We start from the raw sequence: 72,089 nt of genomic DNA on the forward strand, positions 1-72,089 counted from the left end.
TGTCTCTGAGTAAGGAATGGACCTAACCATTGTTTCCCCCAGACCACAGTCATAAAATATGCTACACCTTTCAGGGACATTGTGCTTCTCACATTGTGCTGTGATGAATTTTTTCACCAACATGCAAACCACTTGCTGTATATGGCTCTGGTTTATGATCTTTTTATAAAGGTGCTTTTTGCATTTGTACCTTTAATTTATTGGTTCTATTCTCTGCCTGGGATGACTTGAAAGCACAATTGTGATCTGTCAGCAGGTAGAGGTGAAGAGATATTTTGGGGATCCCAAACTTTCAGTGCTTCTGAAGGGACATCATGATGGCAGAAAATCACTCTTTGGCCATTATTTGCTTATTTTGCATTTCTGCCAAAAGCCTTGAAAGCAAGACTGCAGGACTTTATGGTTCTAATTTGCAGCCTGGTACCTCTATTATTGGTGAAGTCAAAGGTCACCCTGAAGAGGAGGTCTTTGTTGTGCTTCTGTGAAGCACTTTGTTCACAGTGTGTATGACATAAGTCTCAGCAAATGATCCATATGTCATGATGTACTAAATTTCATAGGCTGGTGTCATTTGTGGTAAGAATCTGGGGGTTGCGTGCAACCACAATTAGGGCAGAAGCACTGTTTCAATCGTGAGTGGGACAGACTGCAGTAAATTAGTTGAAAAATGCTTCTTCTGAATGTTTTCCACAAATGTTTCAGGGCCTGTGGCTTGCGTGATGTTTGTGTACAGATGTTCTCAGGATCCTCCATACCTGTTTACTATGACTGAAGTCATTGCCAGAGAAAATAATCTTATAATTTTGCTATTCTGCTGGCCCCCCTAGGGTGTTCACCTCAAGGTTGATGCTCAACATACAAGAATTCAAAGGTAGAGGAAGAATAATCCTATAATCAACCCCAGGATGTTTCTTGAAACCAGTCAACATTCCTATGGATTCTGATGATAATAGTCTAAATTGCTTACCAATATTTGCTGGGACTATGGCAAGGCTGTTCCTTCCAGGATATGAGAAATGACATGCAACAAACTGCACATTTTTAATATGTACTATTTGGTGAGGTTTGATGTACATATAAAGCTGTACATGAAATAAACTTAGCTGTCACCAATGTACACAGTGGAGCAAAAAGAGGTTTATAATAGTGAGCACCCAAAACATAGTTTATTGTTTTTAAAAAAGTATTTTAAACATGACTTTTATTGATTCTTTTAGGGAAAATGAGAAGGAAGGGGGGAGAGAGAAACATCTATATGAGAGACATATGTTAATCTGATGCCTCTTGCATACCCCCTACTGGGGTTTGAGGAAGGCATGTTCTAGTGCCCTGACCTGTTGTAGTGACCTTTAAGTGTAGGGGATGATGCCTAACTGAGTGAGTAACACTAACCAGGGCAGAGTAAATACTTGTATTATTATTTGTTAATTATTGTATACTTCCCATACCAACAACTCTAACCCTACTTTTGGCATACCCTATATTTACCTTCTGTCCTTTTGCAAACTCTCTCTCTACCTTCCCCAGTCCTACAAGTAGGCATAGATTTTCCTTCCATTACAACACAGTAGTGCATATTTTTCATAATTTTATAGGCACTAGAAGGTGTGTGCTCTTTAACAAATATTGGTTTCCTTCACCCTACATAGTTATTTTGAGATTCAACACAAATTGTGTACTGTGAATTACTACTTTAATTATGTGTCTATGACTTTGGTTATTTCCAGGTTTGGGGTATTACAGAGAAATCCGCTGGGCATATTGTATTCAGTTCATTATCTAGATGTATGTTTTACATTGTAAGATATGTGGAACTATGATCTTAAATGCTTATTTCCTTTGCATTCCCACCCACCCAGAGTAATGAAAGTTTTTCTGCAACTCTGCCAGCACATATGATGGTAATTTTTTCAAAATACTAGCCCAATAAATGAGTATAGGATTACTTCACCTTTGTTTTACTTTCATTTACCTAACAATTTTTGATGGTGAGCATTTGTTTCATACATATATTCACATTGTCTTTATCATATTTGTTAAAATGTCTGCTCAGAATTTTTTTAACAATTTTTAAATGAATTTATTACCTGGAGAGCATTATGCTAAGCAAAATAAGCCAGTCAGAGAAAGATCAGTATCACATGATATCATCATTTGTGGAATATAATGAACAGCATAAACCAGCGGTTCTCAACCTGTGGGTCATGGCCCCTTTGGGGGTTAAACGACCCTTTCACAGGGGTGGCCTAAGACCATTGGGAAACACATATATAATTATATATTGTTTTTTTGGGGTCACCACAACATGAGGAGCTTTTTTTTTTTTTTTTTTTTTTTTTAAATCACTGTCTGAGGGCACTTTATTCCACAGCCCTGGGTAACTGGTACACCACCTTACCCAAGTAATCAATGTTAACGCCACCAACACTTGAACAAATGACCTCAAGTGCCTCCAAATGTGGTGCCCAGAGGAGGACACGGCATCACATTTTTAGGGCGGTTACAGCAAAGTACAGGCTCACCTCGTTTTGTTGGGCTTCTATTTATTGTGCTTCACAGGTGTTAGTTTTTTGTGTGTTTTTCTAAATCCTCATCCAAGGTTATGTTTATTAATGAGGATGGGGGCGGGTTGAGAGAGAGAGAGAGATACAGATAGAGATAGAGAGAGAGAGAGAGGGAAAGATATATATATATGTGTGTGTATATATACATATATATGTGTGTGTGTGTGTGTGTGTGTATATATATATATATATATATATAGAGAGAGAGAGAGAGAGAGAGAAACATGCATCGGTTGCCTCCCGTTTGTGCCCCAACCAGGGATCGACCTTGTAACCTAGGCATGTGCCCTGACTGAGAATCGAACCCGAAACTTTTTCGGTATACAGGATGTCTCTCCAACCAACTGAGCCACACTCGCCAAGGCAGGTGTTGCATTTTTTTTTTTAAAAAAAAAAAACAAAACAGAAGGCAAGACCATCAACCAGCATGAAGATTACAACTCACTTTCTGTGATGCTGGCTTTCTCGCTGGATCGGAACCCTGATTAACTCTAAGGTAAGCCTCTGTTATGTCCAGATTTCAGGATCCCCAAGAAACCACATCAGGGAGCCAGCCAGTCCGATGCAAAAGCATAAGAGTCTTTATTCGAGCTAGCTCGGCTCCCCCACCTTGCCGATGCAGCGACAGGAAGCAGAGAGAGAGATAACTCTGTGTGGAGACTGGTTATATAGGGGGAGTTGGAGGAAGGGGAGGAGAAAGGACTGTGCTCTGCTGATTGGCCAGGCACAAGTCGGTGTCTTGTTCCTGGGTGTGGCTAGCAGAGGCTTAGACTTCTGGGAAGAAGCTCCTCGCCAAACACGTGGCCAAGGTAAGATGGAGCACTTACCCTGGGGCAAGATGGAGGGCGTAGCCCTTACCCTGGGGCAAGGTGGAGGGCGTAGCCCTTACCCTAGGGCAAGGTGGAGGGCCTAGCCCTTACCCTTTCATTCCCCCCTTTGTCTTGGAACTTCCGGCTCAATCATGAGACGGACTGCATTTCTATTCCACCGTTGCTAGAGGCCCATACTGGGCATATCTTAACAAATGGTCTGGTGGAAGGGAAAGAAACCATTTTAGCTTTAACAACTTCTATTGAAATAGGATTTTTTTTCTTAAAATTCCTCCATGGCTATCAACAAAACAAATCAAGATTAATTTATCTACTGTATTCAATTTGGCCTGATGTTTGCATAAATACAACAAGAATGGTAACCGACCACCTTTGCTGGAATCTCATGGTTGAATCTTAATATGCCCCGTAGGGCCAGGAAGCCACGCCACCCAGCTGCCATCAGGCCCGCCTGCAGTATCTGCTGAGTTAGGTTAATCCCTCACCTGTAGCAACTCCACCTGAGCCCACGCTCTAGGCTTTAAGGCCCATCTCAATAGCCCTCCTACTTGTTGCGGCCCAGAGTGTGTGGGGGTTCCGCAGGGACGCAAAGGCATCTTTACTGCTCCCCTTCTACTCTTACCAACCGCCAGTGATGGTAGGGCATCGGCCTGACACTCCAGCGCCAGCCATCTTCAGGGCTTCCAAGCAGGATACCAGGCTTTCTTTGTGGCATTCTTACTGGCTTCAAGTCTTTAGAGCTCAGACAGGGCTCTTTAAAACATGATACTCCAGTCAAAGTTTTCCGTTAATAAAACCACTATTAGGAACTGGTCTTATTGAATCTATGCAAAGAAATGTATTGCCATGTTAGCATTGCCAAATTTCGGAGGAATTACATAAGAAGAAAGACATACTGATCTACTCTAAGATTTTCTGACTTTCCTTGCTAATTCCTTTTCATGGATTTAAAACAAAACAGCAACTGTTGGCATTAAACTTTCTTTCTATGCATAACCATGCCTTAGACCTTCTATTCCAAACAGGCCTTTCCCAGCTTTCTACAGTTGAGGTTTGTACTACCCCTGACATGGGCATGGTTACGCAGGCCTGCAAGACAATATACAGGCTGCCAACCATCAACTCTCTCTCAACAGAGACCAAAACCTGATGGGCACCCTTCCCTGCCCAGTTGGGCACCTGCCCTCTTGGCAGCCAGACACCCTCTACTCTTGGGGTTCACCCCACACAGTCCCCTTCCAGGACAGCCAACATACATTCAAATCTGCAAGAGAATCAAAGGTCAATATAACATATCAATACAATGAAACATAATATTGGCATCATGGCCGCTTCAGGCAGCCAAATCCTACTAAAGTCTATTCTTGACCTTCCTATGAATTATCCTTGTCTCTTTGGAGCCATGTCCATGAAGATGCAGGCATCATCTCAGTCTATTACACAGTATTGTGGGGGCTCCCAGTAGCAGGAGTGATCGTGAGCAATGTTACCAGCATTAGGCAGGTCGAGCATGCCGTAGCTTGAGCTTGAGTGGGTTGCGTTGATCTTGATCGACGCTCCATTTGGTGATGAAGTCTTCCCGGATCACAGATGGACCCAGGTCGCGACGCCGTCTACCTTGAGAGCGGTGGGGGTCGTCAGCACCACAGTGTAGGGACCCTTCCAACGTGGCTCGAGGGTCTCCTGGCGGTGCCTTCTGCTGTAGACCCAATCTCCTGGTCTGTGCTGATGAGGAGGAGTTGGGGTTGGGCTGGTCTCATACAGATTCTAGAGCCCGTTGCCTTCCTTTCACAGGCAGGGGGAAGGGCCCATGAAATCTCTGTCCTGAGGAACTGTGAGCCCCATCCTTAAATGTCCCAATCAGACTAGAAAAGCCACAGATACCTTTTAAATTTACCCCAGAATTTCAAAATCCCAACCCAGCACAGAATATCACATAGCAAATCAAAGTTCCCAGCAAACAAACAGAGATGCTTACAAACATCAAATAAACATTTACACTTACACCTTTTCAGTGAACAAGTATTTTTACAGTCTTGGGCTCTTGAGCTGATAACAGGAACATCGCACAAGTCCCCTGATGGGGGCCTGACAGGAACAGATGTGGGGGTCTTCCCTTTCCCACATTCCAGGACAGGATTCTTGACCTATGTCTCATTCAGATAGAAACGGTTTTCATCACAAACAAACAAATCCAAAACCAGAAACCAAGAAAACCAAGGCCAAAAGTACCCTCTGATGTTTCAGGGGTACCAAGGAAGGAGAAGTTAGGCAGTGTCCAGCCCTTCTCACAATCCACCACCAGTGACCAGTTCCAGCTTACTGGCCTACCATCCATTCAAAATTTCTTTCCTCCCATCACACCAAAGCCATACTTTTCAGTTAGTTAAAACTTTTAGCCTTAATTTTTAGGTGACATGTAAATAATTAACATTCCTCAGATTAACAATACATTCAAATTTAACAACAAGGATACATATTTAAGCAATAAGGACAGATCAATTTACAGAAGCAGAGACAGCATGCAATCCAAACCACAGCTGTGGGTAAACACATTATCTAGAGTCCTTGGGTAACCTAGTTTAAACTTAGGCATATCCTGGGTCTCCCAAACACTGAGTTGCAAGTTAGCTGGAGCCCTCCCGACCCTGGGACAGCTGCACTGTCCCTCCCAGGCAAAGGAAAAATATGCCCTTGAATATCAGCATGAAACCACAGTCTCTATCTGACTTTTAGAAATTGGATTACTGCTATCAGTCCCTTTTAAAGACTTTGACATAACCTTTGATTGTCCTTAGTTTAAGGAAAGCAGGGTTTTCTAGATTTAAGAGATCAGCTTAAAAATAAATCCGAGAGGCAAGCTTACTTCTGTCCCATAAAACTCCTCCTTAAAGCTCCACCCCTGACTAAATCAGAGGGAGGGGCCTTTGCTGTTTCAAGATGGCGGCCCCCAGGGGAGCGGCAAACCATGCGGCCAACATGGCAGCTGCCAAGTCATGCAGCCCAAAATGGTGGCTGTACCAATAAGCAAAGGCATTTAGTTACCACAATAACACAATTTTTCCCAATTCAATCCGAACCTTAAACTTTTACCTGGCAAGTCAAAATATTCAGCATTTCTCAATCAGTCTAGAATCTAGCTAGCATCCGTTTTTTTCTTTGGGTAAATGATCAGTCTTGGGCTCCATCCTGCACATCTGCAAAGAGACTCTAGCTCAAAACTCTATCCAAAATTGGACAGTGCGCGCATTAGTTTTAAGCCAGCTTTTCTCTCTACACGTGCACAGAAATCCCAGACGCATTTACTTGGGGAGGGGGTGACCTGTTTTCACAGATCCTCACTCAGATGCCCACCTGACCAAAGTCGTGGAGCCACACAAAGGAGGGGAGAGGGCAGGCCCCCTCCCTCCACACTCACACACTTTCACCAGACATTCACTCAGAGTTTAAACAATAACAACTTCCCAACTCCTGAGGGAGCTCTACAGCCTCCCCCAATCTCCTTGAAATGATCAATCACAATACCCAAAGGAGCAGTCTGAGTCCGTCCCATAACATCCATCCAGTAAGTCCACAGAAAACAGAAAAACACAGACACAGACAAACAGAGGGCCCCAAAGAACAGCCTTCCAACTCCATGGAAGCAACTAGACGATGGCCTTATGCCAAACCGGCGGGAGCGACCCGCCTCGTCTCAGATTCTCAGATTGAGGGGGTTCCTACAGACCTTCCGACTCCACGGAAGCAAAACTACACCCCTCCAGATGGAGGGTCGAGGCGTCCCCCGACTCCTCCCGCCCTTGATCCCCCTGTGCGTCCACTTAGATCATTGCGGGCGATTACAGATTTCAGAAGTGAGCTCACACAGAACAGATACAGAACAAGTCCCTAAACAGAGGCAGTAGAAAACTGCCTAGGAATGCTTCTCTTCTACCTTTTTTAAAAGATAGGCCAGATTCGAACCCTTAGCCAGTCCGAGTTTTGACGGTGAGTACCATCTAGAAGCCATTCCTCCAGATACAGGAAAAGTCCCTTAGAGATAACATATATCACACAGAACAGAATACACAACATACAGACACTTACCGCGGCCAGTCAGACTCTACGGATTGGGGGGGTCCCTCAATGGTTTTGGGGATCTCGGACGAGCCCCCAAATGTTATGTCCAGATTTCAGGATCCCCAAGAAACCACATCAGGGAGCCAGCCAGTCCGATGCAAAAGCATAAGAGTCTTTATTCGAGCTAGCTCGGCTCCCCCACCTTGCCGATGCAGCGACAGGAAGCAGAGAGAGAGCAACATGAGGAGCTTTATTAAAGGGTCGCGGCATTGGGAATGATGAGGTCCACTGGCATAAAGTGATGAACAAAAATACATTGAGAGACGAAATCATCAAAGAGACCTTCAAACCTCATAAAAAAGGCATGAGAGGGTGATCGGGGTTTGGAGGATAAGAGATCCAAAGAACAGTATGGGAGGTGCTCTTTATGTCAGTGTAGCAGGTGGGGGAACTGGGCTGAGCTGCACAGTCACCCACAGGGCATGATGACATCAGAGTGGTCCTGGGACTAAAACCAGAGCAGCCGGGCACTAACATTGACAGACGAGTGAATGAAAAGGGAGTCCATTTCTGATGGTGTCTTCATGATATGATATGGGAAATTTTAGGATAATTTCTAACAAGATGGGTTGTTGTGGTGCTACATACGAGGTCCAGAGCTTAGGTGACATATATGTGCCCACCTGTCATTTCTAGTTGAGGCCTGACCCAGTGAACAATAGGAATGAGATAGCATACATCAGTGTCACCTGCACTTGAAAATCTCCGTCAGCATGGGGAAGGGAGAACAGAGAAGGTTGAGAGAGAAATATATCACAGAGGTGGTGAACTAGAATTTTAGAAAATAAGCTAGTTAGAAAACAACCTGTCCTTGTGATGGCTTATTTATGTCATTAGTGAAGATGTGCCTCTGGGAATGAAGCTGTGAGACAAGTGTGGATCAAAGAACTGTGGGCAGCGGGTAATGCAAAGTGATGGCCTCAGCAAACTGGGATTGGAGTCAGAAGTGTAATGTGCATTAGCATTTTGGTGTCTTTGAGGGACAATTTGGAGGACAACATGGGTATTGCCTGACAAGACCAGTGTCAAGTCACTCACACTCCCTTTATGTGCGACATTTCATCCTACCCTATGTTACTGGCACCCACTGTTATTGAAAGGGGGCAGTCTGACTCTCATTTGAGGCCCAAAGCACAGGTATATTATAACTGCTCATCTGCCTTTATTGTTGTGAGAGACACAGCATCAATCTGCACTAATAAAAGACAGACATGCAAATTGCCTGTACCTTCGCTACACCTTAACCGTTTGAGTCCTAGGGGGTATTGAAAAAACACTGTCGAAGAATCCCAAACAGCGCAACCGCGCTTTCTCTAAATGAGTACGAAAAGACCCAAACAGCGTGATAGCGCTTGTTTTATTTTATGTCGAGAAATACCAAGCAGCGCGGTTGCGCTGCTTGGGACTCAAACAGATATTAATTAAAAGGAGCTGTGTGATGTATTTGCATCAGTAAATCTGAGCGCGTGACTTCGACAATCGGTAACGCACCATCAGCTGTCCACAATGTTCGAAATGTGCTGGGTTTTCTCAACATAAAATCTCAGCAGTGCGATCGCACTGCTTGGGACTCAAGTGGTTAAGCCATGCCCACCAGTCAGCCAGAGCGACTATATGCAAATTAACCAAACAAGATGGCGGCTGGCAGCCACGGAGCTGGAGCAAGCAGGAGGCTTGGTTGCCCCAATGATGGAGGAAGCCAAGCTTCCCGCTTGCCATGGTGGGCTCTGAGCTCCACTCAAAGCAACAAAGTTTCAATTATAGAAGGTAAATAAACCCCAGATACCTGCTTTCAGCTGGCCGTGGCAATGGAGCTGGAGCGACCAGCAGGCTTCCCTCTCGCCCACCCTGGCCAGCTCTGAGCTCCTCTCAAAGCTACAAAGTTTCAATTATAGAAGGTACATAAACCCCAGAATTAAAAAAGAAAAGAAAAGGAGAGGCTGGGAGCTTCCGTCACCAGGGGGCTTGGCCAGCCTGAAAAAGCCCTCAGCCCCTCACCCAGACTGGCCAGGCACCCCAGTGGGGACCCACACACTGAAGGGGATATGACCAGCTGCAAACAGCCATCAGCCCTAACAGCAGAACAACTAGGAATGACTGGTCACTATGACAAACACTGACTACCAGGGGGCAGATGTTCAGTGCAGGAGCTGCCCCCTGGAGGTCAGTGCGCTCCCACAGGGGGAGGTCTCCTCAGCCACAAGCCATGCTGACGGCTGCCAGTACAGCGGTGGTGGTGGGAGCCTCTCCCACTTCCTCAGCAGGGCTAAGGATGTCGGACTGCAGCTTAGGGCTGCTCCCTGCTGGCAAGTGGACATTTCCCCAGGGCTGCCGGGCTGCCAGAGGAATGTATGACTACCAGCTTGGACCTGATCCACCAGGGAGTGGGCCTAAGCCAGCAGGTGGACATCTTCCGAGGGGTCCCAGACTGCAAGAGGGCATAGGCTGGGCTGAGGGCCCCCCCCCCAAGTGCACAAATTTTTGTGCACCGGGCCTCTAGTAGGAATATAAGGAGATATTGACTTTGATGGGACTAAGGCCTGCTGTCTTCCCTGATGTGGGGAGTAGAGGAGGCAGATGGATGTGCCAGGTGGGGAGTGTGACAAACTTGGCATCTCAAGAGAGAATCGTATCATGGGATGTACTGTCCTCATTATGACAAGATATGAATTTTGAGGACGTGGCCATTGCATTCGCTCAGGAGGAGTGGGAGATCCTTGATGAGGCTCAGAGACGTCTGTACTGTGATGTGATGCTGGAAGTGTTTTCACTTGTATCATTCGTAGGTAAGACCTTCATCTCTCCTAGTGTCCTGAAGTGATGCCCACTCTTTATTTATTCTCCAGACATAGCACTGTCTCTCTCAAAGCAAGACCATGGGCTCTGCTCATTTCCCCCACTGTCTTGTGAAATGGGCTGTGGCTGCCAGTGCTGAGCTCTCAGAGAGCCCTGAGCAATAGACTCCACAAACTTCCCTAACACCAGTTGCCTTAGGAACTGCAGGAAGTGTCTGGGTGTCAGCAGTCTTACAGACAGTTTAATGGGTCCCTCCTGCTCTTCCTCACCCAGGAAGGGTGACTGTATCCAGATCCATGTCCCCCACTTCTGCACCTTTCCTGTAGATAAGGACCTTGGTGAATGCCTGTGCCAGGTATCTTCTTTATATACAGGAACCAGTTGCTGTTATTGTAAGACCCTCCTTACATTGTTGTTTGTAATATTACCTTCTGTGAATACTATTGCAAGCCAAATGCTATGGGCAAGTGATGGCTGCTCACCTCTGTTGTCTTTCATTGAAACTTGGAATATTTAGTTTGTAGATATTTCTAGAGAAGGAGGTGCAGAGAGAACCCTGGGTTTCTGCAGGGTGAACGTACAGGATGTTCCTAGGGGAAGCCTGGCCTGGCTGAGTGGCAGCTCGGGGGAGGTAGGACATAAGGATGGTGTTCAGGTTGTACCAGGAACCTGCTCCTGTCTAATGATGTTTGGTGCAAGTTCCAATGGCCACCCCTCATTTATACATTTACTTTTCCATATTTGACACTTTGCTGGCTTCTCATTTCATCAGTGGCTTTCTAGCTTTGGCTATCTTTGCCTTTGTGTCCTTTTTACATCACCTATTCCTTTGCACATCTCTTTCTGCAGTATACTACAACATGGACCTATGCAAGCGTTATAAGGAGCACATACACTGAGTGGCCAGATTATAATGACCACCCCATCAGCACTCGATTGACACTTCCAAAATACTCAATATTGAAAACTTCCTAAGCAGATACTCTCAAGGTTTTATTATCATTATTATTATTATTCTTTGCATAACAGATTCATTTCTTTGTACTGATGGGGTGGTCATAATAATCTGGCTGGTCATAATAATCTGGCCACTCAGTGTACATGCTTAAATACCCCTAAAATAGCAGCTACTTGTTTCTTGAATTTTACTTGGAATGAGATGTAACCAACCTTCCGCACAGCATGCCCATGTCACCAGCATAGATCTGCTGCATTGATGGCAAACCTTTTGAGCTCGGTGTGTCAGCATTTTGAAAAACCCTAACTTAACTCTGATGCCATGTCACAAATAGAATTTTTCTGATATTTGCAACCATAGTAAAACAAAGATTTATATTTTTGATATTTATTTTATATATTTAAGTGCCATTTAACAAAGAAAAATCAAGCAAAAAAATGAGTTTGCATGTCAACTTTGACACACGTGTCATAGGTTCGCCATCACTGATCTACTGAATGCTGTTAGCAGCAGAATGAGCTGGACAGTCCACTTCTCCTCCATGTGGTACTTGTCTTGTTTTTGCTCTATTTCTGCTGAAGTCTCCCTTGTTTTGTGATCTTCAGTGCTCAAGAACTTCAGAGTGACCTCTTACTAATCCATCTTTCAGGTCTTTTATTTTCAGCCAATTGCATGAAACCAATGTAGTATGTGCAACCCACTTTTATAATGGGACTTCCCGCTGTCACCAGAGTCAACATTCATTTTGTCATCATTCCTCTGTTTTCAGGTCCTTGGCGTAAGATGGATGATGTGGAGGCCCATTCTGAGCACAGTGTATCTGTAGGAGATTCTCAGGTCAGGGCTTCCAGGACAGCTGCAGCCACCCAGAGGACCCATCTGTGTAAACCGTGCTTCTCAGTGTTAAAAGATATTTTGCACCTGAGTGAGTTACAAGTGGTTTACTTTGAGAAGAATGTGTTCTTAAGTGATGCATGTTTGAGAGACTTGTGTTCCAGTGCAAACCCTCACCAGCAACAGAAGGATGCCAGTGGAGAGAAGCCCTGGAAAGAAGATATGGAGAGTCCCTCGCTTGTGACCTGTTGCTGCTTCTACTTATCTGGCATGCCTGTAGCTAGTATGGAGGTTGGGGAAGACTCCCCAGCCATGTTAGGGCTTCTCCAGCACCAGGCCACTCTTAACACTATGGAGCCACACAGTAACAATGAGATTTCACAGGAATTTCTCAGTGGAAAAAGACATCCCCAGTGGGTGGAATGTGAAAGAGCTGACAGCCAGAAACAGAAAGTTGCTTATCAGAAAGGTCTTTCCTCTGGAGATATGATTTATGAGTATAATAAATGTGGGGAAGTGTGTAGACAAATGTTTAACCACCCTCCACATGGGAGAGTTCACACTGGAGAAAAGCCTTATGAGTGCAGTGAATGTGGGATATCCTTTCGTCAAAAGTGTCGCCTCATTGTACACCAAAGAGTTCACACTGGAGAAGAGCCATATGAGTGTAGCGAATGTGGGAAGCATTTCAGAGAAAAGGCTGCCCTCACTAGATACCACAGAGTTCACACTGGAGAAAAGCCATATGAGTGTAGCAATTGTGGGAAGCATTTCACTGAAAGGGCTGAACTCACTAAACACTACAGAGTTCACACTGGAGAAAAGCCATATGAGAGTAGTGAATGTGGGATATCCTTTCGTCGGAGGTCTCACCTCACTAAACACCACACAGTTCACACTGGTGAAAAGCCATATGAGTGTAGTGAATGTGGGATATCCTTTCGTCAAATGTATAACCTCACTATACACCAAAGAGTTCACACTGGAGAAAAGCCATATGAGTGTAGCGAATGTGGGAAGCATTTCCGTGAAAGGGCTGCCCTCACTATACACCACAGAGTTCACACTGGAGAAAAGCCATATGGGTGTAGCGATTGTGGGAAACATTTCAGAGAAAGGGCTACCCTCACTATACACCACAGAGTTCACACTGGAGAAAAGCCATATGAGTGCAGTGAATGTGGGATATCCTTTCGTCAAAAGTGTCACCTCACTGTGCACCAAAGAGTTCACACTGGAGAAAGGCCATATGAGTGTAGCGAATGTGGGAAGTATTTCAGACAAAAGGCTGCCCTCAGTATACACCAACGAGTTCACACTGGAGAAAAGCCATATGAGTGTAGCGATTGTGGGAAACATTTCAGAGAAAAGGGTGCCCTCACTAACCACCGCAGAGTTCACACTGGAGAAAAGCCATATGAGTGTAGTGAATGTGGGAAGCATTTCAGAGAAAAGGCTACCCTCACTAACCACCGCAGAGTTCACACTGGAGAAAAGCCATATGAGTGTAGTGAATGTGGGAAGCATTTCAGTGAAAGGTCTGCCCTCAGGAAACACCACAGAGTTCACACTCGATAAAAGCCATATGAGTGTAGTTAATGTGCGAAATCCTTTAATGAAAGCTCTATCCCCAGTGAAGAGAAGGGAGTTCACACTGGTGAGTGTAGTGAGTGTGGGATTCCTTTTAGCTACAACTATAACCTGGTTAGACACCTGTAATTTCACACTGGAGAAAAGATGTAAATGTGCAGGGAATGTTTTATTTTTCTCACTAAGAATAAGAACACTTAAGGGGCTCGATGGGACCCATTTACATGAATGTAAACCCCTTTAATGAGAACATACACTCTGCTAGATTCGTCATTAAATTGAGGTACAAGTGAGACTTGAAGGATCTGTGTTGTACTTGCTAACATGTCCAGACCTACAACCCAAATGATGTCACTGTGAGTGTTTATCACTAAAGAGATTTCACAGCTAACACCTGCCTCACCTGAAGAGTGTGCATCGGTCACATTCCCTGGGTGCTCAGGGGAATGTATTCTGTGTTCTCACTTCTGCTTGTGGTAATTATGATTCCTCCAAGCTCTTGGCAGTATCTTCATTCATTTCTCTATGACTAGAAAATGGACCTGACCCAGGATTCATCCAGAGCAGCTGTTCTCAGCTAAGCAGTGCTACCTCTTTCAGGGACATAGTGGTACTCACATTATGCTTTGATAAATTTTGGGGGTTTTTTATTCACCAACCTGCAAACTCTGTGCTCTCTGCTCTGGTTTATGATCTTTTTTTTAAGGGTGTTTTTATATTTGTGTTGTTATTTATTAGTGCATTGATTTCAACACCAACTACCTTAAACCTGAATTTGCCACACTCTGTATTTACCCCCAGTCATTTTGTAATATTTCTGCTTCCCCAACCCTCCATGCAGACATTGATTTACCTTCCTTTACAATAGAGTAGTTCATATTTTTCATAAATTTATTGGCACTATAAGGTGAATTCTTTTTAACAAACACTGGCTTCCTTCATGCTATACAGATGTTTGAGATTTAACACTAACGTTTATATAAATAATTTTTTATTTCTAGAAAATATTGTATTCTATGGATAACCACTTTTACTATTGAGCCGCCTATAATTTCAGTTATTTCTACGTTTGGGGTTTTAAAAATAAAACAGCTCAGAATATTGTATTCCATTCTTTCTACAGATGTATGTCTTATTAAACTGTTCCAGTGTCAGTGAATGTGGTACATTTCAACATATATGGAACTATGACCTCAAATGGTCAATCAGTTTGCCTTCCCACCCACCCAGAAAATTCTATGCAACTCTGCCAGCACATGCAAAGGTTAATCTTTTTAAGTACTAGCCCCATCAATGAGTGTACTGTTAACTCGCTTTTGTTTTAACTTCATTTCCATAAAGATATTTGATGGTGATGATTTCTTCATGTATTTCTTTCACTGTCTTTATCTTCTTTGTTAAAATGATCAGGATTTTTTGTTTACTTTTAAACTTAATTTATTATTCTATTCTAACCAATAGGAGGGCGGTGCAGCCTCTAAGACATATGTTTCAATTTCACTCAGTCCTCAGTGACTCGACTGATTTTTTGGCCATATGGTATTCTTGGTTTTTGAATTCTATAAACAAAATGGTTTTTCTCAATTTTTACCCTATGTATGATTTATAGCCCACTTGTACCAGACACTTATACATTTAATCTGCATTGTTAATTCTCCACCAGTGTTCTTTAAGTTTAAGCATTTCATATACATTGAAGTCTAGGTTTGTAGTAGTTGAAAATTTCCCTGGTGTAAATGTCATAACTACATTCCAACTGCGAAAATGATGGCATTGAACATGGACCTAAGATATTTCAGTAGTATATCATTTTGTTTTACTAGTGACTGGCTGTATGGACTTGTGCACATTGAAAGGAAATTAATTAGAAAGTGACAAGTGGGGTGGGACTGGCTGAGACGGGTCTGACACAGCCTAATGCCAACCTTCCCCGGTCCCTCCCCATTAGGCTCCACCTGGGGCAGCGCCTTGGCTTCAAGGGTGTCTGTGGAATGAGTGGGATCCCTCTGGCAGGTTAGGTCCTACGGCCTGGCCTGCAGGGAATTGGGCCGAAACCAGCTCTCCGATACCTGCTGAGGGGTCCTGGATTATGAGAGGGCAGTTGTCAGGTGACACAACCCAGAATCGGGCTCCCTCCTCTCTGGTTCCGGGATGCGTGACCTGAGAATTGTTGTCTTCCATCACTACCTCTCATCTCAGTGGTTCTGGTATCTACTATTCTCAGATACATTAGTGACTTATTTTACTAAAAACCCCTGATAAGTTTCTCCCTGGCCAGAGAGCTCAGTTGATTAAAGCATCATCTCAGTAGTGCCAAGGTTGTGGGTTCCATCCTCAGTCAGGCTCCATGCAAGAATCAAACAATGTGCTGCCACCAAGACATAGCCGCTGGTTCTGGCGCCAGAGGCACCCCCAGGGATTATTGGACCCAGCAGGTCGTCCCTGGATCCAGGCTGAGCAATCTGCATTTCCATCCTAACCGCAGGAGAAAGGGTAGCTGGTTGGTGGAATTCTTGCTCTGCGGACACGATGCTTTCCAAGCTAGCTCGTCTGCAGACTGTGGCGGGGCGCCCACACGCCAGTGACTTCTCCTACATCCGTGGCGACTAAGAAGATGGTCCAAGGCCCTCTATGGTCGGATGACGTTTTTGAACGGGGAAGCCAAGTATGGCGCTCACAACTAAAGGGTGTCCCAAAATTCACGCAAGAAGTAATTTTGATAGAAAACACAGGTTTATAATTAAAAATTGTAAATTTTTTATTGATTCAAAATGTATACAGTATAGGGTTTTGTATGGAATAGGACAACGGGTAAATGGCCTCCACAGCTTTGCTGGTACACACGCAAAGCCTTGGTCTTGATTGTCTCTGCTCCTGGGCCATAATTGGTACTTGGTAATGCTTATCAAATTGAAGGGATTGAAATCACAGGGTAACAAATATTAAAATCTGATTCAGTAAACCAAGTAAAATTGGGCTTTTATTTTTTGCCATTGTTAATGCTCACGCAAAATTCAAATCTTGCCTGAATTTTGGGACGCTCTTTACCACCTCTTACTGGTCACCCTGGAGAGAGGGACAGGTATTTCCCTGTGGGATGCGGAAGGCAGGAAACGCTTTGATTTTCTGAGTGCGCACAGCGCCGTCAACCAAGGGCATTGCCACCCCAAGATTGTGGACGCCCTGAAGAGCCAGGCGGGGAAGCTGACGCCAACCTCGCGGGCCTCCTACAACAACGTGCCGGGCAAAGACGAGGAGAACGTCACAAAGCTCTTCAACTACCACCAGGTTCTCCCCACGAGCATAGACAGGGTGGAGGCCGGGGAGACCGCTTGCAAGCTGGCGCGGTGGTGGGGCTGCACCGTGAAGGGCATCCCCAAGGACAAAGCCAAGATCGTCTTCTCAGCTGGAAACTTTTGGGGCAGGACTGTGTGTGCCATCTCCAGCTCCACGGACCCCAGCAGCGACGACGGCTTTGGCCCCTTCATGCCGGGGTTCGAGATCATTCCCTACAACGACCTACCTGCTCTTGAGCGTGCTCTTCAGGATCCAAACGTTGCTGCGTTCATGGTCGAACCCATTCAGGGCGAGGCGGGCGTCATTGTCCCGACCCAGGCTGCCTGAGGGGTGTGCGCGAGCTCTGCGCCAGGCACCCAGTCCTGTTTATTGGATGAGACCCAGACAGGACTGGCCAGGACTGGGCGATGGCTGGCAGTCGGCCATGCAAACGTCAGGCCTGACCTCGTCCTCCTGGGCAAGGCCCTTTCCAGTGGCCTGTAACCCGTGTGGGCGGTGCTGTGTGACCACGAGATCATGCTGACCATCCAGCCTGGGGAGCGCGGCTCCACTTACAGGGACAACCCCCTGGGCAGCCGCGGGGCCAACGCCACCTGCGAAGTTTTGGAAGAAGAGAATGAGCTCAGGAAGCTGCCCTGGGACATCGTGACCGCAATGCTTGGGAAGGGGCTGCTGGATGCCACCGTCAGCGGGGAAACCAAAGATTCCGATGCTTGGAAGGTGCGCCTGCGCCTTCGAGAGAATGGACTTCTGGCCAAGCCCACCCATGGCGACATCATCAGATTCCACCTCCTCTGGTCATCAAGAGGACGAGGTCCAGGAGGCCGTGGAGGTCATCAAAAAGACCATCAGTCTTTTTTTTTTTAATATATTTTATTGATTTTTTACAGAGAGGAAGGGAGAGAGATAGAGAGTTAGAAACATCGATGAGAGAGAAACATGGATCAGCTGCCTCCTGCACATCTCCCACTGGGGATGTGCCCGCAACCCAAGTACATGCCCTTGATTGGAATCGAACCTGGGACCCTTCAGTCCGCAGGCCGATGCTCTATCCACTGAGCCAAACCGGTTTTGGCCAGACCATCAGTCTTTCTGGGTCTGCCTCCGCCAGCTTTCTGAGGGCAGGTCCTGCTTCCCTGGGGTGGGGTCTGTTCCCACGGAGTAGGCCCTGTTCCCACGGGGCGGGGCCTGCTTCCCCAGGGGCGGAGCCAGCTGGGCTGGCAGCTCGGCCACATCCTTCTAACAGCCTGTGTGGTGCTGCTCTCAGCGCTGGCTCATTCCACTACCCTGTGTCTTCAAGGACCTTTTAAAACATATGTTATTTTCAGTTCATACATGCTAGAGCGGCATTTATAACCACGCAGGTTGCTGTGTAAGAGAACGTGAGGGAGTCTGTTTGATCACGTGTGTGTGTGTGCTGAGGCGAAATGCTCCCTCTGTATGTAGGCAGCCTTTTCGGCAAGTCCCATGTGGTTTTTACAGGTTTTTATCATTTCCTCGCTGGTGTAAATATATTGTATTTCAAAAAGGTATATGGGGTTTTACATAGAAGACTGCTTTAACCTTCTAAAGTTGAATCATAATCACTGAATTTTAGGAAGGATGAAATGGTTAAGCTTATATAAAAGTACTAGGTTTAAATAAACTTTACATTAGCCAACACCAAGACATGTCATTATTTTGAATTGAGAACTAATGTTCAACATTCCCAAATTACGTTTTCAGTGTTGGTATAATTTGTAAAAAATACTCGTTTTCAGTTTTTCTTTAAATTAAAAATAAAGCTTATATTAAAAAAAGAATCATGCCCTAACTGGTTTGGCTCAGTGGATAGAGCGTCAGCCTGTGGACTGAAGGGTCCAATTTCGATTCTAGTCAAGGGCATGTACCTTGGTTGTGGGCACATCCCCAGTAGGAGGTGTGCAGTAGGCAGCTGATCGATGTTTCTCTCATCGATGTTTCTAACTCTCTATCGTTCTCCCTTTCTCTCTGTAAAAAATCAGTAAAATATATTTTGAAAAAAACAGAATCAAACAATGTATAGAATTAGTGGAACACAAAATGGGTGTTTCCCTCTCCCTATTCTTCTCTCTCTTGCTCTCTGAGCAATATATTTGTGTGTTTTTTCACCAAACGAGTCAACATATGCGAACACCATCACAAACCAGGCAGCTTCCCTGTGGTGAACCAGCCATAAGGGTTCTCATGAGGGCAGAGCACACAGTGAGGGAGAGGACAGGAGGGGAGGGGCCCTGCTGTCAGTGTGGAGGGTGGGGAACTGGGGCTAAGCTGAAGAGTCACCCACAAGTAATTATGACATCTGAGCTCCCTGAGACTAAACCCTAAGGGGCTGGGAAAAGCTCTGGGCCTGGACATGGGCTTTGTGGTCTCAGCACCTTCCAGCCAGGGGTTGAGACTGAGCTATTTTGGATTCACGTGGTTGAGGAGCCCAGATCCCTCCCAGGCATTCTGGAGCAGCCCCTAATACTTGAGGACCTCAAATAAGTTCACCTACCTCTGAGCAGCCCATACACTCTCCTAAGCTCCGCGGGCATTGTTTGAATCTCTCTATTTTTGCATTTCTGGGTAATTTTTTCCATTTTCATTTCATTAAAAATACCACTGCCCAACCAGTCCTGGAGGTAGCATGGATTCTCCAGAAAATGGTGCTGTGTGTTTTTAATGGTGAGACCATTCTGAAGTGCCGGAGGCCGGTCCATCCTTGCTGCTTGATGCAGTCGCTGCAGGAAAGAGGCATCTGCACAGTATGTGTTTCAGTGGACCTGGCGTATGTAGCATACTGTTTTTAATATGTTTGCTCCCTTTAGCGCCATGTGTTTTAACCAAGGTCACCTCTCCGAGAAAGGTTGTTTCCCCAGGTGGGGATCTTTCCCTGAGGTTAGGGAGGGGATACAACCCCTTAATTAAGTGCCAGGGGGGTAGTTAAGCTACATGGTCTTTACTCCCTGGAATGAAGATGAGAAACACCTTGTAATAGAAATTGACAGGATTAAAATCGGCTGGTATAAATACGGATGTAACAAGACAATAAACGTCAGATCCTCATCAGTTCCTGACCAGAACTCCGACCAGAACTTTGGCTGGAGATCCTGGCTATAGGTCCTGACTAGGCTGCTGACCAACTGAAGGCTGTCTTCGTGTCATTCCTTCTTCGCCGACTCCATCCACACCTTTGGGGACCCCTGGACCTGCTGGGATTGGACCCCAGCACTGAAGTACAAGCATTTCCTGAAGGAGAGGCTTGGACTCAACATGATACCACATTGGGGGGATGCATTCCAGGTGGTCTCCCTGCTCCATAAGTTTGGCCTGTGCCGAGCAGACCCTTGCACCTGGAGTGAGGTGATGGAGCCTGGACTCTGAGGGACAATATACCGTGGGGTGTGAGGTTGGGCCCCTGGACAGGTTTGGTTTTAGGGATTCCTGCCAGCATATGGGGGTGTGTCCATTGTGTGTGTGTCCATTGTGTGTGTGTCCTGTGGCACTGTCTGGGTGGCCCCTATTGTTTGTTCCTCTGTGTGTGTGTGTGTGTGTGTGTGTGTGTGCGCGTTCCCCTCAAGGTATTGCCTATGTCTACAGTGTGGGTCTATGTGAGCCTGGACCTAAGTCCGGCACCTGAGTGCCCAGAAGAGGCTGGAGGTGTTCTCTACCTGCATGTTTCTGTGCTCATGTTATCTGTATATTTCTCTGAGTCTGTGAACCCCAACCACTGACAAGTCATAGTGAATCTCCGGAGAGGTGATGTAGAGGACTACCTGGTATTCTTCCCCACCACCAGTTGAGCCCCTTATTCTCCTGCTCATCCAGGCATCTGGTGTCCCTCTGGAGGTCCCATCTCAAGTATGAATTAAGCACAGGGTCAGTTCATAGAACCTCAGGCTGTAGCAAGGTGGGGAATAGGGGCAGACTGTGATGACAGACAGGAGGTATAGAGCGTGGATTGGAAATGTTTGTGGAAGACTGTGCCTTCTTGGAGTAGCTGGATGATCCAGGGTCCTTGGAAAGGAATGTGAAGATGGGTGCATGTGGGGGAAAGCTGAGGGGAAGACTTCTAGGCTCCTAAGTCCCCACTAATAATGAGGAACTGGACATCCCTGGAGAGGGTGTCCCTTACCCATGTGAAAGCTAAGCTGAAAACTAATAGAGGAAGGTGTCTGGGTCTACTCATAGCATCACTCCTGGACCTCTAGGTTCTAGTTATCTACAGGAAGTGCATGGCCACATGGGACCTGGAGGGAGAACTGGCTCTACTCACTCCAGTGCCTAAAGTTATGTTGGAATTTCTCAGAAACAGCTTCTACTAAGATAAGTTCATTTTTATCACTCAAAGTCTAACCTAAGTTATGGAAATGAAGGGATGACTTTATTCAGAAACCATCATTTAGTGGTTAATGAAAGCCAGGAGAGGATCATGACTATGACACTAATTATGTGGGGTTTTTCTGAGATCAGCGATAGTGATTCTGTTAGCCTCCCAGGGAAAAGAAGACACATTGACTGCATTCAAATGATTCTCTGATAACTGTTCTAGAGAGATTGCTCTGAATTTAATGCTATGTTCTTGAAAATTCAATACCTTACTTATTACATTTTTCTTTTTTAATCCTCAGCTGAGGATATGTTTATTGATTTTAGAATAAAGAGAAACAGGGAGATAAATAAGTAAACATTAATGGGAGAGGAACATGGATCAGTTGCCTTTCAAACATGCCTCAACCAGGGATCAAATTCACAATCTATTGTGTGTGGGGGGTGGGAGGGGAGGTGCATTATGAGATGATTCTCCAACCCACCGTACTACCTTGTCAAGACAGCACCTCAGTTCTTAATGTTTCCTTCAAAACAGTGTATTAGTATGTCTGAGCATTAAGGGGAGTGTTGCTTTGCTTGTCAGTGTTGGTTGTATGTGTGAATTGCTGCCCCTTTGAGTGTTCCTGATTGTATCTGTGTTTTTTATTTTCTTTGTGTCTGTCTACTGTGTCCACGTATGTCCCTTCTGGTGTGTGCCTGTGTGTGTCCATCGTGTGTGTGGGTGTGCATCGTGACGCTGTCTTGTTCCCATGTGTTCTTATCTGTGTGTATTTGTGTATTCCCCTCAAAGTGATGTCCGAGTCTATAGTCTGGGTCTCTGTGAGCCTGGCCACAAGTCCTGCACCTGAGAGTCCATCTTTGCCTGGGGATGTTCTGTACCCGTGCATTTGTGTGCTTATGATGTCTGCATGTTCCCTATGAGATTACTTGTGTGCACCCCAGGAACAGACAAATGCATAGGCAATCTCCACAGGGGTGATTTAGAGGACAATATGTTCTTCTCTACTCCCCAGGCTGAGCCCCTTCTCTTCCATGCCACTGTTATACCCCTTTGGGTCCCATCTCAGGTTCATGGATGGATGAAGTGAAGGGTCATAGAACTGTAGGCTGACTGAAGTTGGAGAATTGGGAAAGACTGGTGGCAGAATGGAAGAATAGTGTGGAGGCACTATTTTTGGCAGACTCTAAGCCTTTGAGGAGGATCTGGAAGATCCTGAATCCCTGAAAAGGAATCACTGGATGGGTGCATATGGGGGAAAGCTGAGGGTGAAGAATCCTAGGACCCTAATTCCCCCTTAGGAATGAGGAACTGGATATCCCTGGAGAAGGCTGGGATACTCAGGTGGTCCTCCTGGTCCCTGAAGAGAAGGTCAATCCCTTGTCCATTTGTAAGCTATGCTGACACCTAATAAGGAATGTGCCTGGGGTGGCTTGGAGCATCACTTTATGACCTCTGGACTCTCATCATTTACTGGGTGAGCTTGGACACTCAGGAACATTGAGACAAGGAGGGAAAATTAGGCCCAGTGCTCCCTCCAATGGGGATGAAGAGAACAATGGAGGGACCACATTTAGCACAGGTTCAGGCACAAATGAATGGGAACCTAGGACCAACATTGATGTTAATGTCAGCATTTTTACATTCAGCCCCACCTGATGGAGCCCTCACCTGAGCTATACAAATGATAGAGACTCAGAGACAGAGTAGTGACTGATATTAATTTCAAAGAACATGGATGCTGGGATGCTTGCAGTCCTGTACCTTCCAATAAACATTCTAAACATGTGGATCTTCACCACGAACATAGTGGGGGGACCGAGGCAGCCAGGGATTTATTAAAGGTCACACTCAAAAGTGGGCTCTGAGTTCATGGCCAATGACTTCTGACCAAATTCCTCTTATTGAAGTTCACTCCTTTGAATCTAGGCAGTGGTGGTTGTGGGCAGCTCTGGGACAAAATGCACCTGGATGAGGGGGAAGTGAACCATCTGAACTAATTTCCACTGTCACTTCCTACCAATCTTCACTGCTCTTCTTCGCCCATACACAGCCCCAAAAGAGGCTGGCCCCATGTAGTCACATGAATGTGGCCATCAAGTATGTCAGACTTCCCTCTTGACCACCTGAATTTGCTGCAGCCCTGTGAAGTGCTTTGACCAATGAAATGTGCTGAGCGTGAAGCCTGTCACTGCTAAGAGAAAAGTCTGGAAGCACTGAGACTTGCCACCATCTCTGTACATCTCTGATATATCCAGGAGGTATGTATATGGTGGCTTCTCTTTATACAAGTCCCAGGAGAATCAGGGAGATCATGTGGCATGAACAAGAAAGATACCTTCTTTAATATAAAAACCAATAAATCTTTGGGTCTGTTGGTAATTTATAATAACATCTAGCCAATCCTAATAGTTACAGAGCCCAACAGTAGAAGCCAGAACTCTGTTGTTAGAGACACATGGGTTTGTCTTCCAGCCCTGCCTTTTATTAACTCTATAATCATGCAATTTATGTTGAAATAGTTCATGTAAAGCATTGAATCCAGGGCTTGGCACGTGTAGTGAACATTCAGTAACTCTTAGCTCCATAGTTTCACAATGTGTAATGACTGCAAACATGCAGACAATGTAGGAAAGGTCAACTTGTTGGCCATGTACCCTTTAAAATTTTGTTTTTAAACAACTAGGAGAGGATTATGTACATTTTCTCCTATCCTGATTTTTCTATTAATAATAAAATGTTTTGATAAAAATAAAATATCTGATGGCTGGAGTGGGTCTATTGGTTGAGTGTAGTCCCATGCACAGAAATGTTACCAGTTAGATTCCTTGTGAGGCACAAGCCAAGTTTTTGGGGTGTAAGCCTAGTGGGTGGGGGCCATGCAGGAGGCACCAATCAGTGCTTTTCTCTTTTCCTTTCCTTCATTCTCTCTTTAAAAATCAAATAAAAAAACTTAAAAACAATATATCCATTTAGATTTGTGGTCCTCAGGTGTTGGGAGCCATTATAAATCACATATACATCTCCAGCTTACAACAATAGGTTTCTGGCTCCTCCAAGCCAACTCCCGGTTTGGCCTGGAGTTAAAAGGCAACCTTGCGATTTAGCCTGGAGTTAAAAGATAACCTATCCTCACCCTAAGCACAAAGCTGCTACATCTCCGCTGATAAGCTGCGACATTCCAGAGCCTCCTACATCCTTAGTGATAAGCTACGCCCATGGACCTCCTTGCCCACCCCCTCCCTCTAGAACAACATAAATTCTACCCGCTGTAAAAATAAAATTGAGGCTTGATCAGAACTTTGTCTTGCCTCCATTTCTTCGCGTCTCCTATCCTCTCATTCCTTTGCAGGATTTGGTGTGGAGTACCCACAATGCGTGCCCTGCAGGTCGGGGCATAAACTGGCGCCCAACGCGGTCTCCGCTCTCCAATCCTCCTCAAGAACGTTCACCTTTTGTCCGGCCGGACCTCCCCTTGGCCCCACTGGGATCGCCCTGTGAGTCAGCCTGCTTTTTTCCTGGTCGCCGCTCTGCTTACCCGCTTTTTGAGTCAGACCTGCTGCTTTGGTAAGTGAACGCATTTATTTTGGATAGGCATTCTCTTTCCTCATTGCCTCCCCCCTTGTCTCCTGCCTCTAGTCCACTTTGAGCACTCTCTTGTTGTTTCGGGGAAGAGTGAAAGGTACCCGATTTCGGCGGAGAGAACTCCGAATCACTCAGGCTTGTCCCTTGGTTTCGTTCCATGTGGTTGACTCCTTCCAAAAACCCTGCGTTCACCTTGTCTTAGTGGTCTTTCTGAGAAAATGGGGACTCCAGCTGAGACTCTCAAGTAAATGTTTTTGCCTACTTTAAAGCTTAAACCGTCCACCCAAAATTAGAAGTAAACCAGAAAAAACTTGTGTCAGTGTTACTCCGGGAAAACTCCTTGCCTACTTTAAAACATAAGCCGTCCACCTTGTGAGCACTCATGGAGTGCCTGACTCCCGACTGGTGAATGCCTGAGGGTCCTAGCAGGTTACCTGCCTCACAAGGGTCCGAGTTGGCGGATTATACCAACCTGCTGTTTACGTAGGAGGAGTGAGCTGCAAAAGCAGCTCCAAGGAAGGCACTTGAAAACAAGTTTCGATCTGGGAAGCTCTGATCTAGGGGTCCGAGTTGGCGGATTATACCAACCGGTTGCTTACGTAGGAAAACACACCTGTGGCATAAACAGGACTGAAGTAGTCTCAGCAGAGAATTTCTACATCCAGACCTATGACACGTGAACAGGGGCCTCTCCGTTGAGGTAGCAGTTGGCTGCTCTCCCTCGCTGGTTCGTCTCCTTGTCGACTCCTGGGCTGACCTGGTACGGGTTTATACGTCCCGGAGGCTTACGTGGAAGAGGCTAAGACATGGGTCAGGCTCTGAGTTCTCATGATCTGTTTCTTAAAGGACTCAGGGAGTCCCTCAAGGCGTGAAGATTTAGGGTTAAAAAGAAAGATTTAAAAGGCTTCTTGAAGGACTCAGGGAATCCCTCAGAGCACGAAGATTTAGGTTTAAAAAGAAAGATTCAAAAGGCTTCTTGAAGGACTCAGGGAGTCCCTCAGGGCACGAAGATTTAGGGTTAGAAAGAAAGATTTAAAAGGCTTCTTTACCTTTTAGAAATGAAACCCCGCTGCCGAATCTCTCTCTGGTTCGGAGAGATTCAGAGATGGCAGGAGAGGGCAGAGCTGTGGGCTCTCCTGCAATGAGATCACTTGGTGTTTTATTTAAAAATTACTGGAGAACATCTTATGACAACCAAACTTTGGCTAAGATTACCTTGGGTGCTAGCCATGACTTTAGAAAGTGAAATAGAAAAAAATTTAAAATGTCTTCTTCTATTAAGCATGACTTTGGGAACAAATACGCCATCTAAGTCATTTGCTAAAACTTCCCCCAAAGCAGGATGTGTAGGGGAAAGGAAAAGGGAGCAAACGCCTCCTCCCCAGTATTCAAATTTCAAATCTCCTTCTCGTAATTAAAAAAGTTTTACACAATTTAAAAAATGCGTCTGGGATTTCTGTTCACGTGTAAAGAGAAAAACTGGCTTGGAACGAAAGCGCGCATCATCCGATTTTGGACATTTAGATAGAGTTTTGAGCTAAGAATCTCTTTACAAGTGTACAGAATAAAACCCAAGACTGATTATTTCCTAAGAAAAATGGCATATTTGAGCCAGGGAAGAAATGCAGGCTGGTTCTAGCAATAAGATTGGTATATTTCCATAATAAAGAGTGATTTTTGAAATGTTAATAAAGCCTGTTCCAAAGTTAATCTTAAAAGCCTCAAAGAAATTTAGTAAAATTGCCTGTTACAGAAAATTTACCAAAATAACTGCCTTAAAATAATAATTTAGATTTGATCTCAAGAATTATTGATCTATATTAATTATAAAAATCTAAGTAGCCCGGTAAAAAACCGGCCCTTTATTAATTGAAAAGGCTGGCCAAAACATTTCTAATGAGAAAAGGGGCTAGTTGCTTCCCACCTGTAGCAAATTCTTAAAGAATGTGGTCAATTTACATCTGATTGATCCAGGCTAGGCCAAACCTGTTCTTCCAGGGAAAACAGCCCCCCCCTTCCTCCCCCAGGCCAATATTGAAACTTCCCACCGACCAGCAAGGGGCAGGAAGCAATGTAGCTACAACCTTGTTTGTTGGCCTTCCCCAGAGGAAAAATTATGGTCGTTTTAAAATCAAAGGCTGGGCCAGGCCTGCCTTGCCAACCTCAAGTGTGGTTTTCCAAATCTGCTGTGAAATTTAAGACCTTGGAGTTTATACCTAGGTATCTTGAAGTGACATAATATTGAATTAAATAAGATCTAAGTGTACTTCGTACAAAATCTAAAGAACAGAATTAAATCTGTTGGTTGATTATGTCTTGCATTTTTGAAATTTATTCTTAAAAATGTTACTGATTGAGAAATGCTAAATATTTAACTTGCCAGCTAAGAGTTTAAAGTTCTGGTTAAATAAATTTGGAGAAATCATATAATTATAGTAAAATTTCAACATTTGACTAATTGAAAAAAAGAGGATAAATTTTGTAATCCCAACCGAAATTTTTAAATATAAAGATCAGTTTAAATTTAATTGATATCTCTTAATAATTATAAAAGGTATATAATCTTTAAATCATATATACACATATATATTTGATGGTCTTTCAAGTTGGATTTCAAAACTATAACCAAGGAATGACTTTGAGAAATTTCAAGGGCCCTGAAATGTTTTCAAAAGTTTATTCTCTCTTCTTAAAGGATTTTTTAATAAAGCCAATTTAATAGACTTGAAATCACATGGAAAGCTTTATCAAATAAAAATTAATAAATATATATTTTAAGTTTTTGCCTCTGAGAAAGGGCAAAACAAGTAATTTTGTTTAATATTTCCTAAAATACAGCAGTGGAATTTTAAGATGTAATTTGAAATAACAAAGGCTCCTCACTACTGCATTTTAAATTAGGCTGCAGGTGGGGCAGCGTTTGCCCCTTGTGAATCAAAAGTTTACTAAATACTAAATTTACTTGCTTCGCTTTGCCTTTTTTTAAAAAAAAATACTTAAATTACTAATCTTTGTAAGCAATTGAATCCTAGTTAAGTAAATTCTTCTATAAAGGCTACTGAAGGCTTCCCATGATTCCTCTATATATGCAAATAAGCCAAAGGATATTCTCTTTAAAAATATAATTACTAACATTTACAAATTGTTGTTAAAATACTAAATCTGATAATAATTAGTCACCATAAATAAAATAATCACTTGAAATATATGGCTTTGCGGCAGTATTTGTTAAAATCTCAAAAGGCAACCATGTTTCTTACATTTGTTGCTTGTGTGAGAAAGAACTGTCTGGAAGGAAATAAAAAGAGGTTTCCTTCAGATGTCTAACTGAAATTAAAAATCAATATATTGGGCCTCAAAAGCTAAATTAAATAATTTGTGTTTTGTCTCCTTAAACAAAGTTTATGTAAATTTGCCCAAAGACTAATACCAGAAATTTAATTAATGTCATTTACTGTCCATAACTTAGGACAAGTAAAGTTAAAAGAATAAATGTTATTTCAAACTGACTTAAAATTGGCAAATTGGGTTAAATGGATATTCAGGGGAACTTAGTTGTCACCTATTAAAAGATAAACTTTTACAATTTTTATATAAGACCTCCATCATTATACCAAAAAATACTACGCAGGAACCAATTCCTGGAGCTTTAACTGTTTTTACTGATGGGTCATCAAATGGGAAAGCTGCCTATCATACTATAAATTCTGACCGAGTCATATTGACCAGTCATACTTCTGTGCAAAGAATTGAATTAAAAGCTATTAAGGCTGCGTTGCAGATTTCCAACAGCCTATTAATATAATTTCTGATTCCTCTTATGCTTCGGGCCTAGTAAGTAGAATTGAAACTGCCCAGTTGAAATGGTTTAGCGACCAAAGTTTATTCTTACTATTTAAGCAGGTTCAGCAGATTGTACAGCAGAGAAAATACCCTTTTTTGGCTGTCCAATTTATTCCTTTACTTATAGGACTGGGGGTCTCTGGAGCTGTGGCCTCTGGCACAGCTGGATTAGGAACCGAATTACATACCTATAATAAACTATCTAATCAGTTAATTGATGATCAGGCTCTTTCAGGTATTATCAATGATCTCCAAGACCAAATTGACTCCCTAGCAGAAGTAGTTTTACAAAATAGAAGAGGATTAGATTTACTTATAGCAGGGCAGGGAGGAATATGTTTAGCCCTACAGGAACGCTGCTGTTTTTATGCCAACAAATCTGGAATCGTCCGAGACAAGATAAGAAAACTCCAGGAAGATCTGGTCAAAAGGCGAAGAGAGCTGTTCGAAAACCCCCTTAGGAGCAGACTCAATGGCCTACTCCCCTACCTGCTTCCTACACTTGGACCCCTTGTCAGCTTACTGTTAATTTTAACCTTTGGTCCATGGGCTTTTAAGAAACTGACAAGTTTTGTCAAACAGCAAATTGATAGCATCCTGGCCAAACCCATTCAGGTTCACTACCACCGTTTAGCTACTATAGACCGAGAACGTGATTATGATTGCCAGAGCTCCCTCCCCACGGGGACAGCATAAGGCCAGAGGAATGCTTACCTACACTCTATATAGAGGAATGGTATGGGTACCGTCTGGGTGCAGGGCAAAGCACTGCAAGGGAAGGTCAAAACAGAAAATCAAAATTTTCTCGACCGCCTCTGGATTTCTCTGTGAGCACACCTGGTTTGCATAGAGGTTGGTATCCATACATATATAATTGTTGGCTCTGCCTCTCCTCCCCAAAAGATACCAAGAGCCACCAGAGGCGAGATCTGCCGATCTCATGGGAGGAACCAGGTCACTACTCCCCCAGTCGGTTAATGCCCACCCTTAACTAAATGGTAAGGGAGGAATTGTTGGGAGCCATTATAAATCACATATACATCTCCAGCTTACAACAATAGGTTTCTGGCTCCTCCAAGCCAACTCCCGGTTTGGCCTGGAGTTAAAAGACAACCTTGCGATTTAGCCTGGAGTTAAAAGATAACCTATCCTCACCCTAAGCACAAAGCTGCTACATCTCCGCTGATAAGCTGCGACATTCCAGAGCCTCCTACATCCTTAGTGATAAGCTACGCCCATGGACCTCCTTGCCCACCCCCTCCCTCTAGAACAACATAAATTCTACCCGCTGTAAAAATAAAATTGAGGCTTGATCAGAACTTTGTCTTGCCTCCATTTCTTCGCGTCTCCTATCCTCTCATTCCTTTGCAGGATTTGGTGTGGAGTACCCACGATGTGTGCCCTGCAGGTCGGGGCACTCAGGAATAATTGAAATAATACTTTTTACCTCAGGGAGCATTCTGAACTTCATGAAATCTAAAATTACATCTCAAAACAAGAGATCAGTTGCAGACAACACTTCCATGCAACCTGTGACCAGCCCCCAAATCCTAAATTTGTCATTTTCCAGCACCACCAGGGGTCCCCAACACCAGTATTTGCAATGATCAGTCAGTGATTGAGATCTTAATTCCACCCATTGGGCCTGAAAAAGTAAGTTTCCCAAAGTGCACTGCGCCGAATTATGGCTGCATTTAGCCAATGAAAGCCCAGGCCAGGGGTCTTATCCAGTGCTGATTGGTTTGGGTGTTGCTTCCAGGTGCTCACTTTGACCTTTCTGTTTTGTTAACCTATAGGCTCCAGCGCTGGGTCACAACTAGGACCAGGCTTCAGAGGCACTGTCCCCATGGTGCAGTGGTTTGTCTGAAGCTTGTTGAGCAGCAACAGTCAGCATTGAGGCCTATGTGCCTCCCAGACTCCGTTTTGCTTGAAGACTTCTACTCAGCCTCACTCCATTTACCCTCCATCCTTACATGCCGGTGTCTGTCAGATCCTGAAACCCAGGTCACTGAGTCCAGAACAGTGAGTCACTTGTGGGTGATACATGGTGTGATGTGTGAAAGAGGGTGACAGGCTGCAATGCCACCCTGTAAGATTTTGGTTGGTGTGGCTGAGCTGGAAGGACTCAGGAATCCTGGGCTGGTTTTGTATCTAAAGGCAACAGAGAAGACGAGGCAAAGTATTTGGTGAGAAGTTTCAGTTTAATTTTCAGGATCCTAGGGCCATCGATGGTGGAGAATAAAAGAGGGACATTGTCTGAAATAGGGTTTTAAACTCTTCCCAACTGCTGGGAATGAAACTAGAAGGGAGAGGATCCCAGTTGGGGACAGGAAGCAGAAGTCCCTTGAAAGATAGCCGACTAGGAAAAATTGTGCCCTTAGGACTGAGGCCCTGACATAATGCGGTCATCCCCAGGGGCTGGGTAAAGATACTAATAGGCAGAGCCCATGAATCCTGGTAGTGGTTGCCAAGTTCTCAACAGACCTTCAGTTTCTACAGATTGCTGCAAATGAAGAATCGCTTAGGGCTACTGATTTGTTGAGAAATCATTTGATAATCTAATGGGAGATCCCTTGTACGTAAATTTCCATCTCTCTCTTGTAGCCTTTAAGATTCTCTCTTTATCCTGAACATTTGCCATGGTAATTATGATGTGTCTTGGTGTGGGTCTTTTCAGGTTCACCTTGTTTGGGACTCTCTGTGCTTGTGTGACTTTTTTCTTCCCCACCTCAGGGAAGTTTTCTGATATTATTTCTTCAAATATATTTTCTAATCCTTGTTCCTCTTTCTGTTGTTTTCGCACCCCTATTATTCGTATGTTGTTTTGTTTCATGTTGCCCATAGCTCCCTTAGGCTCTCCTCCTGTCTTTTAATTTTTTTCTCCAATTGCAGTACAGTTTGGGTGTGTTTTGCTTCCCTGTCTTCTCATTCGCTAATTCGGTCCTCTGCTTCTCCTAGTCACTGTTGAAACTTTCAATAGTGTTTTTTATCGCAGCTATATCACTCTTCATTTCTTCTTGGATCTTACATAATTTATTGATTTTTTTCATCTGTTTCTTCTTGCTTCTTGCATAAGTTGTTGATTTTTTCCTCCATCCGATTTATGCACTCTAGGACCCTTAATCTGAATTCTTTTTCTGTCATGTTGCATATCACTTAGCTGCTTTTCTGGTGAGTCCTCCTTTTCTTTCCTTTGGGGTTTCTTTGTCTACCCATGTTTGATTATACCACCATATTTAAATGTTGAGTCATTCAGTGGCTGCTCCTTGGGGGGCCATGGCTCCTCAGGCTGTGGTTGCTCCTCGGGCGGTTGTGGTAGCAGCTGCTCTTCAGTTGGTAGCAGCTGCTCTGGTGGGTGCTGTTCACAGTTTTGGTGGCTCCTCTGGCTGGTGGGGGGAGGCTTCACACACAACTGCTGTTCCTCAGACAGAGGGTGTGGTGATCAGGAGGCTGCTGTTCCTTGGATGGGGAAGGGCTACACAAGCAGCTGCTACTCCTTGGAATTGTTACTTTTAATCTCTTAAGCGGCCGTAAGGCAAGGTGTTTTCCAATAGGGTATGTCAACTCTCTTCCCCCCAGGCAAGTCAGATGTCTATCCCACCAGCCAAGGCAGATGTCTATCCCCCCAGGCAAGGCAGATGTCTATGTGGCTGTGTGAGGGAATGACTGAGCTGAGGAGACTTGGGGTATCTGCCTTCTGAGCTCTGTCCCCCGAGTCCCCAGTGCTGGCTTCTGCTCTCACAGCTCCAGTCCACTTCACCCTCCCTCTGCCAGAGCACAAGGTGGGTGGCTGCACAGGGAATGTTTGTGCATTGGCCCTTTAGGAAGGTGCCTGAACTTTCAGCTGCCATTCCCTGGCAGACAACACCCCACTTCTTTTCACAGCTTGATGTTATGTGGATACCTTCCTCTGTTTGGTGCTCTCTGCTGGGGAGCCCAGCTCCGGGATTAGATCCCAGAATTCTCAGTGGCACCTCCCCCCCCACCCCCACCGGCTGAGATAAACCTCTGGGACTTCAGTTCCCCTCTGTGGGTCATGTCTCTGCCCCTTCTACCAGTCTCTATGCAGGCTCCACCTTCAGTCCTTGGGTATCAGGGTTCTCTCCTGTGAGTTTTTCATTGATTATTCAGGAAGCCTTCTCATTTTTCAGTTGTAATTCCAGCTTGTTCCTGGGAGCATGGCCATGCAGCATCCTCGTACTCTGCCACCATTTTTAATTTCTCCTGTCTTACCTTTCTGACCTCTGTTAGTACTGTGACCTACTGCCAAGTGTACCCCTTAGGGCTGGGTGTGGGCTCCCCAGGAGGGTGACTCCCCAGCAGGCCAGGGAAGGGCTCCCCAAGATATTTAAACTGAGACATGGCTGTTGAGACAAAGCTGGCCCCATGGAGACCTGGGGAAGCCACCCCAAAAGGAGAGGCAGTGCCCCAGGGCGAGGACAGCCAGGCTTATGGGAACAGCAGATGGCGGGGGGAGCACATAGAGGGCCCTAGTGTGGGTTGAAAGTGCCGTCACGGCATGAAGGCTTTTAGGCACCAGAATAGGGGGATCTGATTTATAGTTTTTAAAGATCACTCGGTGATTTGACATTTGAAATGATATTGGACATGTGTCCTGAGAGCCCAGGAGGATTTGGGCAGATGAAGACGGTGAGATGTGCTTCAGGTACAGACAGTGAACATGGCCTGGAGGCAGGGCAGATGAACACTGGGGACCAGAGCACATTCCTCTCAGAGCCTGTGAGTGATAGGACAGGGCAGGGAAACAGAAGACCTTGCATGGAGGGGACAGGGCAGGGGGAAGGGGACCTTTCATGGAGAGGGCAGGGCAAGGGAGGCAATGAACCCTCCATGGAGGATGCAGGGCAGTAGGGGCAGCTAACCCTCCATAGAGGGGACAGACAGGGAGGAGAGGGGACCCTCCATGGTGGGAACAGGAAGGGATGAGAGGGGACACTCCATGGAGGGTACAGGGCTGGGACAAAAGGGTACCCTCCATGGAGGGCATGTGTCAGGGAGGAGAAGGGACCCCCCATGGAGGGGGAATTGTAGGGGGTTGGGAGCCCTCCATGGAGGGCACAAGTATGGAGGAGAAGGGAAGGGAGCCTCCATGGAGGGGATGGATCAGGGAGGAGAGGGGACCCTCCATGGAAGGGACAAGGCTGAGAGGAGAGGCGACCCTCCATGGAGGGGAAAGGGCAGGGAGGAGAAGGGACCCTCAATCATTGGATGGGTGAGGGAGGAGAAGGATCCCTCCATGGAGAGGAAGGGTAGGGAGAAGGGACCATCCATGGAGGAAAGAGGATAGGGAAGAGAGGTTACTCTCCATGGAGGGGTAGAGCAGGGAGGAGAAGGGACCTTCCATGGAGGGGTAGAGCAGGGAGGAGAGGGGACCTTCCATGGAGGGGTAGAGCAGGGAGGAGAGGGGACCCTTCATGGAGGTAACAGGGAAGGGAGAATAGGACCCTTCATGGAGGGGAAGGATACTGGGAATGGGTACTCCATATGGAGAGGGAAGTGCAGGGGTTATGGGGAACAGGGAACTCTCCATTGATGGGGCAGGGCAGTGGGGATGGGGAACACGGGACCCTCCATGGACTGACCGGTCAGGGAGGAGAGGGGATTCTCCATGGAGGAGGGAGGGCAGGGAAAGTGTTGACCCTCCATTGAGGGTACTGGGCAAGAAGGAGAGGGGACCCTCCATGGAGGGGGCAGAGCAGGGAAACAGGGAACCCTCCATGGAGGGGACAGAGCAGTGGGGACAGGGGACACTCCATGGAGGGGACAGGGCAGGGAGGAGAGGGGACCTCCATGGATGGGGTAGGACAGGGAGGAGAAGGGACTCTCTATCGAGGGTGGAGGGCAGGAGACAGAAAAACCTTCATGGAGCTGCAGGGCAGGGGGACAGGGAACCCTCTATGGAGGGGACAGGACAGGGGGACAGGACACTCTCCCAGCAGGGGTCAGTGCAACGGGACAGGGAACCCTACAGGCAGGGGACAGGACAGGGGGACAGAGAACACTCCTGGCAGGGGGCAGGGCAGGGGGACAGGGAACCCTCCTGGGAGGGGGCAGTGCAAGGGGACAGGGAACCTTACAGGCAGGGGACAGGACAGTGTGGACAGGGAACCCTTCAGAAAGGAGTTAGAGCTGGGGGATAGGGAACTGCACTTGGAGGGACGGAATAGTGGGTAAAGAAAACCGTCCATGCAGTGGGGAGGTCATGAGAAAAGGGAACCCCAATTCAAGGAGGCAGGGCAGGGAGGAGAGGGCTGACCGGGAACCCTCTATGGGGAGGGGGCAGGTCAGTTGGACAGAGAACCCCCATGCACGGGGGAGGGCAGGAGGAAAGGGAACCTCACTTTGAGAGAGCAGGGCAGAGAGGAGACAGAACTATCCATTGAGGGAGCAGGGCAGGGGGACAGGGATCCCAACTTTAGGGGGAGGGGCAGGGAGGAGAAGGTTTCCTTCATGGAGGGGGCAGGGCAGGGGGACAGAGAACCTCACTTCTAGGGGGCAAGCAGTGGGGAAAGGGAGGCCCACTTTGAGGGAGAAGGGCAGGGAGGAGACAGAACCCTACATGGAGGGACATGTCTTGCAGGAGAGGGAACAGGGAATCCTCAATGGAGGGGAGAGCCTGGGGGGATAGGGAACCCTACTTTGAGACAGCAAGGATTTTGGCACAGGTCCTTAAATACATAGCAGGGCAGGGGGAGAGGGCATCCTCCATGGAGGTAGCAGGGCAGGGAGGACAAAGGACCCCACATAGTCTGAGCAGGTTAGTGGGGAGAGGGCACCATCCATGGAGGGGCCAGGGAAGGGGGGACATGGGAGTAGAGATAGGTAACAGGGGAAACAGACCCCTCCATGGAGAGTTCCCTGTTCCCCCACGGTTTGGCCCTTGTTCCCCAGCCCTGTCCCTTGCAGTATTCTCTGTCCTATCTGTACATCAGCCCTGCCTGTGGTCCCCTGGCCCCCACTGCCCTGCCTTCCCATGGAGGGGCTGCTGTCTCCCCTGCTCTGACCACACTGTGGTTAGTTCCCTTATCCCTCTGCCTTTCCCTCCATGGAGGGTCTTCTGTTTCCCTGCCCTGACCCCTCACTTACAGGCATCTGAGGGGCATATGCTCTGGTCTCTCCAGTGTTCGTCTCTCCTGCCTCCAGGCTAAGTGTCCACTCTCTGTACCTGAAGCACATTCTCACCTTCTCCATCTGTCTAAATCCTACCCGTGCTCTCAAGACACATCTCAAATATCATTTCAAATGTCAAATCACAAACAGGGGAAGGGGGTGGGGAGTGGGAGATTGTGAGTGGGGGCTGGGGAGATGGGAGGTAGGGGTGGTGGTGTAGGGTGTGGGATTTGGGGGTAGGGGTGAGGGGTAAGAGTGGGAGGTGGGGGTGAGGGATAGTGGTGGGGGATGGGAGCTGGCAGGTGGGGGCTGGGTGTGTGGCAGGTGGGGTTGACGAGTGGGGAGTGGGGCGTAGGGTTGGTGGGGGACAGGTGGGGGAGGGAGAAGAGGGCATAGGGGGGATAAATGATGATGGAAGGAGACTTGACCTGAAGGTAGTGAACACACAATACAATATACAGATGATGCATTATAAAATTGCACACCTGACCTATGCAATTTTATTAATGAATGTCATCCAAATAAGGTTGATTAAAAATAAATAAAAGGTGGGTCTTTTGAGGTTGATTAGGTTATGAGGGTGGAGCCCTCATGAATGGGATTAATACCCTTTTCAAAGATATCCAATGCTAGGCTTAACAGGAGATGACTTTGTATGTTATATAAATGTCTAACCACTAATATTGAATGTCATTCCTAATTGAAAAAAATAACTTAGTAAAACAATTTTTAATAAAAATAAAAAATGTAAATCAGGGTGATCTTTAAAAAATATAAATCAGATCATTTCACTCTGTGCCTAAAAGCCTTAAGCGCTCCAGCAGTGGTCAGCTCTCCAGACAGAATCATGCCTGTGAGGGTGTTACACTGCTAGGAGAGGAATGCCTTGTCTTCTTCTTCCAGTTGCTCCCTTCACTGCTCTGGTGACGTGTGGCACTGGTGCAAGGCAGTACTGTGCTTCCTTGAGAGTGAGCTAAGCATCACTTTCGCTGCTTAGTTGTAGTGTGGGAGCAGACACAGAAAAAATAAATTTAAGCCTCAAAGATTCTAACAGCATTTCAACCCACCAAACGGACCTCTATCCTCCCTTCCCTACACTCCACCAAGCCTGGCTCATCCAGCCTTGAGGAAAGAAGGCAGGGATAGTGCTGCTCAGGAAGCCAATGACTGTGCATGTGGTCAGAAGTCTGGAGAGAGCTCCAGTTCTCTTAGGATAGAAATGGAGGGATGAATCTGCTGAAATCAGCCACCCATGAGGGGACTCTACTTCTCAGTACATGAGGAGGGCATCACACTTGCATGATCCGCCATGCTCTTGCTCCCCTGTGGCATCCCAGGGGACCCATGAATCATCCACCACAGGAAGCAGCTCTCTGGCCTTTTGGGAATGCACAGACCCTCTGCAAAGCCCTTCAGCTCACACGGCTGATCACAGACTACAGATCCCAGACATCTCCAATCCTGGGAAGCAGCCTATTTTGACTATTTCATTCTCCTCCTACAAACAATGCCAGGTCTGTGTCTTCTGTAAACTGCTCAAAGATGTGTGAGGACCCAGTGGGTGGCAGCTGGACTTGGTATACAATGGGAAATTTTCTGAGTGGCCTCACACCCAACACTGACACTGAGCTTGAATCTGCATCAATCTGGTGAACACCACTCACCTCTATCTGGGGACTCACTGAGAACCTACCTCATGCAATTTGAGTGCTTCCAGAGACTCTATCATTAACTGAGACTAACGGGCCCCCAGAAGGTGGAGGCAGACAGAGAGGCAGAATATGGTGTGCTCTGGGACTTTTGCTGACCTGTCCCCAGGCTCAATGCTAGTAAAAGCCAGCTTTGGTGCCCTGCTTGGACCTTCCTGTGCTCACTCAGCCTCAGCAGAGGCTGTCACAATTTGTGAATTGCTCTGCAGATGCAAATAGATTGCCCTGGGTCAATCACATAAAACATCTGACATTGTTAAACACCAGAGTTCCTTCCAGGAAGCCCGAGGACCAACACGCCCAGTGGCCAGCTTCAGAGCACATCAGAGAAGGATACAATTAGCCTCACAAGAGGCATATCCAAAGAGAGATCTAGGAAGGCTCCAGAACCTGCTGAGATGAATTGCACTCCACCTGGTCAACACCGGTCAGCAGCTCATACACTACACTGTAGGCAGCGTACACTGTTGTCCCAGTCAACTAGCCTGAGCATCAATTGAATACATGGATGGGCCAATAGCCATCAAGAGTCAACTACCACTGGGAGGTTCACATACCACAAACGGGACATCCCTGGAACACTTAACTCAGGTGATCAAGAAGTACTTGCCACTGGGTTCCACAGGAAACCTACTACACAAAGCCCCACTACCAAGACTTGGATTCTAATACAAAGAAACAAACACACAGAGGGAGACAAAATGCAAAGACACATGCCCCAAATTTAAGAACGGGACGCACATCCAGAAAAAATGCTAAATGAAGTGAAGGCTAGCAATATACCAAATACAGGGTGTTTAAAAAAATGGTTTTAAGGAGGTTAATAGAAGTTAGGCGAAGAATGGATGAAATCAGTAGGAACTTGAAAACTTATAGTAGGCATGAAAAAGAACATTTAAGCCATGTAGAAGATCCATTCAGAAATAAAGAGTACAATCTCTGGAATGAAGAATACACTAGAGGAAATAAATAGTTGGATGAAGCAGAGAATCAAATTAGTGATTTGGAAGACAAGGTCCCAGAAGACAAAAGCAGCAAAAAGAAAAAAAGAGTTTTAAAAATGAGGACTGTTTAAGGGACTTTGCGACAACATGTAGCATAACAACATCCACATTATAGGAGTCTAAGAACAAAAGAAAGATTTGGGGCTACAGCCTATTAAAAGAAATAATGACTGAACACTTCACTTATCTGGTGAAGGAAAAGACACACAAGTCCAGGAAGCACAGAGTCCAAGACAAGATGAACCCAAAAAGGCCCAACACCAAGACACATCATGATTAAAATGACAAAGATTAAAGACAGCACATCTTAAAAGCCACAAAAGAAAGATGGTCAGTTACCTACAAGGGGGCTCCCATTAGATTGTCAGCTTGTTTCTCTGCAGGAACATACCAGGCCAGTATGGATTGGGACAAAATATTCAAAGTCATGAAAAGCTAGGACCTTCAACCAAGACTACTTTACCCAGCAAGGTTGTCATTTAAAATTGATGGAGAAATAAAGAGCTTCCCAGACAAGAAACAGCAAAAGAAGTGTGTTACTACCTAACCATTAGTATAAGAACAATCAAGAAGGAATAAAATGGAAACAGAGTTAAAAGAATAAAATTTATCTATGAATAATCACTTTAAATGTAAGTGGCTTAACTGCTGCAATTAAAAGGCATGGTAGATGAATAGATAAGAAAACAAGAACCATATATATGTAGTCAACAAGAGACCTACCTCAGAATTAAAGATATACAGACAAAAAGCAAGAAGATGGCAAAAGATATTTCATGCAAAAGCAAATGAAAAAAAAAAGCTGGAGAGGTAAAACATAGCTGACAAAATAGACTTTAAAACAAAGTCTCTATTGAGTGATAAGAAAGGACACCAGGTCATAATGAGAAAGGGAGGAATCCAACAAGGGGATAGAACCCTTGTAAACATGTATTTTTTCAACATAAGAGCACCTAAGTATGTAAAATCGTGATGTACATAAATGGAGAGTTCAACAATAATATAGTCATAGTAGGGCATTTTAACACCACCTTGGCATCAATGGAAGGATCTTCCACACACAAAATCAAGAAGGATAGAGTGGCCTTAAATAACAGACTAGATCAAATGGATGTAATTGGTATCTTCAGAGCATTTCACCCTGAAGGAGTAGTATATACATTCTTTTTAAGTGGACATGCAACATGTTCTAAGATACACCACATGTAAGGACACAAAAACAGTCTCAGTATATTTAAGAAGAATGAAATCATATCAACAATCTTTTCTGATCATAACTATAAACAACTGGAAGTCAATAAGAAAAAATTGGTATACAGATTATCTATTACTAAATTGTACACACCTAAAACCACCCTGCCCCAATAAATTTATTAACAGAGAAATAAAAGCAATTATACATAAAATAAAAATCTGGAGATACATGGTGGTGAGAATTACATGTCAATATATTAATGTATACTTAACTGTGGTTAAAACTCTAAATGTTATGTTTATTTGACCACAATAAAAATTAGTAATTATAGGATTAAAAAAAAACAGAAAAAGAAAAAGAAGAAACTAAAACACAGAAAGTCTTAGAGGCTAATTAACATGTTACTAAACAATGAGTGGTTATCAACAAGATCAAGGAAATAATGATATAATGCCTTATTTCATGGAAAGGAGAGCACAGCAATCTTAAGTCTATGGAACAAGCAAAAGCAGTCCTAAGAGGGAAATTCATAACATTACAGGCCTACCTCAAGAAATAAGAAAAATCTGAAATACATCACCTAACTTTACACTTAGAGGAACTAGTGCAAAAGAAAAACAAAGACACCACAAAGTGAGAATAATAAAGAAAATAATAAAGATCAGAGTAGAAATAAAGCAGTAATAAACAAACTAGAGATCAAAGAAGCATGGGCCATTGTGTGTCATTGGTTAGAGCTATGAAACATGCACCAAAGGATCATGGGTACGATTCCCAATCAAAGGCATGTATGTACCTGGGTTACAGGCTCACCCCTGCCCCCTAGTGAGGTGTGTGTGTGTGTGTGTGTGTGTGTGAGAGAGAGAGAGAGAGAGAGAGAGAGAGAGGGAGAGAGAGAGACAACCATTTAATGTGTTTCTCACATTGATGTCTCTCTCTCTCTCTTTCTCTTTCCCCTCCCTCCCTCCCTCTTCTCTAAAAAAAATTCAATGGAAAATATATGCTTGGTGAAGATTAAAAGAAAAAATAACTTCTCAACAAACACAGGTGCAGGACTGGATGGCTTCACAGTGTATTTCATCAAACATTCAGAGAAGAATTAATACCTGTTCTCCTCAAACTCATCCAAAACACTCAAGACAAGGGAAGACTCCCAAGCTCATTTTATAAGTCCAGCAGTATCCTAATGCCCAACCCAGAATAAGACTTTACAAAGGAATAAAATTATAGGCCAATATCCCTGATGAACATAGCTGCTAAAATCCTCAACAAAATATTGGCAAACTGGATCCAGTAATACATTAAAAAGATTACACACCATGATGAAGTGGGATTTATTCTGGGGATGCAAGCTTGGTACAGTACCTGCACATAAAAAACATGATACAGCATAAACAAAATAAAGAATAAAAATCACATGGTTGTAACAATAGATGCAGAAAGAGCATTCAACAAAACACAACACCTACTCATTATAACAGCTCTCAGCAAAATGTGAATAGAGGGAATACACTTCAACATAATAAACATCATGTAGAAAGAAAGAACAAAAGAAAAGAACATGAAAGAAGAAAATGAAAGAAAAGGAAGGAAGAAGTTGCAGAAAATACAAATAAGTAAAACCATATATGGTGTTCAAAATAGAAAGAATTACCAATATTAAAATGTCCAATGACATATTTCAGAGAGCTACAACAAATATCACAAAAATTTATATGGAAGTACAAAAAAAAAAAAACAGAAAAAAAATGCAACACACACACAAACACATACAGACACACAAAAACAAAACAAACAAAATAAAACCAAACCAATAGACATAGTGATCTTGAGAAAGAAGAAAAAAGTTGGAGGAGTCATGCTACCTAATAACAAACTATAGTACAAGGCCATAATAATAAACATAGCATGATACTGGCATAAAACAGATATAAAGATCATTGGAACAGAATAAAAAGCCCAGAAATAAACACATACATTTATGGCCAATCAATATTTGACAAAGGACACAAGAACATACAATGTGGTAAAGATAGTTCACTAAATAAATGTTATTGGGAAAATTGGACAGATATGTAGAAAAATGAATGCAGACTACCTTCTTACACCATATTGAAGAATAAACTCAGAATAAATTAAAGACTTGAAAGTGAGATTTGAAACCATAAAAATCCTAGAAGAAAATAAAGACAATAATTTTTCATAGCAATATTTTTTATTCTGATAGACTATTTGAGCAAGGGTAGCAAAAGAAAAACTAAACAAATGGGACTACATCAACCTCCCAGTAGGGGAGGTTCTAATTGTTCATCAAAGACTGTATCATTAGGGTAATAATGTGCGCTGTCATGAAGGACTTTTCACTGTCTGAACCCAATAATATCTTGCTCCTTGTGGTCCATGATGTGGGCCAGGGAGCCACCAAAGCTCATCTTCTCCACACAGTGATTCAGGGCTCCAGGGATCCTCAGGCTTGTGGATTCAGCTGGCAATGAGCACAAACCAATGGTGCAGAGGTCAGACAGATGAGTGGTGTCAGGAAGGCCTGGGAGCAGACACTCATGGCTGTCCTTGCCTCTGGCCAGACCTGACTCACATAGTAAGAGAGGATCAGAAACGCAGAACAGCATAAACTCCTTGCATCTTGGCACATAGGACAGCACACTCACCCTCTTATTGCTGTACATGTGCAGCCAGCCAACTCTGTCACCTTCTTCAGGAAGAACATCCAGAGAGAACAATAAAGTATCTCATGCCAAGCCACATAGCACTTCTAAGTACTAATAGTGAAAAAACCACTGTCTATGCATATCTACAGAAAGACTACTTGCTGTCCAGACCCATTTTCTTGCTTTTTTTTCTTCTTCTCAAAAGAATAGAACATCATTCTGCAGCCAACGAGATGGAGCAGGTCAATGGCTAGCTGTCCACCCAATGATGACAACCACGGTCGCAGACAGAAGAGTAACTGCAGACTCCAGAGAGAAAGCAGCAGTGGGCTGACTGGGGACAGAAGTGAGGACTTGACGAGTGACCAGTGAAATGCAGACACCATAACTAAAAGAAAACAAATCAGGATACACATGTAATAAATAGTATCATCTTGCACTGGAGGGGTGCTCAGTGGTTGAGCATTGATCTATGAACCAGGAGGTTATGCATGGCATCCCCATCAGGGCACATACCCTGGTTGTGGACTCCACCCCCAGTAGGAGGCGTGTAGGATGCAGCTGATCAATGATTCTTTCTCATCATTGATGTTATTATCTTTCTCTCCCTCTCCGTTCCTCTCTGAAATCAATACAAAGTACATTTAAATTAAATAAATAAATAAATAAATAAATAACATCACCTCAATAAAGTATCTGGATATATAAATTTACATAAGACAAAAGGAAATACTTTGAAATGTTGACAGTGGTTAACCTTGGTTAGTGGAGAGAAGTGGTTTCTTTTACGTCATACTATTTGTAAATTTCTACTAATGATCCTGTATTATTGTGATAATGAGAAAAAGTCTTCTAAAATAAACATTTAAGTAACTCTTTTTTTGTTTGTTTGAAATGCATTTTGCATCTATGTTCAGTGACAATCCACTTATCTTTGAGAAATTTAAAAAGTGCTTTGGGTGTGAAATATCCTTTAAAATTCATTCTAGCCGAAACCAGTTTGGCTCAGTGGATAGAACATCGGCCTGTGGACTGAAAGTTCTCGGGTTCGATTCCGGTCAAGGGCATGTACCTGGGTTGCGGGCACATCCCCAGTGGGAGATGTGCAGGAGGCAGGTGATTGATGTTTCTCTCTCATCGATGTTTCTAACTCTCTATCTCTCTCCCTTCCTCTCTGTAAAAAATCAATAAAATATATTTTTTAAAAAATTAAAAAAAAATTCATTCTAACAGCTCCTGAATGAGAACACTGGTCTTTGGAGATGCTGGGTCTGCTTGGAAAAAATAATGGGGCAGGGGCTGGGGACAGGGCAGGGGATGGGGCAGGTAAGGAACCCTGAAGAGAGGCTCCTTGGCAGGATGCCTCAGGGTCGACAGCTCAGGGTGTATTTGAAGAATTCCCCATTGGAAGGCTGATATCTACAGTAAAGATTCAGATTTGATAAACTTTCGACATGAGCTATAACTAATTTTCTTTTTAAAATGGTTTTTGCTGTTCTAATTGAAAAATCTTATCTAATAATAGACAAACATGGTAATTAACTGTACCTTCGCTAATATCGCCATTGGCTGATCAGCATGATATGCAAATTAATCACCAACAAAGATGGCAGACAATTTGCATACTGCAGGCAGGGCGGGACCCCGGGAGCCGCCATCCAGGCCCCCGTGTGCAACCCCAGGAGCCGCTGGAAAGCCAGGCCGCAGGCAAGGCACCCCCTTGGGACCCAGGAGTCGCCTTGCCTGTGGCCCGTGATGGTGATCCTGATTGGAAAGCCATGCCACAGGCAAGGCGGCACCCTGGGACCCAGGAGCCACCTTGCCTGTGGCCCATGATTGTGATTGTGATTGGAAAGCTGGGCCGCAGGCAAGGCAGCACCCCGGAAACCAGGAGACGCCTTGCCTGCGGCCCGTGATGGTTATCGTGATCGGAAAGCCAGGCCACAGGCATGGCGGCCCCCTGGGACCCAGGAGCCTATAGGTGAGGTCTGCAGGCAAAGCAGCGATCAATCTATGAGGGGCAGGGTGAGGGGCGGAAGGAGCTACAGGAGCAGCTCTGGCCAGAGACTGAAGACTCCCTCCAGAGTGAGGAGCAAAGACTGAAGTCTCCAGCCACAGTGAAGACTGTGTCCAGAGCGAAGATGGAAGGTGGTGGCCAGAGTGAAGGTCTGGGTCCCGGGTGCCAGAGGAAAACTGGTGCTGGCAGCCAGGGGAAAAAAGGCCTATTGCACGAATGTTTGTGCAACGGGCCTCTAGTCTGTATATATAAAAGGCTGATATGCTAAGTGTCCAACTGTGGGACCAGTCCCTATGACACGCACTGACCACCAGGGGGTGACGTTCAATGCTGGAGCTGTCATGAGGTGAACTGGCAATTTACCAAGAAATGGCACCGCAAACCTGGAACCCACAAGCAACACTCAGCTTCCCCCAAGTGGGACACAGGCCCTGCCATCACCCTGGAGCAAAACCCCATCAAATAGCAGCCAACACTGCATGGACCCCATGGTGCAAAGCCCACAGCCAAGCCCTGACACTGTGGGCACCAGGTAATGACATCACATAGTGACACCTGGCTTCCTCTCCCTAGGGACTAGCCTCCTTGGAGTTTCTTCATCCCACTTGCTTTATAGCCAACTGCAAACATTTTACAGTTTAACCAAATCTCTATGAAATGTTTTCACATGCCTCATCTCATTTAATCCTCACAAAAGTCCTGGAGTAGGTAGGTAGGAGAATCGGTGAACCCTATTTTCTTTTCATTAGCCAGAAAATGGAGATTTAGAATGTTTAGAAACTTTACCCAACTGAAAAGAAGTAAGAAATGGTAGAACATGAAAATGACTTGAGGTTTCTTACTGTGCAGAATATAGTCAAACGGTGCTATTGTTAAATATTTCACCCTTTGTTCTCCCTGCATGATCTACAATAATAATCTGCTTTGTGTTGATATTTACTGCTGTGTTGCTGACAATATCCTGAAAGAAAAGTTGGGGTGCTTCACTGGGCTGGAAAAAGTTTAGCTAAATCAGAAAACAGGTCTAAGTAATCAAGCTTATCAACATATATATAAAGTTCTCAGTGTGCCAGTCGTACCCATGTTTTTCAATCTGTTATCATTGATGGTGAATTTGGTTGACACTTCTATTATAGAGAAAGGGCGAATAGTGATATTAAAATATTTCTTCCAATTAATTTCCTTTCAATGTGCATAAATTCGTGCACGGGGCCAACTGTCTAGTAACCCAAAATAGTAAATTTAGCATTATCTTTTTAAAACATCAATTGCATATTCTTTGTGTTGGTGTGAAAAAGTTGTTTGTAAAGGTTCAGAAAATACAGATGTGTTGAGCATTATATGTCACTTTTATTAAAATTCAATACGTAACTTCCCAGGTATGAAAAACATCAGGTGAAGTCAATTAATTTTCTTGGGTATAAATAACTGTTGAAAATATCAAATTAAAATGTGGCTGTATCTTCTTCTTTAAAAGTTAAAAACATAATAGATGTTATTTAACTCACGCAAATGGTTTGTGAAGCTGAAATACTTCCATGTAGGGTCTGCTCAATCCTGACATTAGCTTAGTACAAGGACTGAGAGCCACATGTCACCTATTCTGTCCAGTGAGGAAGGGAGCTGTGTGTGAACCACTCCTGCCACTAAGCCCGTTCGACAGCCAGCCTGCTAGGCAGCAAGGATGCCAGCCTCAGCTCACAGGTGGGAGAAGTGCTGCCATCTCTCTCAGAACAGTTCCAAACTCAGCCTGAGAAGAACAAGCCCTACCAGCCAAGACCCAGTCAGGCCAGTGCTGGGCTCTAAGTAAAACTGACAATTGTCTTTCCCTTATTTCTTCTGAAACCAAACCAACCACCCTCCGAACCAAAATTTAATAATCATCCTTTCACTCAAGTCACTGCTGAATGAACACCAAGTTGTATATGAGCTCATGAATGACTTCCCTCCTAGACACACATTATAAGAGTCTGGAATAAACTCTGTCCCTGCCCAGTCCCTTCACTCCACCTGTAGAAACAACCCCCCTTCCACAGCCCCTCCCTCCCAAACACATCTACACCCTGTTTGACCAGGTAGTTAACTTTCTGGGGACTACAGATCTGTCATGTCCCCTGGCTTGAGACACAAGCTCTGGAGGATCAGGACCCCTGACTGCCTGGCTTAACAGACGTGGGGCCCTGCTGGGGTCTGGCTGGAACTCTGTCCCCAGCTGCCTCCTGTCAGCACAGCAGGCACCACTCATCCAGGTTCAGGGAGCACATGCAACCTGTACTGGGATGACAGGGGCCCAGCTAAGCACAGGGAAGGAGCCCTCACTGGGGCTCTTGGTCTCTCACTGGGGCTCTTGGTCCCAGGTGGGGACTTGATGGAGCCTCTCCACTCTCCTGCTGAGCCTCAGAGCCACACACCTGGACCAGCACCCATTCTCCCTGAGAACTGTCCTGGGCTTTTGCCTGCCCACACCCACCCACCTACCCAGCTGCCACTGCTGCTCTCAGCCTTGCCACCTGAGAGAAATATGGACTTCTCAACCATCTGAATGTGAAATATCCCAGCCTAAAACCCCTGACTGGAAGGTGCAGAGACCACAGGGGCATGTCCTAGCTCAAAGCTGCTCCCAGCTTCTTGGCTTTAATCCCAGAGATGTCATCATCCCCTGGGGGTGATTGTGCAGCTCAGCCCAGGTACCCCACCTGCCACTCTTAAAGCAACAGCACATCCCATACTGTTCTCTGGACCATTGCCTGCTCTACCCTCATGAGAATCCTGGCTGCTGGTCACCCCGGGGCCCCTGGGCTGTGCTGGTGTTCACACATGTGGACTGACTGGGTGAATAAACACATATGTTGATTTTAGAGTGAGAGAAAAATAGGGATGGAGAGAAACACATACAGCAGTTCTTCTTTTCTGTACTTTCATAGCTTCAGCGGTTGATTCTTGTAATTGCCCTGACCGGTGATGGAACTTACAACCTGGGCATATTGAGATGATTCGCCAACCCAGTGAGCTCTTTGACCTCAGCAAGACATATGCAGCAATTTATGTAAAATACCCAATCATGTATGAATAGGTAGATACAAAAATGATCATGATGACAGAGAGTGGTGGAAGACAATATAGGATTCATGGGGTTTCATAAGTGTCTTTTTACATGGATATATTTCAAGTAAGCTATTTCTAAGGCAGGCTGTATTTTTGCACCAGTTCTTTTATGTCCCAAGAATGAAGCACTGATAAGGGCAGGAGGATCTTGGTTTCAGCCATGCAGGAATGCATAGAAACACCAGAAGCATATGCTAAATATATAATATATATATATATATATATATATATATATATATTCTTTAAATGAATTATACTTACATCTAACTTTTTAAAAATATATATTTTATTGATTTTTTACAGAGAGGAAGAGAGAGGGATAGAGTTAGAAACATCAATGAGAGAGAAACATCGATCAGCTGCTTCCTGCACACTCCCTACTGCAGTGATGGTGAACCTTTTGAGCTCAGAGTGTCAGCATTTTGAAAAACCCTAACTTAACTCTGGTGCCATGTTACATATAGAAACTTTTTGATATTTGCAACCATAGTAAAACAAAGACATATTTTTGATATTTATTTTATATATTTAAATGCCATTTAACAAAGAAAAATCAACCAAAAAAATGAGTTCACGTGTCACCTTGACACGTGTGTCATAGGTTCACCATCACTGCCCTACTGGGTATGTGCACGCAACAAAGGTACATGCCCTTGACTGGAATCGAACCTGGGACCCTTTAGTCCACAGGCTGACGCTCAGTCAACTGAGCCAAACCAGTCAGGGTTACATCTAACTTTAAGAAAGTTTGAAAAATGGGCAGTTCCCAATAATTTTATTATGAGAGTTCTTGAGCATACTTGTTGCTACTGTACCATCATGTTGCAAATAAAATATAATGATGTGCTACTGATATATCTTAACATGTCTATGTTCAGTGCCTTCATTTTAGTAGTTTTCAACTGACAATGAGAGTATTTACACCAAGAAAAGTAACAAATATTATAAACCTACGCTTCATTTAATGTAGTGCTTAAACTTAAAAAAAGGGTAATGGAGAATGTAAACAATGCAGATTAAATGTATAAGTATATGCTACAACTGTGCTTAAGTTGAACATAGGATACAAATAATGTGAGAACCACCTTAAAAGGTACTGCTTCTTTGCTGCAGATGGGTATTCTGGACAAACCTTGAGTCAGGCCCATTCCCTAGTCAGAGAAGAAGGAATGAAGATCCTGCCAAGAGTTCAGAGTATTTATTTATGTATTTACTTTTAAATCTAAGAGTTCATTTAAATTTCACCAGTTGCTCTTTTATAAAAAATAATGTTTTTATTTATTTCAAAGAGTAAGGGAGAGGTGGAAAGAGGTAGGAACATCAATGATGAGAGGGAATCATTGATCAGCTGCCTGCTGCATGCACACCCCTGGTGATGGAGCCCACAACCGCAGCATGTGCCCTTGACTGGAATCAAACCCAGGATCCTTCTGTCTGCAGGCCAGCACTTTATCCACTGTGCCAAATCGGCTAAGGTGTGTTCAGAGTATTTAAAATTTATTTAAGAACAACAGAGCATGCAGGGTTTGTGATTCATACTGTTCATGTGAAGCAGGTGGTAGAGGAGAAATCACTACAGCCATAAACCCTCACAGTGACATTAATCATGTAATAGACCTGGGCAGGATAGCAAGGGCAAGCAGCTGCTTATGACCTCACTTGTACCTGAAACTTATGAGGAATCTAGCAGAGTGTATGTTCTGATAAAAGGGAGTATATTAAGGTAAACGTGTATTGTAGTATCCTTCAGTGTTGTTATTCCAGGTAAGAAAAAGAAAACATTCCCTGTAAATTTAAGGGTTTTCTCCAGTGTTAAGTCTCAGGTGTCTCGTAAGGCTACATGTTTGGGTAAAAGATTTCCCACAATCTGTACACTCATAAGGCTTTTCTCCAGGGTGAACTCATTGGTGCTTATTGACATTAAACTTACTTCTGAAGGACTTCCCACAATCACTACACTTATAAGGCTTTTCTCCAGTGTGAATTCTCTGATGTTGAATGAGGGTGGAACTGTTACTGAGGGACTTCCCACAATCTGTACACTCATATGGATTTTCTCCAATGTGAACACACTGATGTTTACTGACATCAGACTTACTTCTGAAGGACTTCCCACAATCACTACACTTATAAGGCTTTTCTCCAGTGTGAATTCTCTGATGTTGAATGAGTTTAGAACTCGTAATGAAGGATTTCAGACAATCTGTACACTCATAATATTTTTCTCCAGTGTGAATTCGCTGCTGTTTATTTACATAAGACTTACTTCTGAAGGACTTCCCACAATCACTACACCTATAAGGCTTTTCTCTAGTGTGAACCCGTTGGTGCTTATTGACATTAAACTTATTTCTGAAGGACTTCGCACTATCACTACACCTATAAGACTTTTCTCCAGTGTGAATTCTCTGATGTTGAATGAGGGTGGAACTGTTACTGAACGACTTCCCATAATATGTACACTCATATGGCTTTTCTCTAGTGTGAACTCTCATGTTGAATGAGGTTCAAGATTCGTCTGAAAACTTTTCTACATTTGTCACACTCATAACTCAGTTCTCCAGAACAGTCACCATTTAGAATCAACAACTTTCTGGTTGTAGCTGGCAGTTTTTTCACATTCACCCCACTGGTGATGACTTTTTCCACTGAGATATTCTAGTGAAACCTCACTGCCACTGTGTGCCTCCTCAGTGTTCTGAGAGGCAGGGGCTGGAGAAGCTCTGAGGGAGCTTCATCATCTTCCCCTAACTCCCTGCTGTTTGAAGGCACCTCTGACAAGTAGAAGCTGCACCTGGTCACAAATGAGGGCTTGTTCATAGCTTCTTTTCGGGATGTCTCTCCACTGACATCCTTCTTTTTCTGGTGAGGGTTTGCACTGGAACAGAATTCTCTCCCACATGGGTCACTAAAGAAGCATTTGTAGTCAAAGTATTCTGCTTGGGACTCAATCAGGTGCAAAATATCTTTTAACACTGAGAAACACCGCTTACAGGAACGCGACTTCTGGGGTGCTGAAGCTGTCTCAGAATCCCTGACATGTGACTCTCCTTGTATAGATACACTCTGATCAGAACACACCTCCTCCTCATCCCTTTTATGCCAACAACCTGAAAACAGAAAAAAGGTGAGGAAATGAATGATGACTGTAGTGACAGGGGGAACTTTCATTACAAAAGTGTGTTTTCCATGATACCTGGGTTCCATGCAATTTTCAGAAAAAAAGAGAAGTGCCGGGAGCATTAATAAGAGGCTTCTGTGAAGTTCTGGGACTCTGAAGATCATAAAAGAAGGAAGACGACACCAGGAATATGACACAAAGATGGCAAGCACCACATGGAAGAGAGGTAAGACTTCCCGCCCTTCCTTAGGCTAACAGTGTTCAGTAGGGCATGTCTGCGATGGCCCTAGGTTTCTGAGAATGAAACTAAAACTTCTCACACAATATTTAGTCTTTTCTTTGTTGCCTTTAGACACAAAACAAGCCCAGGATTCCTGAATTCTTTCAGCTCAGCCACTCCAACCAAAACCTTACAGGGTGGCATTACAGCCTGTCAGTCTCTTGCATCCATCACACTATGTATCACCCACATCACTGTTCTGGATGCTGTGACCTGGGCTTCAGGATCTGACAGGCACCCAAGGATGGAGGGTAAATGGAATGAGGCTGAATAGAACTCTGCAAGCAAAACAGAGTCAGGGAGGCACATAGGCCTCAATACTGGCTGTTGCTGCTCAACAAGCTCAAACCACTGCACAAGGGGAACACTGCCTCTGAAGCCTCATCCTCTTGTGATCCAGTGCTGGGGCCTATGAATATGTTAACAGAACAAAGCACTCAAAATGCCCACCTTGAGAAAGAAGCTGAAAGTAATACACAAGCCAATCACCACGAGTAAATACACCTGTCCTGGGCTTTCATTGGCTAAATACGGCCATCACTGGGCACACTGCCCTTTGGGTAACTTCATTTTTCTGGCCCAACAGGTGGCATTAGGATCCCAGTCACTGACTGATCATTGCAAACATTGGTATCGGGGCATCCCAGTGCCACTGGGAAATGACAACTTGAGGATTTGATGGCTGGTCCCAGGTCTCTGGGAAGTGTTTTATTTGGAGATATTATTTCAGATTCCATGAGCATTTCAGAATGCTTCCTGAGGTGGAAATCATTATTTCAATTATTTCTGAAGACCACAAATCTGGATGGATATATTGTTTTTAAGTTTTTTATTTGATTTTTAGTATAGAGAGTAGAAGGGAAAGGAAAAGAAAGAGACACTGATCTATGCCTAGTGCATAGTCCCTTCCACCTACTGGGAATCCACCAAGAAAGCCTGGCTTGTGCCTCACCAGAAATCAAACTGATAACCTTTCTGTTCTTGGGACTACGCTCAACCAAAGACCCACTCCAGTCGTCACATGTTTTTAGTTTTATCAAAAAAATTGCATTATTAAGATAAATACACATAATCCTATCATACTTGTTTAAAAACAAAGTTTGAAAACATACATAGGTGAACAAGTTGACATTTCCTACATTGTCTACATGTTTGTAGTCAGTACACATTGTGAAGCCATGGAGTTAAGAGTTACTGAATGTTTACTACATGTGCCAGGCCCTGGATTCAATGCTTCACATGCATTATTATTTCAAGGTAAATTGACCACTTGTAGAGTTTAATAAAAGGCAGGGCTGGAAGTCAAACCGGTGTATCTCCAACAACAGAGCTCTGGCTTCTAATGTTAGGCTCTGCTGCCTCCTAGAAAGTAGAGTTGGTAATGCATAACCATTAGGATGGGCTAGATGTTGTGGATAACAAACAGGCTTTGGTAGCTTACACTAAAGAAGGTATCTTTCTTGGTCATGCTACATGTCCTCCTTGGTTCTCCTAGGACTGGAATAAAAGGAATCCACCATGTAGATACCTCCTACTTATATCAGAGATGGACAGCAACAGTGGCCACTCTGTGCTTCCAGATTTTTCTGTTAGAAGTGACAGCTTCACTCCCAGCATATTTCACTGATCAAAGCACATCACAGGGCTGCAGCCAAATTCAGGGGGTCAGATTGAGAACCTGACCTACTTGATGGGCCTCGTTTATGTGATCACATGTGACCACCTCTTTTGGAGCTGTGCAGAGGCAAAGGAGATGGGTGGGTTTTGGTAGGAAATGACCATGGAAATCAGCCAGTGTGGTTCTCTCTGTCTTCATTCACATGGATTTTGTTCCAGAACTGCCCAAAACCATCACTGTCAAGATTCACAGGAGTGAACTTCAATAAAAGGAGACGGGTTAGATATCACTGGCAGCAAACGCAGAACACATTTCTGAGTGTGACTTTTGATAAACCCCTGGCTGCCTCGCTTCCCCCATTATTGTTGAAGACCCACATGTTGAGAATGTTGACTGGGAAGGATACAGGACTCGAATGCATGGAAGCATTCCAGCATCCATGTTCTTTGAAATCAACATCAGTCACTACTCTACCTCCAAGTCTCTATCTTTTGCATTGGCCAGGTGAGTGCTCCATCAGATGGGGCTAATTGTCAAAATGCTGACATTAACACCAATGTTGATATTAGGTATCCATTCATTCTGTGCCTGAATTTGTGCTAAATGTGGCCGCTCCATAGTACTCTCCATTCCCATTGGAGAGAGCCCTGGCCTAATTTTCCCTCCTCACCCCAATGTTCTTGGGTGCCCAAGCTTACCCAGTAAATGATGAGAGTCCAGATGTCAGAAAATTATGCTCTGAGCAGCCCCAGGCACATTCCCTATTAAGTGTCAGCCTAGCTTACACATGGGCAAGGGATTGACCTGCTCATCAGGGACCAGGAGGACCACCAAACTCTCCCAGCCCACTCCAGGGGTATCCAGTTACTCATTCCTGGGTGGGGAAGGGGGGGAGAATCAGGAACCTATAATTCTACCCTCTCAGTTTTACCCCATATACACCCATCCACTGATTCCTTCCCAAGGATCCAAAATCTCCCAGATCCTCCCTGAAGGCTTAGAGTACTTCCAAAACAGCACTTCCACATTCTATACCTCCTTTCTGCCACCAGAGTCTTCCTCAATTCCCCACCTTTGCTCAGCCTGGGTTTCTATGACCCTTCACTTCATCCATCCATAAGCTGACATGGGACCCAAAGGGGTAAAACAGAGGTTTGAAAGAGCAGGTGAAAAATGGGCTCAGCCTGGGAAGCAAGGAAGATGAACACATTATCCTCTAAATCACCCCTTTGGAGATTGCCTATGCATTTGCCTGTTACTGGGGTGCACACATACACAATCTCACAGGGAACATACAGACACCATAAGCACAGAAATGCACAGGTACAAAACACTCCCAGGCAAAGATGGGCTCTCAGATGCAGGGCTTGTGGCCAGGCTCACACAGACCCGGACTACAGACTGGGACATCACTTTGAGAGGAACACACACAAACACAGATAAAAATACATGGGGCCACCAAGACAATGTCACAAGGCACACCAACACACACAGTGGACACACACAGGCACACACAAGAAGAGACATACATGGAGACAGAAGAGTGACACAAAGAGAATAAAAACATACATAGATACAATCAGGCACATACAAAGTAGCAGCAAATTCACACATACAACCAATACCAACACATGCAACAGAAACACTCTGTCAAATGCTCAGTCCTACTAATACACTGTTTGAAGGAAACATTAAGAATTAAAGTGTTTCCTGGCCAGGTGGCTCAGTTGGTTGGAGCATCATCTCATAACACCCTACCCTACAAAAAAGATTGTGGATTTGATCCCTAGTCAGAGCATGTAGAGGAAGCAAGTGATCCATGTTCCCCTCACATCATTGTTTCCTTCCTCTCTCTCTCTCTCTCTCTCTCTTCCTCTTTCTCAAAAATCAATAAACATATCCTTGGCTGAAGATTAAAAAAGAAAAACAAACAATTAAGGTATTGAATTTTGAAGAAGATAGCATTGAATATGGAGCCATCCTCTAAAACAGTTATCCTAATCATTTGAACTCAGTTGATGCCTGTCTTCTTTTACCTAAGAAGCCAATAGAATCAATTTGTAAAACATGTATCTGTAAGAAAAAACAGCACAATAATTCCTGCAATTTTATTTATAAAACCCCAAACGTGAACATAAACAAAACCATAGACAGATCAAAGGATAAGTGGATAATCCAAATAATACAATATTTCTTAGCAACAAAAAATTACCTATTTACATAAATATCATTGCTGAATCTCAAAATGACTGTGCAGCATTGAAGGATGCCAGTGTTTCTTAAAGATTATACACCTTATAATGCCTACAAATAATGAAAAATATGAACTAATCTATTTCAAAAGAAGTTATATCAATGCCAGCATGGAGGGCTTGGGAAGCAGAAAGAGTATAAAAGGGTAAGAGGACCCTACCTTGTTTGGCTCAGTGGATAGATCATCAGCCTGTGGACGAAAGGTCCCAGGTTCGATTCCAGTCAAGGGCACATGCCGGAGTTGTGGGCTCGATCCCCAACGGTGGCATGCAGGAGGCAGCCAATCAGTGATTCTCATTGTTGATGTTTCTATCTTTCTCTCCCTCTCCCTTCCTATCTGAAATCAATTTAAAAAATCTTAAAACTAGGGGCCCGGTGCATGACATTCGTGCATTGTGGTGGGGCGGGGGGCGGAGGGCCCCTCAGCCCAGCCTGCGCCCTTTTGCTGTCTGGGATCCCTCAGGGGATGTCTGACTGACTGCTTAGTCCTGCTCTCACTGTGGGAGTGCACTGACCACCAGGGGGCAGCTCCTGTGTTGTACATCTGCCCCCCAGGGGTCAGTGCGTGTAATAGTGATCATTCAGCCATTTGGTTGATTTGCATATTACCCTTTTATTAAACAGGATAAAAGGACACGAAGTAAATACAGGGTGTGGCAAAAGTAGATTTAGAGTTGTTGGTATTGAAAATAATTAATAAGTGATAATACAAGTATAAATGCCACCATATCCAGTGTGGTTCAGTTAATTGAGCATCATTCCATTGACTAAAATGTCACTGGTTCAACTTCAGGCCAGGGCACATGCGTTCCTGGATCCCCAGTAGTGGGCTTATGGGAGTCAGAAGATTGATGTTTCTCTCCTTCTTCCTTCCTCTCTAAAAATTAATAAAAATATGATTTAAAATATATAACATAGTTACTTAAGAAAAGAGAATAAACTCTGTGTTTTGTATACTCACAACTGTAAGCCTACTTTTGCTCCACCATGGGTATGTGTAACAGAGAAACTTATTTCACCCGTGAAAGTTTCAGAGCTTTATCCGTATGTTCAAACTCACCAAATAGTACACATTAGAAAAGTACATTTCATTGTTTGCCAGTTATACATATATCTAAGTAAAGCCTTAAAAAGTGGATCCAGCCTAACAGGTTTGGCTCAGTGGATAGAGCGTCAGCCTGTGGACTGAAAGGTCCCAGGTTCAATTCCTGTCAAGGATATGTACCTTGGTTGTGGGCATATCCCCGGGGGCACGTGGGAGGCATGCAGCAGACTGTTAATCAATGTTTCTCTCTCATTGATGTTTTAACTCTCTATCCCTCTCCCTTCCTCTCTGTAAAAAATCAATAGAATATATTTTTTAATAAAGTGGACCCAAATAAAAACTTAGGTATCCCTCTGTTGTTAGAAAATTAAGTTGAGCAGATAGAAGATACCTGAGCTCTGGACCCCCCATGGATGCCACACTGTCTCTTATCAATAGATTGGGTATCAAAAACATAGGTTAGAGAGGGATGTTGGCCATAAAGAGAGTGTGAGTGATTTGATACTGGTCTTCTCAGGAAATTGCCTTGTAGTCCCTCCAATTGTTCCTCTATGACACCAAAAACATGGCTTCACACTTCATCAGCTTGATCCCATTCCCAAGGTGCAGAGGCCATCACTTTTCACTATCTGCTGCACATAGTTCTTTGAACAACACCTCTCTCACACAGCGTCATTCCCAGAGGCACAACTTCAAACGTACTGAAAATTTTCCATGGTGTGGATAAATTATTTCCTAATCACCTTCTTTTCCAAAATTATAGTTCACCACCTGCATAACCTCTTTCTCTCTTACCCTTCTTCCTTACCCATGCCAGTGGAAATTGACAAGCCTGGGTAACACTGATGAATCTACCTCATTCCCATCAACCAGTGGGTGACTCCCAACAACATAAGGCAGGTGGTTAGTTAAATGGCACCTAAGCTCTTACCCTAGAATGTAGCACCTAAACCATTTCTTTACAGGCAATTACCCTAACATTCACTGTATTGTTACATCCAGGGACCACCAGAAATAGACTCTTCCTTCATTCACTCTTAAGTCAATGTCATGGCTCTGTGGCCATGAATTCACTCCAAGTGCATGTCACTCTTTCTACCACACCTCTCTCAAACCTGCACGTCAACAGCCCCAGCCCCCATACTCATCACCTGGCCTTTTACTTATTATTCAGCATGTGTGGTCCAGAGGACGGTTGCCAAATTGAATCACAATCAAATACTGCCTAGACTCTGATAGTACACACTCATAGAGGCAGCCTTGAGTCCTGCCATGTAGGCCTTTCTGCATGACTGTTTTTTTTCCTTCAACCTCAACTATTTAGAACAATCAGATCTCAGATATCCACAGTCCACCTCCTATTATGCTGCACTTGATGTCCCTTCGCTAGTCACAGCCAACATCCCTCCCTTAACCTTCACCCAAGTTCTAGCTCCGATGGCTCTCTGCACCATGCCCAGTGAGTCTCACAGATGACCACTCAAGCCTCTTAACTAATCCACAAGGCTACCTGCAACTCCCCACAGCCAGGCCAAACCAAGGGTCATAACAAAATCCTGGTGAGAATTTACAAAAGTTGTTATGTACCAGCCCTAGCCTCATCTTGTTTGAATTTCCCATTGGCCTCCAATTAATCTCAGGTCCACTCAACTTTTAAAGGCCTTGGCCACTGCAAAACCATTATCTCTCCCCCACACTCTACATGACAACTTCTGTCCCAATGCTGTGTTGTGACAAGCCCCTCCCACAAACAATGGCCCCAGCAAGAAAACCAGTTCTCAGGCTCACACTGTCCCTTCTCAGCTACTACTACCATTACCATCCTGACCATGATTCCCTGTATGAAAGTGATCTACAGTCCTGGCTGATGTGTCTCAGTTGGTTGAGCATAGACCCATGCACTGGTGAGGTCACATGCCTGGGTTGTGGGCTGGATCCACAGTAGGGATTGTGCAGGTGGCAACCAATCCTTGTTTATTGCTCATCCATGTTTCTCTGACTCTCTCCCTCTCCTTTCCTTTCTACATCTAATATCAATATCTATATCTATATCTATATTTATAATATACCCGGGGTTCCTGATTCATCTCACTTTTTACTTCATCTCACTTTTTACTCCAAGTCTTTGCACATTCTGGAACCTCTGTCTGGAGGACCTCGCCCTCATTACACTGGTTGCCAAAAACAAGGTCCACGTCATGAAGCCCTAGTCCTGGCCTTAAGAGGCTGTGCTTAGTGTCTGTTCAAAGTCCCAGGTATAAGGAATAAAAGAGCAGCTGACACTCCCAGGACTCTATCTCAGAGGCCACAAGTGTGTGAGGCCATGAAATAAGCTCCACAAACTGGTACACCTAATCGACTCTGCATTTGCAGGAATTTGTGGAAAGGAAATGATCTGTTTAGAGCCTGGCAACCACCAGGCTCTGTGGCAGCGGTTCTCAACCTGGGGTCGCCTAAGACCATCGGAAAACATACATATAATTACATATTGTTTTTCTGATTAATCACTATGCTTTAATTATGTTTAATTAGTAACAATGAGATTGGGGATCACCACAACATGAGGAACTGTACTAAAGGGTTTCGGCATTAGGAAAGTTGAGAACCACTGCTTTAGACCTCAAACAGGCCCAGATTTCTGAATCCTCTCTGCTCAGTTGCACCATTACGTCCTTACAAGGTGGCATTGCAGCCTTTCACCCTCTTCCCCCATCAACCATGTGTCACCCACAAGGGACTCACCATTCTGAGCGCTGGGACTTGGGCGGCGGGACCTGAGAGGCTGGTCCCAAAGGCTGGAGGGTGAAATGGGGGCAGGCTGCAGGGACGCTGTGAGCAGAGAGGAGTCCGGGAGGCACAGGGACCTCAATCTCGGTCTCTTGGGGCTCAAGGAGCCTCAGACACACCCCGCACGGCAGGCGCGCTGCCTCCCAGGCTTCCTCCTCCTACTCACGACCAGTGCCCTGAAGCCTGTGAGTCTGTGAACAAAGACCTAAGAGGTTAAAATGACCACCAGGAGAAGGAAGGTGGGAGTCCTGCCCTAACCAGATGAGCAGACACCAACATGTCCTTTAGCTCCGCCTACATGAGTGCAGTTCCTTCTGGGTAATGTAGTTTTCTCCACTGCCCAGGGCATCCTAGCCAATAGGTGAATAAAGGTATTGTGGCCCAGCAAGTGATGCCTGGGGAGGGACTAGATGGGACCAGAGGCCTGGCTAACTGGAGCCTACTGACAGATCTCTGAGGGGAAGGAGGTGGGAGGAATGCAAGAGATCCACCAAAGAATATATAGGAAGGGGGGAAATGGGAGACATTGTAATACTATCAACAATAAAAGATATATGCATTTTTGAAAATTTTAAAATAATACAGCCCAGCTGGTGTATCTATCTCAGTGGTTGAGCCTCAACCTATGAACCAGGAGGTCATGGTTCTTTTCATTTTATTCGTATTTTTTAAAATAATTTGTTATTTCAAGTATTACATATAGTATTACATATAACTCCTTTATCCCCCATGGAGTTCTGCCCAGCCACCCCCATGCCTCAGCACATGCCCTTACCCCCATAGTGTCTGTGACCATTGGGTACACTTATATGAATGCATATAAGTCCTTTGGTTGATCCCTTAAGCCCTCCTTCCCCTGACTTCCTTCTGACGTTCTGAAGTTTGGCAGTCTGTTGGAGGCTGGTGTTGGGATTTAAAAGGTGATTTCTGAGACAGATATATTTTAAATGCCGGTGGCTCCTCATTACCTCAAATAGTATTTCTTCTATTGCATATCCTGCCCCAATACTGTGTCCTGCAACCAGTTTTTAAAAATTCTGTGGAAGTTTACCATCATTACTGTCTCCTTGTACATTTCTGTGTTTGCCATTTTCTCTAGAGAACTATCCTTGTGGTGAGTAAACTAAAGCACCTTACAGATGCACTTTTACTCATAAATCAGCAAACATGCTTAAGCCCTTGGATTCTGTATGTGCATTCAGGACTGCAAATTTCCCTCTGGCAATTATTTTTTCTGAAGGGGCTGCCCATCAGCCCTTCTGAAGGCAGTCTGGGCCTGGAGGCAAACTGTGAGGCCTCCTGAGGAGAAGGTCAAGTCCTGCCACAGCACCCACAAGCCAGCCAGGACCCCCCTTTCTAATTTCAGTTGTCCAAAGCAGCTACAGTGCCCTCCTCTCATCTCCCAAATGGGGAAGGGGAGAAACCCACGCTCCCAGCAGGCCTTCCAACTGGACTCTGCCACTCCTTCACATATTTTCTCAGGGAGGCCCCCACTGACCACCACTGGCTTCACCTTATGCCTGAGCTCCTGTCACCTGTCACAGCTGTCCTGTTCACTGTCTGTGGGCTGTGCTCCACTAGGACTCCAGCTCCTAAGGGAAGGGGACTCTTAAACTCCGGAGTCTGGGACAGTTGGGACAACAGTGTCCATGCCCTGGGTCCTTACAAGTCTCAGCTGTGCCTGCCCTTGGCTGCTGCCTCTACATCCAGTCTGATGCCAATTCTCATTCCTAGAGCCTTCCCTCAGCCCACCTTCTCAAGGACCCTGCCCCTCTCAAGCCCTGTCCCAGACCCTAACCTCTCTGCTCCTTCACCCACACACCCCAGCAGCACACTATGCCCAGAGTTCAAGGTCCGTCAACTCACTTCAGGAGCGTCCCTTCAGTGGGAACATCCCAGGCACAGCCAGGAAAGAGTGTAGAGGGGTGGGCTGTGCAGGCAGTAGAGCAGTCTCAGTGTAGCAGGGTGGATGTTTACTCGTGAAGGAAAGATCAGGGACACTTTCTCCCTCAAGATTGATAAATATCTGGAACCTTCTTTAGTGGCTGAACTTTAAGACACTGGTAACCCAGGACAGGATCACCTGGCTCAGCAACCTGCACCCCCTCCTGCTGGGCAGATAGGGAATCAGCCTCTGCAGAGACAGATCCCCTCCCTCCCTGTGCAGGTCAATGGCTGGAGCACTTCATTACAGTGGACGAGGTTGTCCCTGACCGGATTACAAGGATTCTTGGAGCACATGCTGACTCCCAGGTCATGGCCCCCAGGAACTTCTGCAGCAAAGCTTGCTCCCTTTCCCACTCACCATGGCCCCAAAGAACAGAGCAGCCACCATCCTGGACTAGGACTAGGGAGGGCCTCAGAGGCACACACATGGCCCAGCACCAATTCTCCCTGGCAGCTTCCCTGGGCCCTTTCCTGCTCACAGCCTTGATACCTGCAAGGAATCTGGACACTTCATCCCCCTGATTCTGAAATAGGTCATTCTCAACATCCAGCTGGAAGGTGCAGAGACCACAAGGGCATGTCCAGAAGGAAAAATTCCCAGGTGCTTTTAGACACAGAGATCACACTGATGTCATCATCCCCTGGGGGTAATTGTGCAGCTCAGTTATGGACCCACCCTGCTACACTGACTGCCCTCATGGGAAACTTGGCTGCTGGTCACCATGGGGTCCTGGGCTGTGCTGGTTTTCACAAGTGTGTGAACTGATTGGCTAATTAAAACATATACACTTATTTTAGAGAGGGAGAAAAATAGAAATCCTTTCTAATAATAGACAAACATGGTAATTGACCATACCTTCGCTATGCCTCCCATTGGCTAATTAGCATGACATGCAAATTAACCGCCAACAAAGATGGCGGTTAATTTGCATATACCGGCTGGGAGCGAAGACTGAAGACAACATGGAAGTGAAGCTCTACAGAAGAGAGCTAAGTAGAGGCGGCGGAGACAGGAACGGAGCCAAGGCTGCAAAGGTGGGAGGCTGGAGGGAAAACCCAGCCAGAGTGGCTGGGAGCAGGAGGGCAAACTCAGCCGGCGCAGCTGGGAGTGGGAGGAGAAACCCCGCAGCAGCTGGGAGCGAGAACGAAGCCTGCCTCAGCAGGTTTCGCTCCCTTCTCTGCTTTGCTCCAGCCACAGGAAGCCCTATTCTTGCAGGAATCTTCCTGCAATGGGCCTCTAGTATATATATAGAGAGGGGGACATCCATTTTTTGTTCCATCATTTTTGTACATTTTTGTTTGGTTCTTGTAATCACCCTGACTGGGATTGGAACTTGAAACCTTCGCATTATTGAGATAATTTCCTGACTCACTGTATGGTCAAGCATATGTGGGATTTTAAGTAAAATAATCTAATAATGTACCTGACAATAGATAGATACAAAAAAAACATCACGATGACAGATTGTGTTGTAAGGCTGGAATTGGGTTCATGGGTTCCATATTATCTTTTTCACATGGGTATATTTCAGTAAGCCATTTCAAAGGCAGAGTGTATTTTTGTATCAGTTATTTTTTATACCAAAAAATGAAGCACTGATACGGGCCTGAGGAACTTGGTTTCAGCAATGCAGGCTTGCAGAGAAACACCAAAAGAGCATGTTTCTTTTTTTTAAAATTTCTTTAATGTCCATTTTAAATTAATTCCACTTAAATCAAATTTTAAAAAATGTTTAAACTTGATGGTTCCCTATAATTTTATTTTTTTATTATGAAAGTTCTTGAGCATATTTGGTATTGCTATTTCAGCATATTGGAAATAAAATATAATGATGTGTTTCTGAAATATCTTATCATGTCCATGTTTAGTTCCATCGTTTTGGTAGTTTGAAGTGCACAACAATGAGAGTATTTACACCAGCGATATTAACAAAGATTACAAATGTAGACTTCACTTAATGCATTATTGAATGCTTGGATTTAAATAGGAATGGTGGAAAATGTTGAAATGCATTGCCCTCTCAGTAACTGACATTTTCAGAACCAACAGGTGGCATTAGGACCCCAATCACTGACTGATCATTGCAAATATAGGATTTGGGGCAGCCCAGTTGCACTGGAAAATGACAACGCTCAGATTTTGGATGTGTTGTCTTCAATTGATCTCTTGTTTTAAGATATTATTTCAGGTTCTGTAATGCTCAGAATGCTCCTTCAGGTGAAAATTGTTATTTCAATTATTCCTGAAGACCACAAATATTAATAGATTTATATACATACTATTTATATACATACTATATATATATATATATATATATATATAGAGAGAGAGAGAGAGAGAGAGAGAGAGACTCAATGGCTGGCTTCTGCAAGCACCCACACTGGCGTGTCCCCTACCATGTGCCCTCACTGGGATTGGAACTGGAAACCTTTCTGTGCTTGAGAGCATGTTCATCCAATTGAACCACTCCTGGAGGCCCATTTCTTGTTTTCCATATGAAAATATCACACTATTAAGAGAAAAGCAGGTATTTGTGGCAAGTTCCTCAGTCAGGGACTTGACCCATTTGAGTGCAGGAAATTGGAATAACCCATGGGTGACAACAGGTAGCTGTTTGATTGTTGATTACAAACAGAGCAACCCAAACCTGGCTGGCCAGTGGCACCTTATTTACACATTCAAACAAAAGAGCTCTCATGCCAATTAGTGATGCTCGAGTTAAATTAACATAAATAGGTTATATAAGTGTGCTCTTACGCAGTATATATAGTGCTACTGCTGAGTGATTGTGCCCACACATACATAAGGCATAAGGGGCCTTTACCATTGTAATACTGCTGTGTCCTTTCCTGTATGCATGGGCATGGCAAGTTGGCCTTGGACCTCTGGCGTACTCTGGACAGGACCCCTACAGCAGACTATGTATATATGAATGCCTAAGAGACCAAACAAATGAATGACCTTTTGTCCGGTTGCTATGATGCGCACTTACCACCAGGGAACAGATGCTCAACACAGGAGCTGCCCCCTGGTGGTCAGTGTGTCCCCACAGCAGGAGCATTGCTCAGCTGACTGATAGAGGCAAGATGCCATGCTCACAGCTGGCAAGCCCAGATGCAGCAGTGCCAGCCTCTCCTGCCTCCAAGGCAGTGTTCTACCTAGTGGCAGAAGCTGCAGGCATAGTGGGGCCAGGATGAGCAGGAGTGGCATGGCACTTGGCCCAAGTACAAATTTTGTTATAATACCCCAAACCTGGATATAACCAATTTTATAGACAGATCAGTAGATGAAGTTGCTATCCATAGAATAAAATACTACTCAGCAGTAAAACAAGTTCACTATTCACCTAAGCATTTGTATTGGATCTCAAAATATCTGTAGCATTAAGGAAACCAGTATTTGTTAAAAAGTACGCACCTTATAGTGCCAAAGGAAAGAAAAGGAGAAATCACAAGAAAAGCAGCTAAGTGAAACAGAGTCATTCAATATGTCAGAAAAAGAATTCAGAGTAAGCCAGATAGAGTAAAAAATCAACAATTTCTGTAAGTGCCTCTAAAATTATGAAAAATATGAACTAATCTAATGTAAAGGATGGAAATGAATGATTGCATGGAAGACTGGGAAAGTCAGGAAGAGAGATTATAAAAGGCAGGAGGAAAATGTAGAGTGTGGAAAATGCAGGATTACAGTTGTTGGTTTGGAAAATAATCCTATAAAATAAAGAGGTAACATGCAAATTAAGCCTCATGCCCTAACAAGATGGCTGCCTACCACTAGGCTTGCAAGTGGGGGGCTGTGAAGGACAAGCAAATGGCTGAACAAGCAGGCTGCATGGGGTGACCAAGCTGGCAGGGGGATTAGTGAGGGATGACTAAATGACTGCACAGCAGGTGGCATGCAGTGACCAGGCTGGCAGGGGGGTCATGAGGGGTGAGCAGACCAGCAGGGATGGGCAGGTGGGGGAGACCAGGCCAGCGACGGGGGGCAGTAAGAGGTGTGTGAGCCAGTGTGGGGAGGGGGCCATTAGGAGTGAGGAAGGGGACAGTTGGAGGTGACCTGCTGGCAGTTGTAGACCATCCAAGGGGTCCCGGATTGGAGAGGGTGCAGGCTGGGCTGAGGGAATCCCCCTTTCATGCACAAATTTTGTGCACCAGGCCTCTAGTGAATACATAAAAATACAGGAATAAACTCTGCTTTCACCATGGGTGGGTGTCATCCAGTGCACTGAAACATCCTGGTTCAATTCCAGGTCAGTGCACAGCTCCTCCTGGTTCCCCAGTAAGAGCTGTGCAGGGGGGGAGCACATGTATGTTTATCTCTTTCTCGTCCCTTCCCTCCTCTTTTCTTAAATAAGATAAGTAAAATAAAGGTATTTTAAAGAAATATATTTAAAAAGCACAAGTGCTATGGTTTCTGTACTCACAACTAAAAGTGTACTTTTGCCACACCTTGTATATAGTGAGAGATAAGATTATTTCACCTGTGGTGGTTTCACAGCTTTATCTCTTGATCAAGGCTCACAACATAACACACATTAGAAAAGTGAACTTCCTTGCATGTCAGTTCTCATTTCCTGGGAGGACCATCCTTGCCTCAATGGCAGCAAATATTTGAAAGCTGTGAAGACTATGCCATGGAATCAATAGGAATGCTGACTGGTGACAAAAGACACATCCTGGGACTGATTACAAGATTATCATTCCTCCAGCCTTGAGTTCTTACAAATTGAGAAATGACCTTGATATAAACACCATATAGACACCGGGGGAACCCACAAAACCATTAAATTATTTTCTCTGTCAATAATTTAGCTACAGGAAACAGTTATGGAGGTCCTGAGAATGTATGCAAACAAAGGTCACACAAGCCACAGGCCCAGGAACATTTGTGGATTGATGTTCAAAAGAGACACTTTCCATGTAATGTATTGCAGTCACTCCCATCAGTGAATACAGTGTTTCTGTCTCACTACAGTGTTCTGTAGTTTTACCTCAGAGTCTTACAACAAATGTCACAAGACTATGAAATTTCGTACTTCATGGCACATGTCTCCTTTGTAGTATGTGGGGAGGAGTTCCCCTAAACATTGCTGAGACTCATGTAACATATACTTTGAACAGAGAACATAATTCCTATTGTGAACAGAAGAACAGCAAACGCCACCTCTTCTGGGTGACCATTGATCTCACCAATAACCAAGGTACCGGGATGCAAATTAAAACCACAAAGTAATGCTGTCTTTCTTTCAAGGCCTTTAGTAACAATGCAAAATAAGCTGGTATTGGGTATTGGGCAAAGAGTGATTTTCTGCCATCATGCTCTCTCTGCCTTCCTAAGCAATGAAGGTTTAACCTCCCCACCATATCTGCTCACATTTACATGCTGGCAGATCACAACAGTGCTTTCAAATAATCACAGGAAGTGAATAGAACCAGCACAATGAAAGGCACAAACAGAAAAACACCTTTACCAAAGTAGCATAAACCTGAACCCGAGTATTTGAAATTGGTGAAATAGAACCTAAGCCAATCATCACAGCATAATGTGAGAACCACCTTACAAGGTACCACTTCTTCGCTGCGGATGGGTATTCTGAACAAACCCTGAGTCAGGCCCATTCCCTAGTTAGAGAGAAAGGAATGAAGATCCCGCCAAGAATTCAGAGTATTTATTTATTTATTTATTTATTTATAAATGAGACTTTATTTAAATTTTGCCAGTTGCTCATTTGTTTTAAAATATATATTCATTTCAGAGGGGAATTGAGAGGTAGAGAAAGATAGGAACATCAATGATGACAGGGAATCATTGATCAGCTGACTCCTGCATGCAGCCCACTGGGGATCGAGCCTGCAACCCCAGCATGTGCCCTTGACTGGAGTCGAACCCAGGACCCTTCTGTCTATACACCAACACTCTATCCACTGTACCAAACCGGCCACGGTGATTTCAGAGTATTTAGAATTTATTCAAGCACTAGAGAGCATGCAGGGTTTTTGACTGATTCACACTGTCTATGTGAGCCAGGTGGTGGAGGTGAAATCACTTCAGTCATAAACCCGCACAGTGACATCAATCACGTAATAGACCTGGGCAGGATGCCCGTTTAAGCAGCTCCCTAAAGCCTCACTTGTATCAGAAACTTATGAGGAATCTAGCAGAGTGTATGTCCCGAAAAAAAGGGAGTATATTAAGGCAAATGTGTATCATAGAATCTCCTCCAGTGTTTTTATTCTGGGAGAAAAATAAAATAAAATAAAAAGGAAACATTCCCTATGCATTTAAGGCTTTTCTCCAGTGTGAAATCTCAGCTGTCTCATATGGCTATATTTTCAGGTAAAAGATTCCCCACAATCTGTACAGTCATAAGGCTTTCCCCCCGTGTGAACTGTCTTGTGGAAATAGAGGTGACTATTTTGCCTAAAAGACTTCCCACATTCACTACACACATAAGGCTTTTCTCCAGTGTGAATTCTCTGATGTTGAATGAGGTTAAAGATTCGTCTGAAAACCTTCCTACAATTGTCACACTCATAAATCAGTTCTCCAGAATATACTCCCTGAGATTCAACAACTTTCTGTTTGTGGCTGGCAGCTACTTCACATTCACCACACTAGTGATGACATTTTTCACTGAGAAATTCCTGTGAAACCTCACTGCCACTGTGTGGCTCCTCAGTGTTCCGTGTGTCCTGGGGCTGGAGAAGCTCTGAGGGAGCTTGGATGTCTTCCCCAACCTCTCTGCTGTTTAAAGGCACCTCTGATAAGAAGAAGCTGCACCTGGTCACAAATGAGGGCATGTCCATAGCTACTTTCGAGGACATCTCTCCACTGGTATCCTTCTGTTGCTGATGAGGGTTTTCACTGGAACAGAAGTCTCTCACACATGCGTCACTGAAGAAGTGTTTGTGCTCCAAGTATTCTACTCAGTCAGGTGCAAAATATCTAACACTGAGAAACACCGCTTACAGGAATGCGACTTCTGGGGTGCTGGAGCTGTCTTAGAAGCCCTGACTTGTGACTCTCCTTGTACAGATACACTCTCTTCAGAACAGGACTCATCATCATTCTTTTTATGCCAACAAGCTGAAAACAGAAAAAATGTGAGGAAATAAATGTTGATTGTGGTCATAGAGGAAAGATTCATTACATAAATGTGTAGCCCATGACACCTGGTTTCCATGCAATTTTCTGAAAAGGTGTGAAGGAAGCACTAATAAGAGACTTCTGTTAAGTTCTGGACCTCTGCAGATCATAAAAGAAGGAAGACTATGCCAGGAATATGACACAAAGATGGCAAGCACCACATTGGAGAGAGGTAAGACTTTCAGCCCTTCCTTAGGCTAACAGTGTTCAGTAGCGGTTGTCTGCAGGTAACATAGGCAAACACTGCAGAATTTTGCTATGTTTTATAGCAAAAGAAGGTAAAGAATAATTCAATAAACAAGTAACTGGTGTTTGAAATCTGCTTAAGCATGTATGTGCACATCATAACACATGTGCAAGTCAGTGTTGAAGAATACTGCAGAGGCAAGAATGCAGAGGGACAGGTGATGTAAAAATACCACAGAGGTGAACATGGACCAAAGCCAGGGGTCACAGGTGAAGTGACATGTCAGAAAGTGTAAAATAGTAAAAGATAAGGTAGAAACGTGGGTTAGTCAGTGGCACCTACCTCTGCACACTGATGGAAAAGAACTGGTTCCTGGTATGATCTGAACATAGCTCTTGTGTCCTACATTTCACTAGTTACTAGTCAGCATGGCCAGGCCTGCTCCGATATCATCCAGCATGTTCACCTGTGTATTGTCTCTGCACCAAAGTCTCTACACATACATAAAACCTAAATGTTCCCAGTATTAATTACATACGACAGAGGTGAGCAGATCTCACTTCCTAACTGGACCTTTGACACCACTCTATGCCTCCTCCTCCAGGCTCAGCACATACTTCAGAATGAGTGTTGTTAGATGTGCAGCGTTGCAGGCAGAGATGTGCAGTGGTCTTTTTCCAAGGGCTGCTGGCCAAGGCAGTCCACCTAGACTTAGAAGACGAGAGGGTGTGCTTACAGGGAAGGCTCCAATGCTGTGGTGGGTTGCTCTGTGCTGCATGTACCAGTCTGTGTTGCTGTGTATCAATACTGTACACTCAGACTGGGTTTTAAAGTGTATGCCCTGTGGGTGTGTGCATCCTACCATGTGTATGTTTAACCATTGATTTTAAAAGTACTGACTCTTTCAGCATAAACACTGCAGCTTATTAAAAAGAAGGATCCCTGAGAGTTATCTGCTGCCAAGATGTCAGGTGTTTGCAATCACGTTTGGTCTGTTTCATTTGTGCAGTTTGGAGCTCCCTTTCTGGAGGCCACGGGGAGAAAGTATGATGACGTCTATAAAAAGGGAAGTGAAGGTAAAGAGTGTGACAGCCTATTCGCCATCATTGCCCATTTGTATGACTTCAACCTGGTACAGTCTCTTACCATATTTGACATTTTGGAAAAACTTACTGGAAATTTCACAGAGAAAGATATGGAACTGATCCTATTAATGCTGAGAAATGTGGGATTTTTGTTGAGAAAAGATGGTGTATTATCACTGGAAGTGATCACAGAGACCCAGGAAAAAGCCAGTGGGGCAAGCGGAAAGTTCCAGGACATGACCAGGTACAATGGGTCACTTGACCTGCCTCCTAAGTGCCTAAATCCTCAGAAGCTGACCAGCACATAGAAATAAGTGGGGTAAATGCTATGTTTCATTTCCTAGTAATCTGTTATTTCCTGCTTCTGTGATTTGATTTTTTAAATATTTAAAACTAGAGGCCTGGTGGGTGGATTTGGCTCTCTGACATCCCCCAAGGGGTCCCAGATTGCGAGAGAGTGCAGGCCAGCCCGAGGGACCCCATCAGTGCACGATTGGGGCCAGGAAGGGATTGTGGGAGGGCTCCAGGGCGTGTCTTGCCCATTTTGCCCAGTCCTGATCAGCTGGACCCCAGCAGCAAGGAAACCTACCAGTCAGAGTGCTGCCTCCTGCTATTCAGTGCACATCATAGTGACTGGTGTAATGGTTGAATGGTTGGAGGGACAATTAGCATATTAGACATATTATCCTGGTCAGCCTGCCAGAGCTCCCACTGTGAGATCACACTGACCACCAGGGGACAGCTCCTATGTTGCGCATTTGTTCCCTGGTTGTCAGTGCATGTCATAGCGACTGGTCGACTGGTCAACATTCTGGTCGTTCCCCCAATCAGTTGCTGGTCTTTTATTATATAGGCTGTGAACAAGCCTTCTTTCATTACTAAGAACTAGGATATTTTGTGAATTTAAGAATTGATGTATTTAACACTCATCTATTCAAAAACTGTTTACTGAGGAAGGCCATGTGGTTTGGGACTCAGGTGTCAGCTCACCTGGACTTCTGGCTCAGCCACTGCACAGCAATGTGACCTGAATCTTCCAAGCCTCAGTTTCCCCTTCTTGAAAGCAGGGCTTGGCATTGCTCTGACCTCATTTCCTTTTCTGCAGATCAGACATAGTGGAGGGTGGGGAAGCAACCTAGGGATGTGTGAGAAACAGGAAAAGGGTTCATGTGGGACCCATAAAGGGAGCAGGGAAGAGGCCATTGCAAGGACTTGGGCTTTTATCCTGGAGACACCTGAAGGGTTCTGAGTGGGAAAATGATGCAGGAAGTCTCCTTGCTAATGGTCCCTTTGGCTACAACGTAGAAGATGGAGGTGGTCAGGCAGGTATACCCCGCTCAGGGGTCGGAGATGGTGGTGGGAGGATTAGCTCAGTTGCAGTGGATGTGGTGTGGGAGGGAGGACTGACCAGGTAGGGTATGGGTGAGAGGGAAGACCAGAGTCAGTGCAAGTTCTCAGCTGGGGTCTTCAGTGGACAGGAGTACATGCAGGAGACACAGGCTCAAAAGAGAAGATGGGCTCTTTTCTGAAATCCTGAAATGTTCACTGGGAGCAGTTGTGTCCTGAGCCCTGTGAGGAGGTCCTGAGGTCCTGAGATGGAAAGCACTGACATTCAGACCTTTGGGAAGAGGATCGGTTGAGGGTAGGAAGAGCAGGAGGAAGGTCATGTTAGCCAGGTCAGACTGTTCCAGAGAAGACGTTTCCCCATATCGAATGCTCAGAGGTCAGGTTTAAAACACAGAAGTCAGCCTGGCCGGCCTGGCTCAGTGGTTGCGAGTTGACCTCTGAACCAGGAAGTCATGGTCTGATTCCCAGTCAGGGCACATGCTGGGTTTTGGGCTCTGTCCCCAGTGTGGGGCGTGAAGGAGGCAGCCGAGCAATGATTCTCTCATAATTGATGTTTCTCTCTCTCCTTTTTATTTCCTCTCTGAAAGCAGAGGGGGCGTATCCCTCAGCCCCACTTGTGCCCTCTCACAGTCTGGGACCCCTCGGGAGATAATGACCTGCTAGCTTAGGCCCACTCCCGGGTGGCAGAGGGCAGGCCCAATCCCTAGGTGCCTGCCCCTAGGGACCAGTTGGGGAGTTGGGGCACCACTCCCTGTCATGCACAGAGCAGAGCGGATCAGGGGGTTGGGGTGCCACCCCTGTCACATACAGAGCTGGCTGATCAGGGGATGGGGGCGCTGCCCCCTGTCACCCACAGAGCAGGGCCCATCAGGGGGTTGGGGAGCTCCCCCCTGTCATGCACATAGCAGGGCGGATCAGGAGGTTGCGATGCCACCCTCAGTCATGCTCAGAGTAGGGCCGATTGGGGGGTTGGGGCGCTGCCCCCTGTCACACTCAAGGCAAGTTCGATGGGGAGGTTGCGGTGCTACCCCCTGTCATGCACAAAGCAGGGCGGATCAGTGGGTTGGGGCACTACCCCCTGTCACACTCAGGGAAGTTCTGATGGGGAGGTTGCGGCTCCACCCCGTCACACACAGAGCAGGGCCCATGGGCGGGGGGGTTGAGGCGCCACACCCTGTCACACACAGAGCAGAGCCGATCAGCGGGTTGGGGAGCTACCCCCTATCAGGCACAGAGCAGGGCCGATCAGGGGGTTGGTGCACCTTCCCCTGTCATGAACAGAGCAGGGCAGATAGGGAAGTTGTGGCCACAACCCCAGTCACACACAGAGCCGCAGGGCAATCAGGGGGTTTGGGCGCTGCCCCCTGTCACACTGCTCCAGGGGCCAGGAGGCCTCACAGCTCCGAGGATCCCAGTGCAGTGAGGCCTTGCTGCTCAGCTGTTCCTGGTGCTAGGAGGCCTCGCTGCTCCACTGATTCCGGTGCTAGGAGGCCTCGAGGCTCTGCTGATCCAGGTGTCAGGATTCCTCAGGGCTCCGGTGATCCCAGGTTCGGGATGCCTTGTGGCACCGCTGATCCCAGTGCTGGGAGGCCTTGCTGATCCACTGATCCCAGTGCTGGAAGGCTCCGCTGATCCCAGGCCAGGAGGCCTCATGGATCTGCTGATCCCGGGGTCAGGAGGCCTTGCGGCTCCGCTG

At 45.0% G+C, this 72,089-nt stretch overlaps 1 protein-coding gene, 1 non-coding gene and 1 pseudogene across 2 annotated transcripts; all 3 read left to right on the forward strand.

Annotated features, from left to right (window-relative positions):
- The first annotated feature begins 12,050 nt into the window (after positions 1-12,050).
- On the forward strand, positions 12,051-13,679 carry LOC138998400 (zinc finger protein ZFP2-like). The gene has a single exon (XM_070400499.1). It carries the CDS (start codon positions 12,051-12,053, stop codon positions 13,677-13,679), a length of 1,629 nt encoding a protein of 542 aa, XP_070256600.1.
- A 2,242-nt stretch (positions 13,680-15,921) lies between these two features.
- On the forward strand, positions 15,922-17,868 carry LOC138998401 (ornithine aminotransferase, mitochondrial pseudogene; annotated as a pseudogene).
- An 18,825-nt stretch (positions 17,869-36,693) lies between these two features.
- On the forward strand, positions 36,694-36,896 carry LOC138998724 (small nucleolar RNA SNORA74). Its single transcript, XR_011469227.1, has one exon. It is a non-coding gene; the product is annotated as a small nucleolar RNA SNORA74 (small nucleolar RNA).
- Positions 36,897-72,089: the final 35,193 nt, after the last annotated feature.

Source organism: Myotis yumanensis, unplaced genomic scaffold (assembly GCF_028538775.1).
Source record: "Myotis yumanensis isolate MYYU_CA2020_CCGP unplaced genomic scaffold, mMyoYum1.0.hap1 SCAF_20, whole genome shotgun sequence".
NCBI classification, from domain to species: Eukaryota; Metazoa; Chordata; class Mammalia; order Chiroptera; family Vespertilionidae; genus Myotis; species Myotis yumanensis.

Coding starts and splice junctions, on each gene's coding strand:
- LOC138998400 (XM_070400499.1), top strand. CDS start 12,051: ATGGATGATGTGGAGGCCCATTCTGAGCACAGTGTATCTGTAGGAGAT.